The following is a 55,430-nucleotide window of genomic DNA, read 5'->3' on the forward strand; positions in this document are numbered from 1 at the left end:
AAAGCTCGATGAAACCTTTTTTTGAATAGAAATATTTGTGTATTGAAAATATGTATAGCTTAAGTTAACTTAAGTTTCTTTATGATTGTAGCCAAAATTCATGATTCTGAAAGGCTTCGTCCAGAAGAACTAAATCAACAAAATATAGAAGCATTAGTTGCTGAAAACAATCTGGTAATCGAACTTAGCTCTCCTTTTTTTTCTTGTCTTCCTTATTTTACATATATCAGTTGAGACTTATTTTAGAGTAGTCCTTGAGGGTGATAACCATAATGACCCTAAAATATTGTTCCCATGGAAAATATTTCTTTTATTGAAAACAAATTGTGTATGTGCCATGCAATACCCCGGTTTACATGAATAATGATAACTAAGCATAGATCGAGTGCTTCTGCATATGAAAGTTGTTTCAGATTTTCAGTTTGTTTTCAGTTAGTGAGTTATAATGCCGGTTAATTATTCAACTATTTTTTAAAGAAATAATATTAAAGTTTTGTTTTTTATTTTAGCCATTTGTTGTTAGTTTTAATCGTTGATTTAAAAAAATGGTGATGTGATATGATATAATAATAATTTTAATCCTTAAGATTTATACATTCTATTAATTTGGTCATAATTTGAAATAATTTAATAAATTTTTAATTTTTAATAATCATATCAATTTGATCTTTATTTTAATTTGAAATAATTCAATAAATTTAATCTAACGATACAAAATTAGGGATTAAATTTGATTAAAGAACAAATTTAGGTGTAAATTTTGTGAAACCTAACATTTTGTAAAAGCTCTTACTAGAAATTTGCCTTCCTCTAAAATCTTATACCATGTCTCGAAATCTTACTCGTTCGTCACTCCTTTCTTCTATAAAAACCCACTCATTGATCGCTCATCTGCATCGACCATTCAACACCATAAACATCGTCCGTCACGTATACTTTTGTCAATTGAGACTTTACAACCTAGACGAATTCTAATTTTTTTTAAACCCCATCTCATCTTGAAACCTTAGTGTCGCAACCATCTTTCGGTTGATTTAGCCAGTTGCCTTTCCTCGTCAACCGTTTTGTACCTCAAACGTTGTTCGTCATGAATCCATTTGTCAGTTGAGGAGTATGCAACCTCAACAAATTCCAAACATCTTTTGAAACCATATCCTATGTCCCAAAACCTTAATCGATCGTTAATTATTTTCTTCTTCCAAAAATCCATTGTTGGTCGTCATTCCTCGTCGATCGTTCAACAATCAAATGTGGTCCATCACAAACTCCATCCTTGTCGCTAAATTATAAAATTATTTTGAATTAAATTGAGGAATAAATTGATATAATTTTAAAATATTGAGGATTTATTGAATTATTTCGAATTAAAATTAAATTAATACAATATATAAGTTTTAGAAACTAAAATTATTATTATACCATGGTACATCCCTGTTTTCATTAAGTCAACAGTTAAACCTAATGACAAGCGACTAAGACAGTAACAAAACATTACACTATATATAATTTAAAAAATAATTGAATGATCAAAATAAAAACATGAGAATAAGTGAATGACCAAATAAATAGTTTGTTCTTAATCTTATTATCTTATTTGAAGTTTCACTTACACTCTTTACAAAATATAATACCCAATATATATATTTAATAAATTTAGAGTGAATACAAGGTAGTATTTGTTTAAACACTTTCAATCATTTGACTATAAACACTCATACCCTTGTATACGCAATGCTCGAATTCAATATTAATTGGTTTGTCTCTTAAAATGTTTTTTTATTATATCTTAAAAGTATTTTTGAAATATTTTATTCTCTTAATTTAAAAAAAAAATCTCTATTGTTCCCTTTCTTAATTGGAAAAAATTTGAAGGATTTTTTTTCAGTTCTCAATATTTTTTTGATTTTTAATTTTTTGGTTTTTAAAAAGGGATAGAGTATATAAATAGTCCCTGAACTTTTAGTACGCTTGCATTTTGGTCACCCAACTTTTGAAACTTGCAATACAATCATCGAAATTTTAGTTCATTTTTAGTAAGGTCCCTGTCGTTACCTCCAATTAGTTTTTGCTGATGTGACACCTAACCCCCGTTAATCCTCTCCTTCTTCCTCTTCTTCTTCTCCTTCTACTTAACCAACTGCAGACGGAGGAGGGACGACGACGACGAGGCAAGATCGACTGAGTTTTGGTTGGAACGGTGTGAGGACTCCAATAGTGGTGGCGGTGTGGCGAACGGATGGCCCGATCAACCAAAAATAATGAAAACAGAAAAGGGGCATTGGGGTTTTCCGAAGAGATTCGGGGCACTCTCCACGGCGAACAGAGGTGAGTCTTAGCGAGTGACTAGGGGAGTTTTGGTCAGAATGGGATGACACTCTATTGGTACTGGCGGTGACAGTCACCAGCGACTGACGACGGGGGATCAAAGATGGGTGTTCGAATGGTTTTCTCGTGATTTGGGACAAACGGTGGACAATGAGTATGAATTGAGGGTCGGTGTGTGATCGGGAGGTGAAGCCGGTGATGATGATAATGGCGGTGTGAGCCACTGCTGATCAGAGATGGGGTGACTGGATGTGTAAGAGAAGAATAAGAAGAAGAAGAAGAAGAAGGGGGCTAATGGGGGGGTTGACGGGGTTAGGTGCCATGTCAGTAAATATAATGGCAGAGACCTTATTAAAAACGAACTAAAAGTTTGATAATTGTATTGCAAGTTTCAAAAGTTGGGTGACCAAAATGTAAACACCCTAAAAATTTGGGGACTACTTATATAACTTTTAAAAAAAATTAAGATTCTTTCCGAAAGTTCGGAAAACTTGTATAACTTTTAAAACTGTAAAATAACGCCACGGCAACGAAGCTGGTGAGAAAAATAAAGGAGGATATGTGAATGCAATTATTCCTTTAATAGTGGAATGCTTACTTTAATTTTTTTTTATAAAAAAGTTGAATGCTTAAGCTCAACCATGTAGAATTGTGTTTGTAATCAATCAATACGTGATCCACTAAGACTTGACAACAATCCAAATTGCCTTTCTGTTTTTTTTTTTTCTGGTAAATCTCAATAAGACAGATAAGACTGAGTATTTATTAATGGGGGCTTCTACATAGTGGATAACGAGTCGGAGATATTTGAAATCCTTTCCAGCCTTGTCATTGGCTCATCATTTGAACTCTCAACTCCCCACCACATTTCTCCTGCTTGTTTCTTGGCCATCCATTCCTTGTTTGGTTCTCCAGCTTCCACGCATATAATCTTCTCTTTCCCTTCTCCAACCTCTAAATTATTAACTCTCAACTTTACAAAACAATGGCTTCAATGCTCAGCTCTGGAACTGTTCTTAGCCCCACCCCATTTCTCGGTCAAACCAAAAATGCTAACCCTCTTAAAGATGTCGTTCCTACAGGCGCTGCCAAATATGCAATGGTCGGTTCTGTTCTTTGGGGGTTCTCTTTGTTTCTTCTTAGAATTTGTTCTTTTCTTTTGTGTGATATTGGGGGTGTAACGTGCAGGGAAATGAACTGTGGTATGGACCAGACAGAGTGAAGTATTTGGGACCCTTTTCTGCGCAGACTCCATCTTACTTGACCGGTGAGTTCCCCGGTGACTACGGTTGGGACACTGCTGGTTTGTCTGCTGATCCTGAGGCCTTTGCCCGCAACAGGGCTCTCGAGGTAACCTTCTAACTAAGGTGTAAATGAACATAGCGTTTCGATCAACTCGTGTAAAAAAAACATGTAGGTAATCCATGGGAGATGGGCAATGTTGGGAGCGCTAGGCTGCATCACACCAGAAGTACTGGAGAAATGGGTGAGGGTGGATTTCAAGGAACCGGTGTGGTTCAAGGCAGGAGCTCAGATCTTCTCGGAAGGTGGGTTGGACTACTTAGGCAACCCCAACCTGGTCCATGCTCAAAGCATCCTGGCGGTCCTCGGGTTCCAGGTCGTCCTGATGGGGCTGGTCGAAGGGTTTCGCATCAACGGCCTCCCTGGTGTTGGAGAAGGCAACAATCTTTACCCCGGTGGCCAATACTTCGACCCTCTTGGACTCGCCGATGACCCCGTCACATTCGCAGAACTTAAGGTGAAAGAAATCAAGAATGGAAGGCTGGCAATGTTCTCCATGTTTGGTTTCTTTGTTCAAGCCATTGTTACTGGAAAAGGTCCCTTGGAGAACCTCTTGGACCACCTGGACAACCCTGTTGCTAACAATGCTTGGGTCTATGCTACCAAGTTTGTGCCTGGATCCTAAATTAACATTAGAAATGGAATGGACATGTGTATGTACGTATCTATGTAATTGTAGATTTCCCGGATGGCATACTCTGTGTTTTCCACTTCCGCTGCTTTCAAACACTATCTTTAGGGATCAGCACGGTTCTCCCTACTTAATAGATCATAGATCTTTGATGTAAAGGCCTTGCCTCCTCTTCATTCATTCAAAAAAAATTTGTGTATGTCATCTTATCTCACCTTATAATCATATTTAAAATATTTACAAACCTTGACACATTAGTAATTATAAATATTTTAACACATTAATGTATTAATATTATATTTTGTCATATTTATATTATGATTATAATACTCAAAATAATGGAATTTAGTTTTACAACACTTATATTAAACAATTGACAGATTGGATAAATTAAAATGATACTTTTTCATGAGCTTACCTAATGATCTTAGTGATTAAAGAGAGTGTTGTTCTCTTTAAAAATTCTGAATTCGAACAACTGTGTCTGTATGATATGTACGTTTTCAAATGCATATAAATGTTTCTGATTTCATCTGTTTTACAAAGAAATTATAAACATCTACATCATTACCGACACAGAATTATACACAAAATTAAATCAAACCAACAAAGCAGCCTCAACTATCAAATCAACAAATCCATATTTGTCTTATGCATATATGATAATTTCTCCCACCAAAGTAACAAAAATTGGTAGATACATGCAAATACAGTGTCTCCTCATTGTTCATGGATTGTAGATATATTTGTTCCCATATATGTAAAGAAATTGTACCTGAGAGAGGTAATTTGAAGATTAAGGTGTTTAAAGAATTACATTAAAAAAACAACATTCTGTGATTATGAAACAAAATCTGATATGAAATGAGTTTTGCTAGGAAGAATTTACATGATTGTATAATTAAAAAAAATCTGCTATTTTTTTTAAAAGAATGAATTTTAAAAATAAAATATTGATGAGAGTATAAAATGTAAAGGGATTGATGGAAAGAAAGAATTTACTAAGAGATATAATCAAAGGATCAAATTGAATAAAATGTAAAGTTGAGGGACTAAATTTTAAAATGAGAAAATTTATTGTCAAAAAGAGGAATCAAAGTTGCATTGAAATTCTACAATAGTAGATAAGCATATAGTTCAAATTTGGTTAAAATGTACTTAAAACGAAGGAAGAGTTAAAGTAACAATAAAATTATGCAAAATTGTAAAAAGAGGAATTGAATCTAGTTGATGACAACAAGAGGATCTTATCTATTGTGAGTGGTTCATCCCTTTTGGTTTGGGTGAAAAATCGCAATTGGTGAGGAAACAATTATTGACCAACATTTCTCTGTGTGAGGGGGTCGATCATGAGGAAGGAGAAGAAGGAGGATGAATGTTCATGGTAAAAGGTGGCAGTCCCTTTTCAGTCGTGTTGAGGAGTATTTATAATGACTTTTAGTACGTGTTAATAGTATGGTCATTATAACTATTTTTAAGTCAATAGGCTAGGTAGATCTTGTAATCAGACATTGAGTTTCTCTCTGATAGAGCACATGAACTTGTCAATGATCTTGTCTAAAAACCTTGTCTATGCGTTATAGTTGGCTCGAAGGCTTCCTTTCGAAGGAGTCAGATTCTTAGGAGGCTCTAGTAATCGAAGGGGCTTGGTCGATGGAGAGTTGGTAGATCCTAGAAGTCATTCTCCGGAAATACAACAAATCTACATAAGTATTCTATCGTGGTTGAGGAGCATGTTCTTTAAATTGTCAAAAACATATTTAAAACAAATGAATAATTAAAGAAACAAGAAAATTATAAACCAAATTGCGATATAATCAAATTACTTTGCTAAAGATAAAAAAATATCGTTTTAATTTCGTTCTCCTGCAATAGGATACCTTCCTCCGATCTTGAAGCTCTCTTAAAAGAGAGAATCTTATCAAGGATGCTTCAAGTTTTCCGATGAGGTTCAAAAGCATAATCGCCTTTGGGGAGAAGGACGTCGTTTCCTTTTTTCTGGTTTTGGATTAATTTCCTATGATTGATGCACCATCTGACCAAACTGTCTGCTGTTTTAATTTTTACTAACATTAATTCGTCAAATGAACGGAATCAAATTTCAATCGATTAATCCAGTTAAAAACAATACCCTACCCAAAATTGGAACAACCCTAGCTGATGATGAAAGTGAAATGGCCCGATCGGCTGGTTGGTATTTGAAGAGCAAGCATGATTATCGCCATGACATACCTAACGGGAGTGATTGGGGATCCTTGACAAATTTTGCCAAAGACAAATATCCCATTACTCACCTGTCTTTTGAGTACAGCAAAGATTTTCTTGTTTGACCATTTTCTTTTATAACCACCACCATTGGAAAATCAGGTGTGTTCATGTCACAAACATACCTTTGATTTTGTTTTTGTTTTATATTAATTTAGGGTTGAACAATGATCTAAGATCCCTCAGAGATCATCTTATATCATGAATTCAAATTATGTTCTATAATCCTAAATGCATATTTATTTTATCGTAGATGAAATATTTCAATTGTAAATTATGCAGATAAAGTTACTCAAACTCAAGACCTTTAAAGAGAAAAACATTCCATTTTCCCACTGAAATTAGTATGAAAAATCATCTTTAAAGATTGTAAGTCGATCTATAATGTTATCAAAAGAAACCATTGACCCAAAGAACGATAATGTTATCAAAAGAAACCATGTTTAAGGAACGATTAAAATCCAATTCAATCTAAACTCTTCTTTATTAAAGTATGGGCATAATTCTACTCATACAAAAGAAGAAATCACTCAAATATGGAGAAAACAAAAATAAATGAAACTCAATCTACACATAGCTTACAATCCCCTCTACAACCCTTCCAAACCTCTAAATTCTTGTAAAAATAACTATTTTTTGTATAGTAATGACATTGCCACATATCATCAAAGCCGGACCCAGGTCAGTGTTTCGTGAACATCCCTTGTGTCAATGATGAGAAATCATAATCCTTACCTGATTGTGAAGAATTTGCTGACGTAACCGGGGAAGCTTGTTGAGGCTTACTTGCTCCCGTCATAGCAACACCATTTGCAGGGGTAACTTGTCCCAATGCATAAAAGCTACAAGAAATGACAAATCCCGTATTTTAGGAGCATGGAACAGTTCGAGTGAAATTTGTAATATATCTTTATAATTTATCATAACACGTCAGTGGCACAGGGTTCTGAGAATACAAAAAGAACCTTCATAGTGAATTTAAAGTGTATTGCATAACCAAACTCGTGGCTAGGCCGACGGTAATACAGGAGACAACCAAGAATAAAGAGATTAAATATGTACCTGGATGATGGATATGCAGCAGAGTTTGCAACTGGTGCCTGTCCCATACTCATAGCCTAACCAAATGGAAAAAGAAGTTAGGCATGAGAAACTTACTGGAAATATTTCTTTAAAAAAAACTGCAGCTATTGAGTCTACCTGCATGAATTTCTGCAGATCAGCCTGCCCAGCAACAGGCATCATCATTCCTGGGATTTGGTAGCCCATGTTTGGCAAAGTTTGAGTGGGTATGCTTGGGCCATTGGATGGAAGCTGTTGAGTATTTCCAGGAGAAGATTTAGCTGCCGCAGCCATTAGAAGGGATTGTTGTTGTGCTAACAGAGCAAGTTGTTGTTGATGCATTGCAAAAGGCGACACCATATTGGACTGTAATTGATTGAAACCATGAAATTAACAATGTTATACCCGACAAAGGGGGAGAAGGATCACAATTAAACAAAGTCACGTTTATCACTTAGCTCCAAGCACAAACTGTTTAATAAATAAGTTTTACACCAAGGATTCATAAGATACAAGTACTGACTACAGGCTGTTGAATATATACCTTTTCAAATAGGCTCATAATATCATTTTTCATGTCTTTTTTGGGCTTCTCCGGGACTTGGTTGGCTGTCAATGGAGGCAAATCACCAAATAAATCCTCAATTCCAGTACTAGACTGGGTATTACTCTCAGCAGCTTTTGGTGGATTGGGTTTGTCAGCTGTGGAAGCTCCTCCAGCAGCTACAGAATACCATGTGTCAAATCAGCAGCGCCGATTTTGGCGAATGCCTTAGAAATAATATGCGTTAGAGTTGGTAATGGCGAGTCTGTGGTGTTTTGGCATGACATTTGGTGGGATTCGATTCCTTTAAAAGATCAGTTTCCGAGGTTATTCGCTCTATCGGTTAACAATGGGGGAAAAGTTGCTGATTTCAGGGTCAATACTTCGTCAGGATGGTTGTGGGATTTACAAATGAGAAGGAACCCGGCTGATTGGGAGTTAGATCAATGGCTTTTGCTTAATTCTATGCTGAATAACTCTTCATTGTCGGCTTCGGCGGAAGACTGATTGGTTTGGGCAGGGAATGGGGAGGGATGTTTTTCAGCTAAGTCCTGTATTAGGAAATACTTTGAGATGACGGATACTAATGTTATTTGGGATAAACATGTTTGGTTAGGGGTAGCCCTGCCCCGAGTGGAAACTTTTGTCTGGCAGGTTGTCCATCAAAGATTAGCGGTTAAAGAGGAGTTGCTGAAGCGTGGAGTTGCAGGGATCGTGGATACACTTTGTCCGTTGTGTGGCAAGTTTTCGGAGTTTGTTTCTCACTTGTTTATGCATTGTGAGGTGGTTTGGGGTTTATGGTCTAGATTATCGCATTGTTGGAATGTTTCCTTTGTCGTTCCAGAGAGTCTGACTGCTTTGATCTCTGTTTGGGCTGATCTTGTTCCGCGCTCCACTATTTGGACATTCATTCCAGGGGCGGTAATGTGGTCGGTTTGGAAGTGCAGGAATGAGATTATTTTTGAGGAAGGTAAGTTGGATTCAATGCTGCTGTTTTTCCTTGCAAGATATAGGATCGCAGCCTGGTTTGTAGCTAGATTTCCGGATGTGAAAATTCCTTTTGATTCTCTTGTGGGCGATCCAAAAGTTGCAGATTTTGCTGTGAGTTCTAAGAAGGCTAGTTCTTCCTTGTCGCGCTGGGTTCCTCCTCCTTCGGGTCTCGTCAAACTAAATGTGGATGGTGCTATGGTAAAAGGATGGTCAAGAGGAGGATTAGTGGTTTGCTCAGGGACAGTGATGGTGTGTTGTTTGGTTCATTCTCAGAGAGTGTTGGTCCTGGTCATCCTATCCTTGCTGAATTATTGGCAATTAAAAGGGGCCTGCTTCTATTTGTGGAATCTGATTTTGATTCAAGGGGGAGGCTCATTCTTGAATCGGATTGTTCTACTGCTTTGGAGTGGATCAAAAATCCGGGTCGCTGCACTTTGTTGTTCGAATCAATGGTGAAAGATATTGCTTCTCTTGTGGTAGAACAGGATGTTATCGTTAGGCATATTTTGAGATATGCCAATTGGGAGGCGGATGGGTTGGCTAAAGCTGGAATTGGATGATTCCTGTGTTGTGGGTCTGGGTGATGATGTTATGTTTTGGGTTGTATGTTGTGGGTACTGTGTATGGAACAGGTTTTGTAATAAATTTTCTATTAATAAATTTTTGAGGCACTATTTTCATCCTTCCAATGTCCTTCATGCTACTGCTGTAGTATGAAGGTTATGAAGGGGGGTTTTAACGAGGCCAACCATATTTTTATCAAAAAAAAATATTATTAACAAGATACTAATGAAAAAATGTCAATAAACAAAAGTTCTTGAGAAATGTTAGGACATACACTGGAAGCCCGCCCAATCATCAGTAGAAGTTGCCTCAGAACTATTCTCACTTGGACTATCATCGAAGGAGAGCATGTTGAAAAGGTCTGTAGCATAATCGACTTTAGGAGCTGTGACTATGGGAGCAGTCTCTACAGCTGACTTTGTTGCCTCAGCTGGTGCCATAACTGGTTCAGGCTTCTGCATGGGTGTAACCTATTCAAGCAGCGTGTTATGTGGTATGAACAATATTTTTTTTTGAGATATGTATATGTATTGATAACTGTTATTGGTATTTATGAAGGCTTAGAACTGGGCTTGCTATCGTGGACTTCTGTGTAATATTCTCTTCACTTTTAAATTTAGTCGGGTCTTACGTTTCTGTCTATATGCAGAGATTTTTTCGCAGGGATTTATTTGCAGGGATTACTTCCCATTTCAAACGCGTATATAATATTAATGATATTTATGACTGCATATGAATACTGTTCAACTATGTATTTATGTATTTATTTATACATGCTTTGCATTTTATCTATATTTTTAATTTTCTGACTGCCGGAGGTCTTCCACGGAAGCTACTCTCAACCTGGCGTTGGGGGCAGCCTACTACCCTACCTCCCCCTTACCCCATTGCATATGGGAATTGGGTTTTGTTGTTGTTGTTGTTGTATTGTATTTATAAAAGAGGTAAACTAGAAAATAATACTATAGAGTTCTAAGCACTAAGCAAGATTGTAAGCTAAATCACGCACAAAACAATTTCAAGATTGTAGTTCTAATTGATACCATTTATTTGCAACTTTAGTGAGCGACAAACTTTCTTTCCATATGGCATTTTTCGCATACTTCTTCATTCTATTGCTAATCCTCTAGGTTATCCATGTAAATGCATTAAAAGAATTAGCAACAATTAGCAACAAAAGAACTTAGTACCTGATCAGGTCCCTTAGGAGGAACAGGAAGGCTGACTCTTGTTGCAGGGAGACTTTCTTTATGACCAGATGTTTGTTTATTCCTCCTTTCCTCAAATGAATTCTCATTATTACTAATGTGCCCGTGACCACTTGTTTCAATAGGTCTCTGCCAACGTGAGGCAGTCCTTTCGTCCAACCCACTAGGTGATGATTTTGATCTTCCATCCCTAGGAACCCATCTTTTTTCCTCATACCTACAATAAGAATATACAATAACAATTACTATAATATCCCAAAAAAAGCACTTAACCTAAAAAAGGTTAATGGTGGATAAAGAAAACTCTATGATACATACTTTGCACGGATGAAGTTTTCAATTCCAACTCTATCATAATTAGGGGGCAACTCAGCTTCCCAGTAACTGTTTGCCTTTTCATTCCCCATTGCTGTATAATAAGATAAATCATTGTCATACATTGTAGGCTCTTATCCATGTTAACATTAAGACCATCATCCATCATGATAATACAAATTCATGAACTAACAAATAACTTACATTGAATAAAAGAAACCTGCTCAGGAAGCCATGTGTCTAGTGTAGCAGACCGAACCTGCAACAAGAGTCGGTAAGATGTTGGTATACATTTGATAAATATTAACTGTATTCCACTAAACATAAAACCAAGTATAGAAGATGAAACATGTGCAAGAACTATCAGGTAAAAGGGTTTTTTTCCCTGATAACAGTTGGCATCAGAGACAATTTGGATAACTCTGGAATCACCTAGATACAGTGCAGAGAGAGAGAAAAAGATGAAAGCTTAGGTTGCCCCAAAAAAGAGCAATCCCAACATCTAAGTGAGCTAAATCCATGCCCATATTGGAAAAACTTTAGAAGTAGTCTGTTATGGAAAATGTAAGTATAGAAAGTACACAAGTTGTGACGGTGGCAGCAACTCAATGAACCATCTCAATAAGGAAGAGATAAAAGTATGTATTCCAGAGATAAGAAAAGCACCTTCGATATGTGTACCCCAAGACTTCTGTGTATCCCAGAACATTGCATGCATATAAAAATACCTAGATTCACACTTGCCCATCTTGGACCTCTGTAGAGAAAGGAGACAATTATTAGCACTGTGATAAGAATGAATGTTACCACTGATTCATGAAAGAAGCTAAAAAGTTCAAATTTCATTAAGATGATTTCTATTTTGGTATTTGCTATCAGGGTATAAACAAAATTTCTGGTAACATACTTGGCTTTGCAGTCGGCACATTCCCTATTCTCTGGCAATTTAAGAAGACCTTCAATAATCTGCATAGGAGGTGAAAAATAAGAACTTTAATCCCAGTAACAGACTGACCAAACATTAAAATTGACAAAATTATGAACATGATATATGAATTGACAAAAAAATCGACTGAATGATCATATCATATAGATTAACATTCACATAATCATCTAAATATTCGGGAGAAAATATGCATTTAGAAAAGAATATGGAGGAATTTAACACCCTCTACAACCTAATGCATACGCCCTGATGCCACACTAGGAAGATTGAGAAAAAATTGTTCCTGTAGTCCAAAAGCTTTTAAATATATGAACAAATCAATTATAATCAGCAATATCCACGAGGATCTTAAAGGGAAAAGCATAATTAGGCAAAAGGAACCCCAAACTCAAGCAAAATTGATGGACGATAACTCTCAGAAATTGTAAGATGCTATTTAAAACGAAATTTTTAGCTGATGAAATTCCATTAATCTCAATGAAAGATCTACCTAAACCGATCTTAATCTAATAAATTTTTTACATAATCACCATTTATTCATATTAAGAAACGCCTAAAATGAGTTCATATTCGCTATTCCACATTCGATTGGATAAAATCCTTCATAAAAAGCGAAAATTGAAATCAAAGACCCAACAAATTAAGACGAATAAAAATCAAGTGAAAAGCAACAAAACTTGATATAATAAACACAGATCAAATCAATACAGAGCCGAAACACAAGAAAGGTACTTGGAATTACGATAAAACAAGGTCAAAAAGGAATTTTTTTCCGGAATCACCTTCCGATGTCTTGCGTTCAGCTCCTTGGTAACGCTGGCCTTCTCGTTCATGTTTGAGATATGAAAAGAAATCTACAGCGAGAGAGCGGTCGGAGATATGCCGACGAAGACGACAACAACGCCGGCGACGACCCCGACGAAGAAGAAAGGGTAATTTCAAAAGAAAGCAAAGGTCAATTCGGTCTTTTTGTCACCTCTCTTTCTCTCTTCTTTCCTCTCTTCTTACTCTCTCTCTCTCTCTCTCTCTCTCTCTCTCATTCCACTCGCAAGAAAAATTAAGTAAAAAAGAAAAGGAAGAAATAAATCAAGGTCAAATTTTACTTTTGATCCTCTATTATGCTCAAATTTGAATTTAGTTCCAATACTTTATTTATCATAAATTAATGCTTTTTTTAATATCATTAATTAATCTCAATAATTAACATTAATCTTGAATTCAGATTCGAGCATCAGGAATGACAATGATATAGGCTTTCAATGGTAAATTATTAAAAGTTATCTTTCAACATATATTATCTTATACTTATCTCAGATTAATAAAAAACATTAATCTTGAATTTAAACAACAAAACCTCTGTTTTAATTTTGTTAGAAGAAAGAAGTGAAATATTCTAGAGTTAAAAAATTAATTTTTAAAGTTATTATATAAAATAAAATTTTGATTTAATGAATTGAAAATGATAAATAAATGTGTGGGCCGTTTATTAATATAATATTAATTAATACAAAAAATGTTAAAGATATTAATTTCAATGTCATGTCAGTTTTAATTACACATTTTGAGAAAAAGCATATTTCCAACTAGCAAACAAGTTTTGAGCTGGCCATGTGACATCCAACATTTTAATTTTGTAATCATGCCTTTATAATTACCAACTCTTTACTCATTGAGTTGTTCTAATCATTAATTAATATGTCAAAAATCAAAATAAAACTTACGTTTTAAATTTTATACTTCAACTTTTTTAAATTAAATTCGAGATAATTGCACATAAATTTACTTTTAAAGTTTATATGAGAATATAAAATTACAATTACGGGTTTATATTTTTTAATGTAAATAGAATTTGTTAGTTTTTTTAAAAAATATTCAAAATTACAATAAAAAAATTAAAATTTATCTAAAAATGAAACAAAAGATAGATACAAACATATATGATTGTATCGATAAACGAATTATAATATGGATCAAACTATTGAAGACCATCGACAATCATAAATCATAGTTGAGCATCGTGAGAAAACTATCTATGAACGCAAATTTGCGCACCCATATCCAATCCGATGGTATAAAACAAAGAAGATCAATATGATAACAAATAAGCATTATTTTGATCAGTCAAGATGATATCAAATCAAACACTGAAAAACTTAAACTATAAAAGCGGCCAAACAATTGATAAAAAAAATAAAAAAAACGTGTTAAAAGATAGAGAAAAATAATCATAAAGGCAAAGGTTGGTTCGTCTTCTAATATTATTTTGAATTCTGATGTGCATTAAGATGTTATTATGTAGAGTTTGATTTGCGTGTAGCTGACGTTCAACGTAGGACAGACGTAAGATTTTATGTTAGTATATGAAACTTATAAAATGTCGAAGGACGAAAATAAATTATCAATTGAAAATATTTAAATTATATTAGAATTTAAAATTTTCAAGGCTCATCAGCCCCTCTTGATTCATCCCTAGGGGTCTTGATTCTCTGGTACAGTATTGTTTTTCTTGCAAAGCTTCATGGTCTGCTTGAGCGTCTATTCAGGCCGAGGGGTTGCTGATTGTTTTCTTGATCTCTGGCGAATAGGTTTTTGCTGGTATGATTTGTGCCTGTTTCACTGCTGTTTTGGTTGTGCTGATGTTCTATAATTGCTACTGCTTCGTCTTGTTTCTGTTGTTTTAGTGCCTGGAGGATAATGCTGAGGGCTTTTCATTTTATTAATAAACCCAACACTTTCTTCGGTGCTTTGATGTAATAAAACGCGGCGTTTTTATTTAAAAACCCTAATAATTAATTAAATAGAAAAACAACTCACAAACAACATTATTTAAAAAAATAATCTCCAAAACTACCCACGTAAAACTACCTCGCATTATACAAAACGTGTTTAAATACATCACTTTTTACAAAACGCGTTTAAATACATCACTTTCTACAAAACGCGAGACTCATTAATTTCATATAACTTCATTTAATTTATGAATAAAGAGCACTATAAATGCATAGAACTCTTTTTTTTTGTGAAAAAGCAAGGTTTTAATCGCTTTTTACAAAAAACGCAAAGTTTAGGGGTCATTTAAATTTGCGTTTTAGGGGTCATTTAAAAAAAACTGATGTGAGGTTATTTTCCCTAAAATACTGTTTAGTGATTATTTTATGTTTAATTAATTATTGGGTTTTTTAAAACAATAACGCCTTAATGTTCTAAATATCAATATAAATGTAAATTAATTTTTATAATTAATATATTTCATAAAAATATATAATTAATATTTTTTCGATAAATTTTAAATCTAATCATAATCATACCTAGAGAGGAGGGGGAAAATGGTTCTAAGAAATGGAAGGAGAATGCCCTGTCAGCGTAAAACCAATGACCTAAGGAAATATCTAGGGATAAAGATAACAATTTGACCAACTGACCAAATCTTACTCAAATATATAACTAATTATAATTAGAGTTTGCTCTAAATATATTTATTGGTCAAAATATAACAAGAAAGTAACATGGGGATGTGGTTTTGACGTTAGGGAGATGAATTCAACTTTCAAGTGAGTTGTTGGTTCATAAGGTGGAAATAAGTCATCAATCGCTAGCTTAAGGGTACAATTCTGCGATGATAATATCTGATTGGCTCTCTAGTTCCATGGCCTATGATGTTTTTCTTTTATTGATTCTTTCGTGTGTTTGTTACTCTAATGTTTTAGGAGATTTTTTTTTGAAGTGTCAATCAAATTGTACTTATCCAAGTTGAAACTTAAAGGCAATTTTTCATTTTTCGTCAGTCTTATGTGGTTTAATTATTTAGAGTTATGATGTAATTAAGATCTTCATGAAAGTTGTTCTTTTATTAAAAATATTCGTTCTATTATTTTTAAAAAATAGTAAAAAAATTCCCATCCACCACCTATATAAATGCTTTAACATCTTATTTTATATCTAGATATCTTTTTCAATTTAATATTTAGGATTTAGAATTTGCGGGCACAGATTAATCAATTTATTTTGACCTATGTTAAATATGAGAAGTAAATCACCTCTCTTTCGTAACGTCAAAATTACTTTTTTAAGACATTTTTTTAACAAATTATAAATAAACACGTATCGAAAGTTATTTCGTCTATCATGGATTGAGCGACGTCAGTCTTTCACCTAACTCTTTTTAGATTCCTTATTAAAACAATAGAGTAAATTAAGACTATATTTAAGTCAATTTAAAGAAAATAATTATTTAAATAAATGCGAATAAACTTGACAAATCATAGCACAACTTTTAAACTTGTTAAAAGAGATAACAATTATTTTCCAACATATAAATTTGATTCTCTGACTTGATTTTATAGATAGAGGGCAAAGAGTGACTGAACTATAGGAAACTCTAATATCAGATATCATATTCAAGGTAAATTATCAGCTTTTTTCTTCAATCTTTGTATGCTTCAATTATTTAGAGTTAATGTAGTTAAGATTTCATGGATGTTGTTATTTTATTAAAAATATAGATTCTAGTATTTGCTAAAAAAATTAGTGGAAATTTTCATTTTAGCTACTAAAATAAATGCTTCGACTTCTTATATTATATCTAGACATTTCTTTCGTTTTTTTCAATTTATTTATTGGTTTTCTTATTTGAAAAGAGAAATTGAGAGAACTAGATGATTATCCATTATTATAAAATATGCCAACATGAGAAATAATTTCAAAGATGATTTGATGATTAAAATGAAAATTTAGGGTTTTTTTAGTAATTTGAATTAATTGATTATATGAGATATACAAGAGGTATAGAAAGATCTATAAATTTTTAAATCCCTTTCCCTATCATGTAAGAATTTATGATGCATGTTTCGGTATATAATATGTAGCACTATGTCTTTACTTCCCTGATTTCGAGATTTTTCGTTGTGTAGATATAATACTGCTTTGTATTCATCGTCTGGTTGTGTTTATTTTTTTTCTTTCATATAAGTTTAGAGAAGTTTTTAATGAGGCACGTAGCTTGGTTTAAGCATTATTAATAAATTTCTTTGCTGAAGAAAAAGAGAGGAATTTTCCATATGTAAAGGCCATTTGATCAAATTGAAGAAAAAGAAGAAGAAAAACTGGTCCTTTTTACTTAATTGAAATCATCTCTTTGGTCAACTTCATGCAAAGAAACCTTATTGTTTTAGGTCAATAAAGTAATTATGGTTAGGGTTTATCTTTTTTTTTTTTTTGAGGTTATTGTCAAATATGTTTACCGAAGAAGAGTTTAAAGACATGGAAGGATTGAAAAGAGGGTCAGGTTTCCTTGAGGTTAAGTGTAGGTGCACCAGCAAAAAATATGGTGATACCATTGGGAGGCTTAGGGTTTTCACCAGTGGCCAATTTCTGATATCCTGCGAATGCACTCCAGCTTGCGACGAAGGTAATTCATTATCTTCTTTGATGAACTTCAGTTGCACCTTATTTACATTTATTTTATACATGGAACAGATTCATTGATTTTGACAGTGACATTGCTGAAATTTCATATAATTATAGAATCTTTGTGTTTAGATTCACTCCTTTGGTTGACATGTTTTACTGTGAATTCTTGAAAACCAGAGAAATTGACGCCTTATGATTTCGAAAAACATTCTGGGAAAGAAGGGACCAGGAAATGGAAGAGCCACATTTGGGTGGTGATGAAGAATAAGAAGGTTCCTTTATGGAGGACTGCTCTTCTGAAATACTACAAACATGCAGCAAACGGAGCCAACGAGCTAAATAGCTTGCGAGCCAAGCGCCTTTTCCATCGTGACGAGTTCATTCGTTGCACCAGGTGCAAGAAAGAACGCCGGTTTCGGCTCCGGACCAACGAGGAATGTCGTGTTTACCATGATGCTTTGAATGCAAGGAGGTGGAGGTGTACTAACTGGCCGTACGACAAGTAAGTTTCAACATCGCGTAATCAATTTTTGAATTCGATAAAGTTCCTAACATGTAGCTTTGCATTTTTATCAGAATCACCTGCAAAGATGAAGAAGAACGAGCAAGCAGGAAGTGTTGCAGGGGCTGCCCTCAATCTCCGACGTGCAAAGGTTGTACTACTTGTGTCTGTTTCGGCTGCCTCAAGTGCCGTTTTCTTGATTGCAAGTATCGCACTTGCGTCGACTTTTCTAAATGATAAGTAAGATTTGACACATACACCAAATGATAAGTAAGTTTTGATTATTTAACATAATTAATGACAAATTGAGACGGGTACAAGATATACATTATTTTTTCTAAATACTCTGAAGTAATTATAAGATAATATATTCTTTAATTATTGACAACACACATCATGTAGACATAGTTGTTTGAACACAAGACATCTAGAGAGAATAACGCTCTTTTTAACCACTGAAGTCGTTTAACGAGATAATTCAGTTTCAAACGTTGAACATGACCTGATTTTTCATTAATTACACCAAAATTTAGATTGACACGTTGAGATAATTCGAGCTCCGATGTTTTTTAGTTAAAGTTTTTTATTTATTTATTTTAAGTTCAAACTTTTTCAGAATTTTTTATAATAAAATATAATTATATCTTTTTAGTTCATTTATGTAATTATATATAAAAAACATTAAATATATTTAATTATATTTTTATTAAAATAAAAGTTTTATTCTTATTTGTTAGCATAAAATGGATATAATAATACTTCATTAAATAAAACCAAATATTTTAAATAATTATCATAAATATTTGATATATAAATGAATTAACGTAAACTTATGTTTTAAGAATAAAAAACAATTTAAATAAAATGCAATGCTAGAAAAATGTAGGGCAATGATAATCTTATTTTTCTTAAAAGTAACTATTTCATTATATATAATTAATTTATTAGAATAAAAGTAATTATTAAATTTTATAAAACTTTTTTTATTATAATTTGATTTTTGTTCATCTTGAATCAGTCTGTAATTTGATTTTTTTATTAAAATAACTATTTTTCTTGAATTCATACCCTTCTAAATTTTCAAATTTACTTACTTTTACCACTAATTAACCCGTAATATACAAATTAATTTAGGGTAAAGTCCATAAATGATCCCCTAATTATAAAGTGTTACTTTGTTGAGTCATCTGACTATTAAAAGTTACAAAATAGTTCATCAACTATAGGTTCTGCTTTGTTGAGCTCTTCTATTATTAAAAATTACAAAATGGTGACTCTGACTATTAAAAGTTACAAAATAGTCCATCGACTGTAGGTTCTGCTTTGTTGAGTTCTTCGACTATTAAAAATTACAAAATGGTGACCCAACTATTCATATATTCCAAACTCATCATTTTTCGTTAAAAATTGATGGTTGTTTGAGATGTGCATTAATATGTTGATTAGGGTATGATAAAATATGATCTCAGAACCATTTAAGTTGTATTTTTTAATAAATTTTACATTTATAATATGCCATCAAATCAGTACTTGAAAACATTATACCATCGAGACAGTGCTTGAAAGCAACGACGATGACACTATACATCATTAAAATATGATTTTGTTATATCACAATTAGTATGTTAACATCCAATTCAGACAGACATTAGTTTTTTAATGAAAAAGGATGAGTTTTAAAACATATGAATAATCAGATAATCATTTTTTTAATTTTTAATAATTAAGGACTTACTAAAATAACGCTTTAAAATTAAATGACCATTTATATATTTTAATAGTTGAAATACTCAATAAAATAATACAATATAATTAGAGACATTTGTTTACTTTACCCATTAATTTATTAATAAAATCAACGTCAACATTTTCGGTTTATCTTTCCGAATGTAACTTTCCACTAATTTAAAAGCTTTATAAGGCTATACAAATTTTCATCTCTACTTTATAAAGCACAAACCCGCCTCCTTCCATCTACACCTCCACCACCACCGTCACTAGCGGCGCCCCCACAAAATGTCGTCGACAGAGTCCCTCATCCTCCAACTCCATAAAATCTCCGCCGTTAAATTTGGAAACTTCAAGCTAAAATCAGGGATCTTTTCCCCTATCTACATAGACCTCCGCCTCATTGTCTCTTACCTTCCCTCCTCCGCCAAATCTCCCACTCCCTCCTTTCCTCTCTCCCTCCTCAAACACCCTTTAACCTCATCTGCGGCGTCCCTTACACTGCCCTCCCAATAGCCACCTCTATCTCTCTCGACACCTCCACCCCCATGCTCATGCGCCGGAAAGAAGTCAAAGATTACGGCACTGCCAAGTCCATCGAAGGCGTTTACGAAAAAGGTCAAGTTTGTTTGGTTGTGGAAGACCTCGTAACGTCCGGAGCATCGGTTCTCGAAACGGCGGCTCCGCTTCGATCGCTGGGTATCAACGTGACGAACGCCGTCGTGGTCATTGACAGAGAGCAAGGCGGGAGGGAAACGTTGGAGCGAATGGGATTAACTTCATTCTCTCTTCACCTTAACGGAGATGGTGAAGGTTTTGAGAGCGAAAGGGAAGGAGGAAGAGATGGAAAGTTTGGTTATGAAGTTTTTGGAGGAGAATAGAAAGTACCTGTGCCTAAGGTTGAGAAAGTGAGGGTTAAGTGTTTGGGGTTTGAAGAAAGGGCTAAGATGACCAGAATCCAATTGGGAAAAAACTATTTGATATTATGGTTAAGAAAGAGAGTAATCTCTGTTTGGCTGCTGATGTTGCGACTGCTTCTGAGTTAATTGATATTTCCGAGAAGGCAAGTTTGGGGTCAGTTTGTTTTTGGATATGTTTTCATTTCTCGGGGAAATATCGAAATTTCTAGGTAAAGTATAGAAGATAGATTTCTGTTTTGGATTTATTTATTTTTCTAGGGAAAGTGATGGGGAAATGTTTAGTCTGATTTGCTTTGGATTCTTACTGTCTTAGGATACTTTTGATTTCATCAAGAATGCATAGAATGGTATATGCTTGAGAACATAGGCCTACTTACAATGAAATCATAAAGCATAAGTGTTGTTTGACTCAAACATTCTCTTACCAGACAGTTCATTAGTTTTGTTTGATTCATATTAACCATCAAATGAGTCTTTGGGGTGCTTTAGTGCTTATTCGAAACCAATGCTATACTTGACCATTTCTTGTCAATAAATTATTTTATCTTTATTTTGTTGTCATTGTGCTTGAGTTGTGGCAAAGCTTAATATGTGGGACTGGGAGCAAGGTTACTTTCAGAAATAGTCTTTTTATCAAATGATTTTTGTATGATAATCCTTTCTGGTTTGCGGGTTTTGTTGTTTCCTTAATATTTGAAATATTTGCAGGTTGGACCTGATATCTGCCTATTGAAGACTCATGTTGCATATTCCCTGATTTCACTCCGACTTTGGGTCTAAACTTCGCGCTGTATATATCAAATGCTTATGTTAAACTTATTTTGCCTTCATTTCCCTATCCAGGGGTGTTCTTTAGAATTCTTTTTTAATTTCAGTGGCAATGTAACAGTGTTGCTGTCACTTTCTATTTTCAAGAACTCTTTTTTAATTTAAATGGCAATGTAACAGTGTTTGCCATCTCTATCCATTTTCCTCATTAGTGACACTTGGTCATGGATATAGAGAAGCTATATTGAACCCCAATACCCATTGGATCAATATGGGGTTTTGTGAACTGGTTGGTTGAAGTTATGATAAGTTGGACTAACAATTCCTTGGTTCTGTATTTTGATTGAAGATTGCAGATAAATATAACTTTATGATATTTGAAGACCGTAAGTTTGCAGACATTAACACAGTGACAATGCAGTATGAAGGGTAATATTCATTTTCTGCAGCACAACTGTTCCTTTTCTATTTGCTGCCTTTGCTATCTTAACTAAGTGCTCTCGGGTTGTGTTTTTTCTGCAGGGGTATCTTCCATATATTGGATTGGGCTGATATAGTTAATGCTCACATTATCTCTGGTCCCGGAATTGTGGATGGTTTGAAATTGAAGGTTGTTGTAATTGCCCTATATTACTTTTAGCTAGATTTAAATCAGGGTTAAATACCATTTCGAATAGAATTTTATATTTTGGTACTGTTTTAGGGTTGCCTCGTGGTAGGGGGCTGTTGCTACTTGCTGAAATGAGCTCTGCTGGTACCCTTGCTACTGGAGACTACACAGCTGCTGCCGTAAAAATTGCCGAACACTCCGATTTTGTCATTGGTTTCATCTCGGTCAACCCTGCATCATGGCCTGGTGCGCCAGTAAATCCTGCATTCATTCAGGCTACCCCTGGAGTTCAAATGGTAAAGGGCGGCGATGACCTTGGCGAGCAGTACAACACTCCTTATTCTAAGTATTTTGTCCCATCATTAGTTCTCCAATTCAGCTCTTCTATTGTACAACCATGTGTATAGATTAGGAAACTTTCCTGGAACTGCATTTAAATATGTCCGGTGTAGAAAACATAATGAATGAAAACAACTCTGTTGGCCCGTTGTGTAGAAGACATGAATTTGTCCCCAAAAATGCTGTATAATAATAGTGTGTTTCGTATTTGATAATCGAGAAAAAAGATATTTCAGGTAATCTTCGATAGGGGTAGCGACATAATAATAGTGGGTAGAGGATAACTAAGGCTGCAAACCCTGGGGAGGCAGCTCGCGAATACCCGTCTTCAAGGATGGGAGGCATACATGGCTAAATGCACTTAGAAGATCTTATATCTAATCTGAAATCGTGGTTTGAGAGTAATGCACTTCCCTAATACATAGGAGCCAAATTGGTTGAGTATCTGAATCTGCATGTTTGACTCATTATATTTGTAATACATCTCGAGGCAGATCTTTTAGGTTCTGAATACTACTCCTTTTATCTTTGTTGCCGAGGCTATGCATTTTCCTTTTGTTTGCCTCACCTTCATCTTTCTCTTGCAAAGAGCTTTCGACCGGTATTCGTGTATTCAGATACAAACTTTACAGATCTGTTTAGTTTCAATCGTATAGCAGGATTTACAATTCCGATTTCACAAATTCACCATTTATGACTATGGATTCTGGGATTGATTTTGTAGCAGATTTTTAAAATTTCCAATGTGGAATAGAATAACATGATCACAATCGAGCATACAGACGCCATCTGTTGTCACCCGAAACTCAGATAACGGACAGATGTCAACATCAATCAAACGAACAACCTCGGAAACAGGAATGCCAAACAAACAATCGCATGGAATCAAGGATAACCATGAAACGATCAAGAACATAAACTTGTATCGTGCTCCGGAAATTAGACCGAAAAACAACGATAACCATGATCCTTATTATAGGAGGTCGAGAGAACAATTAATACCTATATTAAAATTTCCTCTCCTTTAAAATACAGAAGGAGTGGCTATTTATACACTTTTAGGTTAAAGAAAAAAATAAGACAATCATTGGCCAAAGACTAAACAACTACCCGAAGGTAGGAAGGAGGAGTTCGCATAGCAGTTGAACAATGGAAAAAAAAAGAGGGGTTTCGCGATTTTAAAAAATATAAATTTGAATTTAATGCTTTTAAGTGAAAAAAAATGAGATGATTCATTTGAAATACAAGATTTTTTTTTTAAAAAAATCATTTAATATTTCAGCAGTGAGAAATAAACTATCCACTTATCATATTCAACGAATTTTTTGTTAAAATTATATTAAATAAGAATTTAAATAATTATCAAAAAGATTAAAAACAATAAAGTTTAAAATTTTATTTTCTATAAATGAAAATTTCTATGACTTGTCAAACTTAATCCTTAAACTTTTGAATATTTCAATTTTGTCTCAAAACTATGACTCTCATTCTAAATTAGTCCTAAACTTATGAACATTCTAATTTCATCTCTAGACTATGACCTCTCTCTAAATTGGTCCCCAAACTTTTGAATATTCCAATTTCATCCCAAATTCATCCAAATATGTAATTAGTTTTAACCATAGTTTAACCTAAATTTGTTTATTTTCCCTTTTAAACATATATAATATAACTTGGCCTAACGATTTTATTAACAAATGTATTAGTATATGTGTATAGTTTAGAATGAAATTGGAATGTCCAAAAAGACTGGGGACCAATTTAGAATGAAGATCATAGTTTAGGGATGAAATTGAAATGCTAAAGAGTTTGAAGACTAATTTAAAATGATAGTCATAGTTCAGGGATGAAATTGGAATATTTAAAATTTAGAGACCAATTTAAAATGAAAGTCATACTTTGAAGACATGTGATGCAATACCTCCAAATTAAATGATTAAAAATATAAGCTGAGTAGGTCTTATAAATCAAATAAATTTTGACAAACTCGTAAGAATTTGTGCTCGTAAGTCGTATATATTCATTAAGTTCTCATCATTTTTAATGAAGTGTGGGTGTTAAATTTTAAGATAAAGTCAAAATCCCATTAGATAAAATTGACTGGAATAATTAAAGCCTAATTAGTGAATCTAAGGAAGACGAAAAAGAGTGGTCATTTTGACAAAACACATTCTTTGGCACACAATTCAGCTGGAATAGCTTGAGAATTTTGAGATCTTCAATGGTCGGCACAAGGTTTCCTCGTTTTGTTTTCTAGTGACGAAAGATCATGCGTCATGAACAGTGGATGTAATATTCAAATCATTAAATGATCTCAGTAATAAATGAGAGTATTGTTATCTCTAAATATTTCGAGTTCGAGCTGTTGCATTGGAAGTTGTATATGCGTGTTAATAGCTAAAAGAGATTCTAAAAAGATACATTGTAATCACTCATATTATTAAAAAAAAATCAAATTGTCCAAAACTGGTCCTATTTTGTTAAAAAAAATAACTGTCGTTTGTGCTAAATATTAACCCGTTGAGTGAGATATGATAAAATCTAGTTCTATTCTGAAGAGATACTACATTGTAATCACTCATATATTAAAAAGTTACAAAATAGTCACTTGACTATTCATATGTTTCAAACTGATCCTATTTGTTAAAAAATTAGTTGTTGTTTGTGTTGAATGTTAACCTGTTGAGTGAAATATGATAAAATATTATCCTAATCATTCGAATTGTATAGTAGTTTGAGATTCTGATATTAGATTTTATCATATCTCATTCAATAGGTTAGTGTAACTCAGACACCATCAATTTTTTAATAGAAAATGATAAGTTGGAACATGAATAATTTGGTGATCATTTATAATTTTTAATAGTCAAGAGATTAAACAAGTAACACCATATAGTCAGAAGATCATATGTACTTTACTCATTTATTCATTCCATCGATTATTGAAAGGGATCTCTTTAATTATTTTTTTTCTTTTCATTCAAATGCAATGACGGAGGGTGAGAAAAGCAGGAAAGGCCAATACCCACAAAATTTGAAAATTTATTAATAAATTTAAAAAAGGGTAAAACCTAAGACTAGATTTATTCTAGTCTTAAATCAAGCTTCAAATTTTCTACGTTTAATCAAGGCAGAAACTCCTCCAACTAGAGGAGATAAAACTTTGAAAGATAACTTGTGTTTCAACTTGGGAGTAGTAATAGATAACTTGTTCCTTCGAGTCCAGGTAGTGAAAAACTTTGAAAGATAAATTACTCTTCCAATTTAAGGCGGTGTTACATTGAAAGATAGCTTACTTGACAAAAAAGAGAATAATCTTTATAAATTTATATTTTCATATCACATTTAAAAATATTCTGATGAATAAAAATAAACATAGAAGAATAAAAAGAATTTTATTAAGCATAAATTTGATTGCAATATCTTGAAATTTCATTTGTTTCAATTCAAATACCAAACAAATACACAGATTTATGAAATTCCTCTGCTCTCCTATCCTATCCTATCACACAAACCTCTTCTTCTGTTTCTGCCTCTACTATTTATTGCCCAAACCCACCCCGAATCCATACGGGTCGAATGAGTTAGAGAAGTTTTGTGTCATCAACCCACTAGAGTTTTGTTGGAAAAGAACAGAGTTATCAACTCGCTTAGTCTGAGTCCACTCTGTACTTCCTCTTCCTCAGATTTACCAACTTTACGCGTTGACATATCCATCTGGCTTAGTGCGGGCGGCATCGTGGGAACATACAAGTCATTATCTCCATAACTCGGAAGCCCTGCTGCAAGACCGCCCAATCTAAATTCCCACAACCCAGGCCGTGGAATCCCGTTTTCTCGTCATTCTGAAGCGTTTTCAACGAGTCCACTCGTGGCAGACCAAAGAAACGATCGTCTAACTCGGGGAATGACTCAATCATGACGTCGAGTTGGGAAGAAGACGATGATGATGAGCCATTGTTGCTATCTTTGCTTGGAACAATTGACTAATTTTTCAGCACTTGAATTCTTGTATATTCTACATAAAACCCAATCATCCAACTGCAAAAACGAACATATAAAAACAATAATTCTTCAAGTTTTCTTCTGGTTATTATTTATTCTAAAATGATAAAATATATTACCTTGGAGCTACCATTTTTACGGGAAGTTTCCAAGAGTCTATATTCATGCATAATCCAATTCGTCTTGCCCTTTAGGTGCTTTTCCGACGTAAAAAACTAGAGCTTTCTTTATTCCAACTTTCCGGCCATCTGTCATGATAATTTTATCAGTTCCGGTAGCTTTCCAGAAACCGGAACCGGCAACTCTGTTAGGTCGTGACCCGTTCGGATACTTCCGATCTCTCGGACTGAAAAATACATTCTTTTTCACCAATATAGCTTTACCTATGCAAAAATATAGATTTTGATTAGCCAAAGAGTAATTAAACAAGCAAAAAAGAAAAAGAGGTTAACCATTTCTGTTGGATTTGATTAAACTTACTCGGTAAAACCCATGGATCAAATTTGTATAAATTTCACCAATGATTTGCAGAGAAAAATGATGCCCTGCAACTTTCCTGCATAAATACTGGACTAAAAGCTCTTCATCTGTCGGATAAAACCTAAATCCTGGTGGCAAGCTCAATTGAGCCAATGGGTCAGTTGCTGGCACTTCCATGATCAGAATTTTCTCGACGACTCTAAACAGAAAATGTAGTTTAATTTGATTAACTGAGCAGTTCTAGCTAGGGAAATAGAATGAGAAAATTTGACTCTTTTTTTTAGTGCGTGAAGGTATTTAAATACTAGAAGAAACGAATAGTGTTGAGCGTACTGTCGTCCTTGTCTTATTTTAGAAATGGAACTCCACTTTATTTTTGTCACCATAAAAGACTGAAACGTGGCTAACATCTTGCGGCCGACGTTATCCGACCAAGAGGGTGCATGAACCATCATCAAAAACTACAAAAGCGTCATCGATTCTTAAAACACGTATCCTTTGGTAATTTTGTTTTCTTAAAATTAGGGATAATTTAATATGAAATTAACGGATTTTGTCTCGATCTGATTTAATAAGGTTGAATTTAAAAAAAAATTAGGTTTAAATTTAGGTTGAATCGAGTCTAATTTTATAAAGGAGTGAGGTCAGGTAGGATAAGATTCGGCTGGAGGGTAAAAAAATCTGACCCGAGGGTAATAGTATAAGTTATTCAAACAAATTTATGGATAATTGCTATAATATAATCTCTAATATTTTCTTAATTAAATTCTTATTTTATATGGGTTGGGTCGGGTCGGGTTTAATTATATTCTAAAAATTCAGGTCAGGTCAGAGTTGGATGGAGAATATATTTTTGGGGTTGGGGCAAGTCAGATTAATAGTATATATTTTTCGAGTCTGTTCAAATTTAGGTGAAGTGTATATATTTTTCGAGTCAGGTCGTGTTAACAAAAAATTCGAACCAATCTGACATGTTCTCATCACTACTTAAAATTCAAATATGATAACAAATTTTTATTTATGTTTTTTATATAAAAAAAATTATATTTTTAATATATGTGTTTATCTTTAAAATTATTTTTGGATTTGTCATAATTATATTTAATATTATATAAAAAATATATTTATAATGATATAATATTGAAATCCTTTTTTAAAATAAATAATTTTGAGGTAATTATAAGATATATGTTTATAATTTTTCTTAATTATCGATAATGATACTTATAAATGTAAATACTCAAATCTAAAACTTCGATAAAAAATAATATTCTCTTTAATTGATAATAGGTATATATATATATATATATATATATAATATATATATATATATATATATATAGTTTGTATTGTTGTACATATTTAAAATTATAAAGTGTTGGAGCAGTAGCCAGATATTGCATACAAATGTGGGAGTTAGGCTAGATTTTTTGTGACGAATATCAATTGAGCACAATGATAGACAAAAAGAAAAACAGGGAGAAAACTGGTGGCTATTCTGTTCGGTGACGCGTTCAGTTGACTTTTCACCGTTTCTTTTTTGTCTTTTCCCCATTTAAATTAGGGTTTTTTTTTTCCACTCAAGAACTTGTATGGATGGCTTCATGCATTACATGGTTTTGGACCACTTTTAGTAGTTGCAGCGTGTAAAAATTAATAACAAATTTAAAATATTTTTGAAGAAATATATATATATATATCTATTAACAATATAAAAATTTGTATGAGATATTCACAAATAAAATTTTAAGGTGAGTATAATCAATAATATAGATAATTATCTGAAAATAATTTGAATTTTAATATAAACACTTGTCCACCCTCGTGAAGAAGTACATCCTCTACTTAATAAAACAATTGATTAGTTTTCCAAGAACTAGATTCTTCTTGGCTTCTTTTCATTTATTATTATTCAATTGGTTTAACGCTTGTCAAAGTGTAATGGTTCCACCCAACTTTTAGCTCAAGGATACCAAGTATTGAAACCAGCAAAATTAGGGTTTTATGTAATACATTTCAATCGTCAAGCTTTTGTTTGGTTCATTCTAAATTATCCACTTCTATATTCCTCAACTAGTTTATCATTAATTACTTGTAAATTAGGGTTATTAGTTGGTTTACTTTGTATTCAATTCATTAACAAATCTGATGATCTTACCTATTATAAGAATATTCATGCTTGAAATTTATGGAGATTAGATTCAAAATTTCGGTAAAAGATAAGATTATTAGCTGTCATAGAGTTTGTAGATTCTTGATTTCTTCTTTCTATACACATGTAGAGTGGAGACGTCTTTTTGAAAGGAACACAGAATCAAAAGGGGGTGCTTTTGATGTTCAAGTGAAGTCATTTTACATAATTATTGATGTAAAGAAAGGAAGCCTTTTTCTCTCTTTAGGTTTGGAAGCACATACATTTTATTTCAAGCTTTTAATCCTTTATTTTAAGCCATTTGTTTTGAAAAGGGTGCTTTTCTTCTCACTTTCCCATCAACAAATGGTATTTTTATTGGGTGATTTTACAAATACATCTTCCTCTTCAATCATTGCTCCCACTTTTTCTATGAGTTTTCTTACGTGTTAAAGACGAGTTTAAGTTCCAAATTATAATTATGTATTTTCTTTCTCAAACAAATTTTTTACGATAAATTGAGACAAATACAATGTAGTATCTATTTAAAGACTTTCAATCTTTTGACAATGAAGACTCATGCCTCTACATACAAAATACTCAAATATGGGACATAAAAGAGAAGATTCATACTTTTGCATAGCCAATACTCGAATCTGAAACCTAAAGATATAATAATAAATCTATTAACCAGTGAAATCATTTGATTCATGCTCTTTCTCAAACAAGTTAAATACTAAATTTTCAGTTTTAAAGGCAAAGGCAGATTACATAGGCATTAGGGATAGACAAGGGGTTAATGGGTGTAATCGCCTTTCCTTAAATTATAAATTTTTATATAATTTAACTATTTTTTTATATTTTCCATTCGTAATCTGTTTTTATTAGTTGAAAATTTGATAAATTTACTCTTAACCAAAAAAAAATAGTTAACCAAGCGTGTTGAATTGTTAGAATTAACTGCCAAATTTTCGATTAAGAAATATAAAATTCAACACATTTTATAAACGTGGCAAATGCACTGGACATGGTTTCAAATTTTTTTCTCGATGTTCAATGTTTCAAGAGCAAAGCAGCCCTAATGTGATTTAAATAAAAATTTAACAAATAATAATATAAAGAGCAAAGCAGCCCATGCATTGACATAAGGTAAAACTCTATAGAAGGCCCCTGTACTTTTTGAAATGTATTTTTTTATCTCGAGTCAACTCCTTTTCATAAATTTTTATGAAATTTAGGGATTGTTTGTTTGTCTCTTAATGGAATCATTCAGCGCTGAATGCTGAACCGTTAAGCATTCAGCGCGTTTGTTCGCACCTCGAATGATTCAGTGCTGACTGATTTAGCAAAACAGTGCTGAATGATTCAACACAGAAGTACATTCTGAATGATTCAGAGCCATTATCAAACAGCATGTCACATTCAGAGCTAATTCATACAGAGCCTCTGAATCATTCAACGCTAAATCATTCTAAAATAAACAAACAACCCCTTAATTTTTCTTTAAACAATTTTTATCTACGTACTCCTAATGAATATTAAACTTACTATGGAAAAGAGATAAAAATTTAAATGTTTTATCTAAAAAAGGAAGGAAAAAAAAGTACAAAATACAATATTCTAGCCGCCTAGCTACCCTAAAACCAACTAACTCGTAACTAGGGATAAAATACAAAGTAGAAATAAGTGTAGGAAAAATTCATAAAATTTGGTCCCACGTGTCTTATATTCGAGGAACCTTTTAAAGTAACGCATCAACTCCTCGCATGACAGCAGAACATGGATTAACCAAATTCTGATTTCGATCAACTTCCTAATCGAAGAAACTCTTGAATATGAGAGGTTAGATAATAGTTTAATAAAATATAACTCGTCAATTTATAATTTTTTATTCGATTTGATAGAATGTTCATCCTTAAACCCAATATAATTAGTCAATGCCGCTCATTCTTATTGGTTTCTGAATTGTCCATGAAAAGAAATATCAGCAACAAAGCTGTATTAACCAGTTTTTTATAATTAATTAAATTATTTTATTTATATAAATGTTATAATTTGAGTGGATAACTTCCATGTTAGGAAAGACAGGTTTGTTAGAGCAAGCAAAAAAATGTGGTTGATGTTTGCGTTGATTTGGTTGGGAAAAACATGTCACATGCTCCCATTGTGGTTGAGGCTGAAACAACAAAGCTGTATTAACCAGTTTTTATAATTAATTAAATTATTTTATTTATATAAATGTTATAATTTGAGTGGATAACTTCCATGTTAGGAAAGACAGGTTTGTTAGAGCAAGCAAAAAATGTGGTTGATGTTGCGTTGATTTGGTTGGGAAAAACATGTCACATGCTCCCATTGTGGTTGAGGCTGAAAAACAAGACATGAAGGGAGAAACCAATGACTCAAGCCTACCCTGGTTGGGTGCATTTGATAGACCTATAAAAAGGACAGAAATAAATATGGCCTTTTGCAGGTTTTGGTCAAGGCATTGGCCGTTCCAGCAGGAGGCCAACAATTGGGGAGGGGGTTTAGGTAATTAAATAGCTAATATTTAGTTGGAATTTCATTTCTAGTTTTTCATTTTCCAAGTATTTTAAGCTAAAAATAACCACAACATAATATAAGCCAATGCATAAAAGTATCGTAATGCATAACTATGAAAAGAGTTGGTCATATTCTCTAAGTTTTTGGTTCTCATGGGCCAAATAAGCAATTAATGATCCATCTGCTCCAGCCAGTTTCCAGTTCTGGGATGCATCCCTTATATAAACCTATATGTGGCAAGAAATTTCCATTAGCCAAAGGCATAGTATAGGTCATTGGATCATGAATCACTCATTACCAATCCAATAACTTTTGAAGGAAAACACCTCAAAATGACCAGAGAGTTGAACCAAAAGTAGATTTCAAAAGATCCAATTGTACTCAAAACAATACCTATGGAAGGTCATTCGATGAAATTAATGCACAATATCTGATGGTCACTACAAATACTCGACGCAAATAAAACAGTCACATTAATAGGCAACAGGAATACTTCGAGTACCTTCTTCACTAATAGTACTGATATTGTTATGCTTGGCATGTAGCATCATAGGGATTGTTAGGTATGACTCATAAATATACCGGTAAAGAGGACAGGGGATGGAGCGGAGTGAGCGAAGCGAACATCAAGTACGGTATAGGGTTAATTTTGTAATTATGTACCAGGGTTTTTTTTTATTATAAATAGAGATGTAACCTAAACCTATGAGACATTGAATAAAACTTCTAGCGCTGCCTAGGCACCGAGGACGTAAGCACATTGTCGAACCTCGTTAAAATTCTTGTGTTCTTTCGTTTTCTTTACCCGATTCTTCAACATGGACTAAATGAAGTTAGAAGCATCAAAAGCAAGAAACTGAGGATGAGGAGAGGGAGAGGGGGAATTTGGATGATTCACAAAAAATAAATAAATCAGATATCTACAACATTCACATTAGTTCCACTGCTATTCAATACTAAAAAAAAAATCTGAGAACTGATATTGAAAAAGGCAATGGGCCCCTGCTCCTATCAAGTGCCCCGATTCTAATACAGAGATGTAGGACTTTTATACCTGGAATCGGGAATAGCGTTTGGAAACTTGTTTGGGTGAACCTTGCGCCACCCAACCCAATATTGAGGTGTTTTGTATGGAAAGCGGTCCTTTCGAAAATTCCGACTCTGCTGAACTTAGCAAAGAGGGGTGTATCAAATCTGGATCGGTGTCTTTGTGTTTTGTGCTATGAAGAGCAAGGATCGATCAATCACTTATTGTGCCATTGCAAGGTGTCGTGGAGACTATGGCAATGTAAGAAGTCTCTTATTTGTTTGGGAGGACCAGCATATTTCTTTCACTTACAAATTCGTATGGAGGTTAGTTTTATTTAGGGTAATGTGGAGCTTGTGGCTCTATAGGAATGACATTTTGTTTAATAAAAAACAAAAAGGAGAATCAACTATTTGAGTATTCTGCTATTAGGATAGGCCATTGGTATTTGGTGCAAATGCAACTGGCATGTTTTAGCACCATCCGTCACTGACTTCCTAAGTGGCTTTCCCATGTTAAATTAGTCTGGGATTGCCCGTGGACTTAATGTTGGATTCTTCTATGGTATTGGTCAACTGTGACTATGTTTGTATAGAGTGTTGGTATTCTTCGAGTTTATTCCTAACTCCAGTTTTAAGCTGGAGCGTGGGAGCCTGCTATGGAGAAATTCTTTAGATCGATAAGTGATGGTATTATTGTAGTGAAGTTGGGATGAGTGATCCATGCTTGTGAACATTATCCTTGAAGGGTGAAGATTATTTATGAGCATTTGGCCTATTATTTCTGTTTCGGTATTTGGTTGTTCCTTTTTTTTGGTTTAATGCTTTCTGCTTTGGGGTTAGTGTTTCTGCAAGTCTGGTGGTTTGTTTTCATCTTGGTTTTGATCCATATGGCTAGATGGGGTTAAATGGTCTTCCATTGGCGTTGCGCTGATATTTAAGTTGTAGGTGCTCGATTCTTCTCTCAGTGTTGGAGTGTTATTTTGGTTCATGTAGCTCGGTGTTTGGCGCTTTTAGACCCGTGTGCTCAATTGGTGAAATTTAGTGATGTGGCATGGGCAATAAAAGTTGGTTGGTGTCAGATGCAATTGCTGTATGCAATTTGGTGACTTGAACTTCTTTTCTTAGTTGTTTGCAGCTGAGTACTTTGGTGGTATGATCATTCAAACATTTTGATTGTTTTTTAAACATCGGATTAGTGCACTCTTTTCCTCCAAAATAGATTTAGTGAGGTTTTTTTATTAAGGCTCTCACTGTCGCTTTGTATGCTTTTACAATAAATAATACAAAGCAACCTTTTAAAAATATTTTACATATTATGAATATACATTTTTTACAATCTAAAAGCAAAATTTTTATAATAATGCTTTTGAAAAAAATCGTCAGATAATTCATATCACAAATTATTTGTTTGAATAGTGTATTTGTTTACAGTATATCCCGAAAACGTATGGTAATTCATACGACAAACCATTTGATATATTAAAAAGGATGCGTCTTTGTCTAGCCTCCGAGAGACACATGGTGGTTCTTGCGATCACCATCTTGCAATTTCAAATGGAATTTCATTCCAACCCCAGCATGGAGCAGCAATTTCAAATGGAATTGCAATTTCATTCCAATCCTGAGACGTATGGAGAAGCAATTTCAAGTTGCAAATAGAAATGCATGGAATTGTCAATTGAAGTCAGATGGGGAGACGCATTGCAGTTCACGCGTCTCCCCCAATCTCACTAACCTCCTTTTTGTTTTTGGTTTAAACGGTAGCAAACACTCTATTTCACAAAATGATTCATATTTTACGTTATTCGAGTCATTTTTTTTCAACAACAATATCATAAAAATTTTACTATGTCTAAAAGATTGTGTGTTTGAATACGTTTAAATATAACTACTCTCGACAAATATAATTTTGATAACTATTAATTACATTAACATTGTTATTATTATTACAATAACAAAGAAGTTGTGAGTTGTATTTAAGTATAATTATATTTGATTTAAGAGTTAATTTTTTAAAAAATATAAATATTAGGGTGATAAAACAACTTTAAACACACAGAATTTGTATCTACCTTGACTGTATAAAGTTGTATCTAATAGAAGTTGATGGGTATGTCGATTTTCTTATTAGTTTTTTGGTTTAGATGCATCATTGGCCCTAAACTATACCCTTTTTGCCAATATGCCCCCCTAAAGTATTTTCAGGACATTTTGCCCCTTACCTTTAAATCGTTATCCCATTTGCCCCAAAATGTTAACTCTGTTAAAAAATCTCACTGACCAATCAAAACACGCCATGTCACCGTTTATTTTTAATGAGAAAAAACAAATTCTGAAAAAATGGTGACGTTGCATGTTTTGATTGATCCATGATTTTTTTAACGAAGTTGACAAAATGAGACAAACGAGGTAACAATTTAAAGTTAAGGGGGGCAAAACTCCCCGAAAAATACTTTAGGGGACAACTCGATAAAAACAATATAGTTTAGAGAACAATGGTGCATTTAAGCCTAGTTTTTTTTAGATCAAGCTTATGTAAAGTTTATTTCCCTCTATCATGCTATATTCATTAGAATGATCCCCTTAATTATATAATTATATTTTTTTTTATATATTTAAATTATATAGTTTCATGATAATATATAAATAAAATTTAATTTCATATCTCTTAAATATATTTTTCATAAGAATATAATATTTTATTTAATTAAATTTTAAATAATAATAAAATTAAAAATTAAAATACATTTGGAGTTTAAGATAATTAGAAATAAATATATAAAAAATTGTACATATAAATAAATTTAGAAAAATCAGATTAAATTTGAGGTAAAAAATAATAATATATGTTTTTAACTTTTATTTTTGGTATTTTATCGTATTTAAGTTTTAGAATAGTTTTATATTTTAAATTTTAAATATTTTTATTTTTTAAAATTTAAATATGCCTCTAAATTTTTTTAAAAAAATCAATTTGACTCTCGAACTCAATAAAAGAAACAAATTTAGTCTGTGTCACATATCAACCAGTCACCGATCATTATAAATCACCACTTTAGCAATCTAGTCTATCATGTAAGTATCGTGAAATGTCATGTCAGCATCGTAAGATTAATGATAAAAATTGTTAGTCAAATAATCATAATAATTTTTTTTTTTAATTTGAGGATCACATTAAGTGTAAAAGTAATTAAATATAACATTAATTTTTTTTAAACAATACAAGGGACTCAGTTTTTTTTGGGTGCAAACTTAGGTACCCTTTTACCTTAAGGGGGTGTTTGGTTCAAGGATTGTGAGATTCTCATGGGATAGGAATCCCACATTCCCATGTTTGGTTGGTCGGGAATCTCATTTCCGGTAATGTTTTATTACCAATAGTAGATTTTTTGGGGTATATTACCGGGAATGTCATTACCTCCATTCCTTTAGGTATTGTAACATTACCGGCGTTTTGGACTAAAATGCCCTTAATTTTTTTTTTCAAAAACATCATTCTTCTATCATTGGATAATAAAAATTCTACGAATGTTAAATTACAAATTTATCCTTAAATTATTTTAGATTTACAAAAAAAAAAATCTATAATTAAAATTTTATATGAAGTTCAGAGATTAAATTTTTTTTACCATTTCATTAAACTTTTTTTATATTTTTAATTTTGTAAAAAAATTTATATAAATATTATGAATTTAATTTTTTAAAGAAAATATATAAAATTTTACAATTTGTAATATTATACAAATATATAATAAGGACAATTTGGTCAATATATTCGAATAATTTTATTCTTTAACTAAACACGGTAATCTTACATTCTACCAACCAAACCAAAATATAACATTCTTAGTAATCCTATTCCCTGGTAATCTTTTATTTTACTGATAATCTTATATTCCGTGAACCAAACACATCCTAATTAAATTGAAGATATTTTTATTCTAATTTTTCATGTCTGAAATCTCCGGCTCATGAGACACTTCCATACTTATCACCTATCTTTCATCCCCAATTGACTTACGGTCGGCTTAATAGATTTTTCATGCGACCCCAAATCACTCTCCCCAGGTATTAACAGTTTTTCCTTAAATTTTTTTTCTCTGTTTGTTTCCCGAGAAAATTATAAAGAAACTATCATGTTTTTTTTAATCTATGTGAGGTTAAATTAAACCTCTTCAATCAAAATTTTCTATCTTCCATAGATATTCACGATTTGTTTGCTATATTTAAATTTTGTGGTGATATTTTGTGGAATTAGTTAGATTGGATCTGATCAGTTTTAATTTGTTATAGAGGTATGATTTTTGGGTTTGAATTGGGCTTTTTAACGTGTTCGATTATATGGGTACTTGTTTTTGAACTATTTTCTTTTATGGGAAATTTCTGTTTACACATCCTTTTTAACAACTTCAATGCCGGGTATAATTAAAGATTCTTGATGTTAGTGGGGTAACAAAGCCTGCTGTGCTGTGGTCAACCTGTAATCTTTGTAAAATGGATAAAATTGACAACATTATCGTTTCATAGGATCGCAGTTTTTTTTTTCAATCTATTTGGCATTTCATCGTTCATCTGTTGTGCATTGCCTGATTGTTTACGTATTACCCAATGCATGAAAACTGAACACAAAGGAGTTGTTTTTTTATTCATGTGTATACCTCCATGCACAAAAATAAGGGAAAAATATCATTGCATTTGATATTGCTAGGATAAAAGCATCAAACAGGCACTGAGTGACGTTTCGGTTTCATTTGTAAACAGATATGATTTGGTTTTGAGGACTTTTTTTTCTTCAAGAATCCGGATTTTCACAGTTTGAGCTTCATTCAGCGTAGTCAGGAAATGGTTAAAAGGTTTGTCATGTTATTCGTCTTGAGATAGATTATGGGTACCTAAAAGAATTATGTGAATGTCTTTTTTCTAACCTCAGGTTTCATGTTACATAGGTATGGAGTGTTTTGACGTGTGGAAAATATCATGTTGCAGTGCATAGATGGATTGAAGCATTTATTGCTTCTGTACTGCAATGCTGTGATATTGATTTGTACAAACAATCTAAAGGTCTGGATGATCCCGAACTTCTTGCAAGAGAAACCGTGTGTATGTTATCGTTTTCTTTTTTTTTAATAATATTGTTAAGCTTTTGATTGAATTAATGTCTTATTTAGACTTTTCCTTATTGGACCTCAATGCAGTCAGTGTAAGTGAAATAGAAGCTCTCTATGAGCTCTTCAAGAGGATAAGTAGCGCTGTGATAGATGATGGGTTGATTAACAAGGTCTTTTTTCTTTTATATTTTACTTCACGTTTTTTTGTGTGGTATTTGTCAAGTTTTGGGCTTTGATGATCACTCCGTATGCTTTTCGTATGTGAATTTTACTTTATGTTACCATTTGGCAGGAGGAGTTTCAATTGGCGTTATTCAAAACAACAAAAGGAGAGCTTGTTTGCAGATCGGGTATTTATCTAATGTTAACTAATATTGTTTCCGTCCTCAAGAAAATAATGCTCATAAATCTCAACATACAGATATTTGCAGTTATTAGTATCTTGCCTGAGCTGTTGTCAATGTATTTTGTATTTCATTGCAGGTATTCGATTTGTTTGATACAAAGCATAATGGAATTTTAGGTTTCGAAGAGTTTGCTCGTGCTCTCTCTGTCTTCCATCCAAATGCACCAATTGACGATAAGATTGAATGTATGTGCCATATTTAATTTGTCTGAATCAAGATCTTTATTTGCATCTTGGTCATCATTCATAACCCCTGGTAACTTGGTGACAAATGTAAATGACTAGCATGGAAATGGAACTCTGAACTTGAGAATCGATTCAGTTTTCAGTTGTCAATCTATCGGGTACTTTGTCTTCTCATAGTTCTTCTATGGCCTTTTGCAGTCTCTTTTAAACTATACGATCTCAAGCAGCAAGGTTTCATTGAGAGGCAGGAAGTATGTACTATGTTTTCTGATTTCAATCTTTTATTTTCTATATTCCTTTGATCCTTCTTCCCATCATTCATATATATTTTACATACAGGTGAAGCAAATGGTAGTGGCCACGCTTGCTGAATCAGGCATGAACCTTTCAGATGATGTTATAGAAAGTATAATCGACAAGGTGATCGATCTGATTCAATCGAAGACATCTTTTCTTTCATTTTCCTTGGTTCTAGTTTATGCATGCTAAGTTTTTCGAGCTTTGCAACAGACCTTTGAGGAAGCAGATACGAAACATGATGGGAAGATCGACAAGGAAGAGTGGAGAAGCCTTGTTTTACAACATCCGTCCCTCCTGAAAAACATGACCCTGCAATATCTCAAGTAAGTCCCAAACATGCTCTCTATCACAAAACCCAATTAGTTGCAGGAGGTTACCGATAAAGACTCTTCTTTCACACCATGTCTACTCTCACTGTCAGTGATTCTTTTGTATCCTTGAAACAGGGACATCACCACAACATTCCCGAGCTTCGTTTTTCATTCACAAGTTGATGATACCTGAAATCAGCAATTGGATTCAAAGCTTAATGAGACACCATACATTATGGTTTGTTCCATTCCATGGGGGATTTCAAATCTTAAATGTTCCAAGGGTGAGTTCTTATGATGTTTTGGTTCATTGGTTTATTTCTTATGTGTGTTCATATTCAACTGTTGAACATTTTTGTTTGTGTTTTCGGTCATTTAGCCGTTCGAGTCTCGTACATGCTAGAATATTTAGTTTTTTCTCAATGTAAACAAAAATGGGTATTTTGATACTTTTTTTCTGGTATAATCTAAAAAATGGAACACATTTTGTGGATGTAAAACTTGAATGTGGCAAATAAATAATTGTTTTTGTCAAAATATGTTATGAATAAAGTTTGAGATTACATAAAAGGTTGAAAAATTATATCTTTTTTATTTGAGATTTTAAAATCCTAGTCTGAACAAATACAATGAATTTTAGTATTTTTCATCAAAATTTGTCAATACATTAATGTAAAAGTAAATATAATTACGAACTCAATAAGTATATCTTTGTAAGTAAATTTACAAAAATATTAATGGTATCAACGATAGACGATAATTCTTACATGAAAAATGTATTTCAGAATGTGTAAAACATAGAGTGAACTGTTGAGAAATAAACTATCGTTTCATCTGTTGGAACTTGAATCATCAAGAATAAGGGTAATTTACACCATTAGTCATCCTGTTTTAGTCGACGAGTTGTAAAATTTGGGTACTAAATTCAACTCACTATGATCATTATAAAATGAAATCTACACTAATGGTCACCTATTTTATGGTGATTGCATTTTGCTCATCTCAAACGAAAATTTTTATTTTAATTATTGCTGTTAAAAATACTTTCATTTCAATAGCATTGGTATTAAATCATTGACGATGTATGAATCAATACACTCGCATGTTATATTTTCTAATAAGTTAATAATTTTAATAAGATAATGAAACATATCATAATTTTACTAATTTAAAATTAAAGAAATATAAATGATTAAAATTAGAAGTTAAACCTATAACCGGTCATAGGGGTTAATGAGTTGAATAGCTCGTAAGGTTTTGAACTCGACTAGATTAAGACTTGGTTAATGCTTGATTCGGGTTGACTCAACTCGAACTCGACTCGAGACCTTAACGAATTGAATGGAGCAAAGTTCAACTTGACTCGATAAGTTCTCGAGCAGTTTGTTAATTTTTTATATAATTTTTAGTAATTATCTCAAAAAATTGTTCTTTTAAAAAAGAAAATTCAATTAATAATTACTAATTTACCAATAGAATACAATAAAAATATGTTAATTATCTAGCATAACAACCAACGAGTCAAGTAACAAGTTTTTGTAACAAGCACGAGTTGAATAAATATTATATAACTTAAAGGGCAATGAGTTGAGTCGAGCAACAACATTTTTTTAATGAGCACAAGTTGAATACAATTTCATCGAACTTAACAAGCTACTAGTCGAATCAAACAACATATTAAACATAACTTACGATAGACTCGCTTGATAATCACTCCTATCCGATCATACGCATAATCAGCACACGAAGCTAATAAATTGTTGAGTTATTGATAAAATAATCACTCCTAACCGTAGGTACATTGTTTTTATTTTGGTACGCTATATATATGTTTATGATCTAGCTTCCTAATAAAATATATATTAAAATATACCACAATTATATATGCATGAATATATTTATGTGTAAATAAAAATTTTAAGATTATTAATTAAATTCAATAATTTAATTTAATAATGATACTTTAATTTGTTAGATGAAATTATAATAAAATAAAATAATTAAAATAATAATATCTTCCGTCTATCAGTATGGAGTATATATATGCTTACTGATATAAATCAAAACAATTAAATTAAATGGAAATCTTGACCAAAATATAAATTAAAAAAAATTAATTATAGAAGTAGCAACATAACAAGTTCGAATCCGAATCCGAATCAATTACAAATTAGGTTACAGCCGTGATGATAACAAATTTTTGAGTCTGCAACCGCCCGAAATTTTCAACTGCAAAAACTTACTCAAGGACATATGACCTACAGAATTCATTTTTCAAAGGAAGGATCAGGAGCTAATCCTATCAACCTAACTATTTGCTCGTCGTTACTGGTCAAGTTTGTTTTGAATTTTTTGGAGAGAACAACATTTCTTTTTAATATTGATATTTAGGGTTTAGGAAAGATGTCCTTAGCGGTCGAGATGATGAAACTTTTGTAGCCACGGATATGGATAATGATGCCCTTGGCAATTGGGTTTGGGAAAGATACCCTTAGCGGTCGAGATGGTCAAACTTATGTAGCCACGGATACGAACAATAATGATTTAAACTATAAAGAGAACAATAGTATAATAAGCTTGGAAGAAGCATACAAATGAGACAAGTATCATTTCATGTTCATACTTCTTAGCTATTAAATCGCATGTCTCTCTTAGTTAAAACTTCATGATTAGAGGCAACCAAATGTTGTAATATCGTAGTAAAGTATGCCAATTTTTTCTCTATATTAATAGATTAAATCATTAAAAATATCTAAGCGTTGAAACACCTCATTTGATGGTATAATTATTCTTGTGTTTAGAGACTCGTTAGCTAAACATATTTATAGTCCTTCTTTCGTCAATAAACTTAAATTTATGACCACAACTTTTTTTTATTCATGGTTACGACTTTAGTTGGTAGGAAATCGACCTATCAGTTAAACTCGTCATATCCAACATTAATGTGAAATGGTATGTGAAAGTGAATATAATAATTTCTATCGTCATTAATGTGAATCATAACATCAAAGGAAATGACCCGACATCATTAATACGAATTACCTCACGTGAAAATCCAACATTTTCTCACTTATTTCGTTTTACCCACATGTACTCAAAATAAAAATATAATATATGAATCATAGGGATATTTCCTTTATAGGATTGAATAGTATCTTTTATGTATTATAATATATCATATTTAAATTGTATAGCCAAAATTTCTTAATGAGTAAAGTCAATGTATATTTAGGTCCAAACTTTAGTAATATTTCTCTAAATAATTAACTAAATATTTATAAAAATAAAACAGGAGAAATATCAGAATTAATAAAGTTTCTTTATAATTATTCTTATAATAAAAAATTATAAGATAAAAAACAAGTCTCATACTAACCATATAATCCTTAACGTTTATTTAATGTTAATGTGTACAATCGTTATTTTTTTCTCTTTATCATGTTATCTTATAATTAAATATTTAAAGTTAATATGGTTTACTTTATTTCTAATTTTATTTGTCTCAATTATAAAAAAAAACAATTGGATTGTCACAGAAAAAGGGGGAAAAATCCAAAGCGAAATAATTCCATGAGAGGGAGGAAAGGTGTTAAAATTATGGGAAAAAGGTAAATTATATGTTTAGTATCTAAACTATCAGTTTTGTTTCATTTTAGTACCTAAACTTTTATTTGTGTCAAAATCATGCATAACGTTTACTTTTTATTTCATTTTAGTATCCCGTCATTTTAAACTTAAAGTAACTGCTACATGTGGCATTTTTGGATAAATTACATCATTAATCACTTAACTATCTTCTTACTCCTATTTTAGTCGCTGAAGTTTAAAAAATTTTAATTTAACTACTCAACTTTCAAGTTGCTCATGTTTTAATCACTCTAATTTATTTTATTAATTTTTTTGTGATATGACATTTTTATTATTATTTTAATAATATATAATCAAAATAAAAAAATTAAATTTGAAAGTTAGAGTGATTAAATTAGGAGTAATTTGAAAGTTAAGTAATTAAATTAAAAAAAAGTAAACTTCAGTGACCAAAACAAGAGTGAGAAGATAGTTGAGTGATAAATGATATAATTTACCTAAGTGCCATGTTATATGTAACCCCACAGACCGATAAGGGTAGCCCGATCCGATCTGGGAAGTCACATTAGGGCCACCGGAGCGACCTACTGTAAAAATAGCGAAAAATTTAAAACTTTTTATCAGAACATGTAAACTTATAAAATCAGTTTTCACTATTTAAAAATAAAACATATTTCCAAACACGTATATGAATCAAAATACAATTACATGCCCCCTAATCACATGTACCATACTCTGCAACCACGCCGGACGAACTCCCTTACTGAAGTCGATAGATGCACTGGTACAATTCTTTTAACCTGAAAAGGTGGTAATAGTAATAGAGCTTCGAAAAAGCTCAGTAATACAGAACTACCAGATGATGCTGAAAAACATGCAGATACAGATAAACATATTTTCCTTATTGGTTCAGATATTTACAGATCTTTATGTTGAGCTGAGGTCCATTGATATCTCATGTAGTAACAAACAGTATTCATTTCAGATGGAAATATTTCGGATGTCTAGGTTCAGGAGATCAGAAAGGTTTTCTAGTGTGTTCCCAAAAATCATGTAACTTTTCAGATCTTTTTTTTTTAAAACATACATATATATATATATATACCCCCATCCAACAAGTCCAAATTGTGTAGTTCCCCAGAACCTACACCACCATCAAGTCCAGTAGGCCCTGAGCACACAGCCGAGGAACCGGTAAATAAGGCCCTGAGCACACAGCCGAGGAGCCTCCAAGTATACTTCCTCCAACATTACCCCCCAGTAAAAATATGTCCGTCCTTAAACGGATATATCAAAAATCAAAACATAAATCAGGTCAATTATCATATCAAAATCCAGGTCAAGTATCAGATCAGAATCCAAGTCAAGTATCAGATCAGAATCTATGTCAGATATCATATCATAATCCATGTCAAGTATCAGATCAGAATCCAAATCGAAAATCAGATAAAATATTCATGTGAGTAGGGAACACACCAGAATTTACAGATAGTATTCAAAGATATTGGATAACCTTAACAAGTAGGGGAACACGAATCTTTAGTATACCGATAGAATATCGAAATTCAGAATCACTATTGAAAGAGTTCAATAAATGACAGAATCATCAGTTATTCAGAATATGACTTGAGCTGATAAGGAAGAAATGAATATTCAGGACATTTATATTCTATGTCGATTGATTGGATTATCAGACAACTCTTACATGAATAGTTCCCAGAACTAATGCATGTCGATTGGTCAATTCTTGTCCATAGACCATTTTCGGAATCATCGTTGAATAGATCTTCCAATGTCTTTATTTCATTTCCACACTTCCACAATATCATGAAATGCTGACGTACTTGATTATTTGTTCATAACCCATTGTAATTGTACACTACGTAAACTCATCAGAGTTTCCAGACTTGTCCAAATCACTTACTAAATCCTCAGTCATTGAGGTTACCTATTTCATTTAGCAGTCATCTCCATTCCAGTTACTTCAGAATTTTCCAGAGTAATTCAAACGTTCCTGAATTTTAGATAAATGTTGTACTTCCATTCTATTCAATTTGGTCTTCGTGGATGATTGTCAAACAAACGTCCAATTCTTAATACTGAATACGATCTAGAGTTGAGCTGAGTTGAATACTTCCAAAATTTATCATTGAGCCAAACTTGAGAAGACGAACACGCATTCAAGTTATATCTATATCGTTCAGGTACTGACATATTATTAAGGTTGATCGGCTCACTTAAGTTATGTTCCATAACCTTTAAAGGTAGTCCAATACCTATGCTTATTTGGATTCCTTAATTAATCCAAGGCATTTACTTAATATAGGCCAAAAGGGTATTTTGGTAATTTGGTGTTCAGTTTTATTTCATTCATTTCAGAGCTCGAGGATATCCAATCATTTCTGAGCTTGTGATATTGGGGTCATTTCCATTACAGGGTATTTGGTCATTTCACAGATCCACGGTATTTCAATCTTTTTCCTCTATCCGGTCTTATTATTTAATTCAATTTATATCTTTTTCCTCCATCCGATCTTATTTTAATTCAATCTCATCATTTGTTTCAGTCATTTCGAACAATTATGACAACAGAACACCCCGCCAAATTATTCTTCAGGTATTTACTCATAACTCGGATATTTTCGAGTCAAGTGCCTTCTCGGATTTTACAAACGCAATATTATGAATTTTCTTACAAAGACAGAATATTAATAATTAAATTTTTACTAATCGAGTTAAGTACAATCCTCAAAGTACTTTCTCCTTCAGGGTCAACTCTGACTATTTTACCTCTCAAGGGAATTTTCGTAATTCTTAACCAGATAATTTCAATATTAGCTCTTAACGAAATAATATAATTAGAGATCCTATGATCAATTTCTTTCCCGAACTTCTCTTATCTTGAAATGATTCCTTAATAGACTTCTAATAGCTGCACAAACCCTAAGGTTAAAATCGGTTATCCATATTTCCTAAGCAAAATCTAACATTTCTTGAGCACATATGTAGTTTATCATATCAATATATCCTTTCAGAGTTATTAATCAACTTCCAGGGACAATTCTGACATCTTACAAACTTAAGGGTATTTTCGTAATTTTACCCTTCCAGAGTATTATCATAATTTCCCATCCAAGTACCTTTAACATTTAACCTTTGATGAAATAAACTATAAGTTACAAACCCATGTGATTTCTTTATCAATAAGCACAGAACTTGTAATTTAATTTAACAATCCTCAATTTCTTATAAAAATCATCTGAACCATAATCAATTACTAAACCCTTTTACGTATTCAGATCGAGTGTAGAAGAAATAATTAACTACACAAATGAGACCAACATTATCTTAATCATGCATTATCAATATTCACATGTTCTATAAAGCATAAAGAGGTAGTAAAGTATACTCGATTTTCGTGCATACTGATCGACCATAAAAATTCCATTCGAATGCCTTTGATCTTCATTTACTTCCAATAATTCCTCAGATACATATCAACATAAATTATATCAGAAACGGGCTTAATTACGATAACGGATCGAATCGGGTGATAAATCAGTGAAAGACGGCTTACCGGGTTCGAATTTGGAGAAACGGACTTCGGATTCGGATTCAGGACGTCGAAAGCATAAAATATGACTTTTCAGAAATTTGGAATTTTTGGTCAAAATCAAAGTCAACGGGTTTGACCGGCAATTTCGAGGTCTTCGGGTTCGAATTTCGAAAAACGGATAGCGGAATCGGATTTGGAACGTCGAAAAATGTCAGGATAGGTATACTCGGTCGAAGTCAAAGGTCGTTTAATGTCCGGTCAAAGCCGGTCAAAGTTTTGGTCAACAGTGGTCAACGCCGGTCAACGGTCAACGGGTCAACGGTCAACGGGTCGAGTCAACGGGTCGGGTCGGGTTGTGATCGGTCAAACCGATCAACTATGCACCAAAACCGGTCAAACCGACCATTTTTTTCTTCCCCACGCGCAGTGGCGGCGCGTGGGGGTGTGTGAACAGTGCTAAAATCCCGGAAAATTTTCTAAAAATTATTTTGAGCGATTTTGAGATACTTACAAAGTTCGGTTCATAATTTTGGACGGCGGAGAGCTCGATTTCAACAAATCGGAAACTTTGACCGCTTCACCTCCTCACGCGCCGCCGTCGACGGAGACCAAGGATGACACCGACGAACTCGGAACGATGCAACGAACACGATGGTGGGGAGGTGTCGTAAACGGATGACCCGATCGTCGTGAATCGATGAAAAACCAACTAAAACCGAGTTATTACCGACGATACTTCCGACTGAAATTCACGACGAACGGCGATGATTCACGACGAAAGGTTTGAGGGGTTTTGTTCCTCGATTGACAACGAACACGATGGTGGTTTCGGCTCGTCGATCGGAGGTCGGAAGACGAGTAGATTGGAGTTGGAAGGAGGGTAGTTGGAGAAGACAAAACTGGAAAAAATATGAAAACCTGCGCAAGGTAGAAGAAATTTATAATTCAACATATATAAAAATTGGTTAAATCATGGGTTTGCCACTGAATTTCCTACGCTTTATAAAACGATCTGCCAACTTTAAAATCTTATAATTTAATTCCCGATTCCTTCCAAAAATACCAATTAAATTCACCACTTTATAATTTCTTAAATTTAGCCCCTAAATTAGGGTGTTACATTATAACAGTTCCGCTAAGTTTTTAACGATAAGGTATCAAAACCAAACAAAAACTAAACATTAGGTATGATTTGAAAATAAATAAAAGTTTAAGTACTAAAATAAAATTAAAATTATAGTTTAGATACTAAACGTATAATTTAACCAAAAAACAATGCATCAAGGACAAAATGGAGAAAAAAAACTACAGAAAAAAAGAAGCTTTATTTAATAATTACATTTTATTTACAGTTTCATCATTTTTTAATCCTAATTTCAGAAAGAAGCTTTATTTAATAGTTACATTTTATTTAAAGTTTCATCATTTTTTTAATCCTAATTTCAAATTTAACACCAAGCTTTTAACCACAAAACACATACAATTTTCTTGCCATTTTATTACCACTAAGAGAAACACTCCCTCGAGATAGCTTGATGAATTCCAATAATATAAAACTTTAGATTTGAAAGTAAACACACTAATACATGTACAATCCAATAATAGAACACAAAATGATACGCCCACCAATATAGTGTTCTCAAGCTAACAAAAACTGACAACTAAAGCAGTTGTGTTCTGTAACTCGAAATACTCATAGTAATGTACCTACAGATTATGTTAATTAAATGTACAATCCTGCAACACAGATAGGTGACTCCAGTTTACCTCTCTAGTATTTCAGAAATGCTAATTTGCTCTCCGAAAAAAGCAACACTAGATTACAAGCAAACCTGCTCAGTAATAGCTAAAAGGGTACATATTGGCACAAAGACATCAATACCAACACGTTTTTTGTTTTCCATGTAGTTATTACTCCATCTTGTAGGGTCAGGCTTGAACCTCTTGCCCAGCAGATTGGGTTTCATCTTTCTCGGCATCGCCTTCTTCATCTTCATCACCGGCTTCTTCGGCTAATTTCGTAAGCTCTTCCTGGATCATGAGCTTGATCGATGACTTTCTCGCGGTGAGGTCGGTATTGAAATGTTGTGCTGAAAATAAAGACATTTATCAATTAGGACATTGCATATCAGAAAAGTCTACATCCTAGAAATGTGGGCATCACACCAATAAAACAAGCATTTCACATTCCAACTCAAGGTGCCATCAAAATATTAATGAATTTAAAATGCAAAGTGATTACCAAGACTTATCAGATAAAGTACTTCAAAATTAGCTATTTTCATTGTTAATTTTCATAATTCAACACTGAGCCTCAGAATTGTTATTATATAATACTGTTAGAAGAACCAAGTGAGAGTGAGATACATACCAAGAAGCTTCAGAATGTCGGTAAATGTAGCCTGCAGAATAAAGTAATAAAATTTATGTCAGCAAGAACATTAAAAGCAGTATCTACGATGAAATGAAAAGCAATATTTTTGTCAATAAACATTCCCAGAACAACGATGTAAAATAGTCCACCCCATTTTCACACTGGCAAGTTTAAGCAGAGTTTCACAATCTTTCCAGAATTAATTCTTCAGTGAAATGATTCAAAACCAACCATCAACAGCAGGATTGCACTCAATGAAACAGCTATGAATGTTTGGTTTTGAGGTGACAAAATCAGACCAAATAGTCTTAGCAGTCGATCCTCAGAATCTATCTTCCCAATCAAACCGATGGATATTACAATTATTCTATCTTTCTAATTCACAAACCAAAAGTCTTAGCAGTCGGGAAGAGACCAAAAAATGCTGTTAAGAAAGTCTAGTAAAGGATGCAGCTATTTTAGTAGTATATTAATAGCATATCTTACCGTATTGAAGTCCACTTCCTTAAGAATTTTACAGATTGTATCCCTTAGTTCATGATCACTTGGCTTCAGTTTCTGCTCTTTAGCTTTGTCCTTCCCCTTCCCAACTCTTTTGCCTTAAAAGATAGAGAAAAATGTATTACCATAAACACCAAAAGTCAATATTACAAATTTGGCCATGAGAAACAATTATTCGATTTCTCTGACAGAAGGTATCGACAAAAACAAAAGGCAGAGGCCACTATCTTACTGGTTTTCTCCTTGGAGGCAGATTTCGTTGGTGTGGTGGACTTCTCCTTGGTGACTTTCTCAGGTTTCTTCCTTGAAGACACCTTTGGACTTTCATCACTATCATCATCAGCTGTTGAATTTTTAGTTGATGACGTTTTTGGGGTTCTTTTCTGTGGGGTAGACCTTTTGGGAGTTATGACTTTCTTGGTTTTAGCTTTTCCAGCAGATTCCTGCTTTCTGGACGATACTTTTGAAGTCTTTTCTTCTTCTTTGCATCTTTCAGATTCGTCTTCGATTTCATTTTTCTCCTCACTTTCAGAATTCTCGGGCATCTCGTCCTCAGATTTTCTGCAACTCCATTTTCCTTTCTCTCTTCTTCATTCTGTTCCTCTTCCTTTTCTTCTTCTTCCTCTCTTTCTTCTTCTTCATCTTCCTCAGACTCATCCTCTGAATCAGGAGTGTTCTTTTTCCCTGATTTTGAAGTATCCTCACTCTTTTTTCGACTCTGCATAATACATACAATAAGGGGGAAACATAAAATAACTAAGAAAATTAATTTAAAAAGAAGTAAAACAATTTCCCAACCCCTGAGTCCCTCGTCAAAAACATAATAGTAAGCATTTGTACAGCACAAATTATTTACAGACAGAAGACCTGATAGAATGGTAAACTAGAATTTCCTTAAACACAGTAACCAGAGGTGATCGTCCTAACAAAACGTTCCAATGGTTAAACAAATGTCAGGTTTCCAATGTCAACAAGGAAGAAATAATACCTTTGTCGTTCGCGTAGATGTAGTTCCAGAATTCGTAGCCCTTTTGCGCTTTTTACCCTTACTTGACTGGATGAAAAATAAACACTATAGGTTAGAAATTAAGCATGCAAAAATGGAGCTTTAGCAGAAGCAGTAGGTGAAAACGTGACCTTTTCTTTTTCTGGCAAGTAGAACAGTAGTAGCATGAGGGGCCACCAAAAAGTCTATCAGCTTTGTAATGATATCTTCCTGCATGTCCATTTTAGGCTTATTAACACCAGTTAGAGATTCAATTCTTCAGTAACATAATTGGCATTTTTTACAGGATTGTGGAAGTCGGATTATTAATAAGTTCTCATATAAATTACAATTGACATCTGCAATGGTACTATTCATATTACTAATAACCAGAGTTTTGAGTACTCCAAAATTCACCCCTACCTTGTATTGAACTACAATCCTAGTATCAAGATCTCACTAATTATAATTGTTGCATCTCAATTCTCTATATAAGCAAGTGACCAAAACTTTCTCAGCACTTCCCAAACTACTAAAACTAATCATGTAATGAGGGTTTCTCAGCTGAAGACAACAAAACGTCAGCTTTCTGAAAAGAAAAATAAAAAGGAAAAATATTACCCATAGTTCTGTAACTTTACACCAATATTTTACTGCAAGCTAGGTGAGAAAAAAACCAAACGGACAAGTCTGTCTTAGTAGGGTTCCTATTCACCAATTTGCATGAATATTAAATAACTAACTACTAAGAAAATGCTTTAACTATCAAACAGCTAGCCATCATTTCACTGACTATAGGCAGAATTAAAGCACGAATTACAGTAGTACGACAAACCTTCCTTGTAGTAGCCTTCATAACTAGTATGTCAAGCACATCACAGAACTCCAATAACTTTTCTTATTAAACTTGTCAAACTTTTCTTTTACTTTACTTTTTTGCTTTTCCGCAATTATCACAACATTATAGTGAAATAAGCTCAAGAAACCTACTGTACACACTAATATCAACCTCATACGCAACATAATCTAGTAGAAAACTACAAGCCTCCTAGAAGGTTTAAAGCCCAAAAATCCAATTCCTACAGAAAAATAATTATAAGTAACATACATACAGCTTCAAAATTTTATAATCCTCTTACCTCATTATCATGCCATAAAAACCAGAAAATCTGGAAATATACTCTTAATCTGAACAGCCTGCAAAGAGCAAGGAATGTGAGTGAACTGAAAGAAAAACCAGCAAAGTACTACAGCAGCAATCCAGAACCATCCAAGAATTATTTCTTTGCAATGAGACATGCCCGTACTCATGCACGCATGCAACACTATAAACTGTTTATGCTTGCTTGCCAACCGATAGTCCTTATCATCAAAGCAAGAGGATGAAACAGCACATCCGAAATGATAGACAGTAATATACAAAAAATTGACAGCAATCAAATTACCTTCCCTCTCCTCCCAAAGAGAACAGTATGAAGTAGTCTGAAAGTGTCATCAGTCTTCCGTCTAGACAACTTGAATGCCACTGCAGAAGATGACATAGCAGATGTCATTTCACTCAACTCATGGTTCTAAACTAATATCAAATACTGGAACACATCAGACTTTAAAGGAAAAAGAATATCAATACACATTAAAGGAACGTAGTAGAAATATGTACGGAAAAGAGCTAGCAAAATTAAACTAAAGAAGCAGTGTCTCAGTCTCTCAGATGTTTTCTTGACAATGCAAACTGTATGAAATAAAAATGAACAACATTAGGAGAAACGAACTGTTAAGATTTACAAATATAGCATCATACAAATCCATTTTAGGACATTGTCCATAACAAACCAATAACTTGAGTGATATAAAGAACTAGAGAACACACCATTAGGAATATCTTTAAGTGGAGTACCCTTGCCCTGCAATTGCGAAAGCAACCAATTAATTTCTATTGCACCATCAAATAGAGATTTAACATCTAAAATTGTTAAAAGAATGATAGCTGAGAAAAAGGGGGACTGCGAACCTTTTCAATTTGGAATTCCCTAGAAACATCTTTTTCAATAGATGCAACCAGTCTTTCAACAGATTTCCGCTCACGCACAGGTCGATCAGTGAGAGGTGTTCTTTGTTCTGGCTCCTTATCCTCCGACTTTTTTGCCTTCCCTTTAACTTTCTCCCCAGTTTTTTGAACTTTCCCACGCTTCTTTGAACCTTTTTCCTCTTCACTTTCTTCATCCTTCTCCTTGTTCCTCTTCATCTTCTCCTTTCAATGCATCTTCAGCCTTCTCTTCATCTTCTTCTTTCAACTCTTCTTCAGCCTTCTTCTTCATCTTCTTCTTTCAACTCTTCTTCAGCCTTCTCTTCTTGTTCCTCTGCTTCTTCTTTCAACTCATACACTTTCTTGTTCGCCTCATCTTTGTTTTCCTCAACTTTCGTGGCATCTTCTTCCATTGCATCAGTTTTAGGTTCCTCCTTTGCGTCACTTTCCACTTCTTTGCTTTCCTTGTCTTCCTCGACCAGTTGGTCTTCATCCATCTTCTCAGTCTCAACTTTCTCTTCATTTTTCTTATCTTCTTCCATTTCCTTTATCCCATTGTCTTCTTCTTCTCCTTTCTCCAATGCAACATCAACAGATTTTTCCGGAAGAGCAGTCCCATAGCCACTGGGTCAGGGACTTTGGTCTTCGTTTCTTCTTCACCCATAATCAAACCAATTCCAAGTAATTATTTACTTTGTCTTCTCTAGCCTTCCAAAGCTGTAGGATGGAATAACAACTAGCTGAAAAAACAAAACAAAAATTGTGCAGCAATCAAAATAAAACAAATAATTACACACAAAACAAAGAACCATTAAACAGACACTACAAAACTAAGCAACACAACATACCCCCACTAGAATACTGATTAATATATTAGGACTTGCACTCTTTGCAAGTGAATTTTCCATTGAAATCTTTTTACATAATAAAAGGAATGTCTTCTTCACACCAATAAAGCCCACCTAAGCTTCCCATGAAATATAATGAGCAAATAGCTGTAAAAAGGAAAAGGACTTGCACTCTCCATTTAAAGGGAAAAATCTACAAGGAACATTCAATTTAAGGGAAGAAAAAAAATCCTTCAACTGAAATGAGCATCAGAAGCAAACATGGAGGTGGAAGCCTCATACAAAAGAAAAATAAAGCATTTCCACACTGAATTGCAATATTAGAGATCCGAAAGACTGCACATGTTGAAAAGTGAAGAACTACAGAGTTGCCCCATGAGAACTAAATATTCGAAACAAATAACAAAGAAACCTTCCGGGTCCTGGGAGGAGACAAACAATAAAATTTCAAATCTCACAATTTTTTTCTTTTGTTTCTCTACCTATACAAATCATAAAGCACAGTTTAACAAACCTACAATCAGTCTATAAGGTTAGTTTAATGAGAATTTTCAATTTGGGCATGAAAATAAACCTAATCTGAAAATTGAAAACTCGTCAAAATTCAAATTTTAAAGCAGCCAAACTAACCACCACCACCCCGCGGAAAGTTTTCCAACAAAGACTACTAAAAGACCCCAAAATTTCACAATTTCCAAAACATTAACACCCAAAGCGCAAAATTTGTAGCTCACCCCAGCAAAAATAAATAAATAAATAAAAACCTATAAATTCTAAAGAAAAATAAGAGAAAAATGAGAGTAATAACCAGATATCAGCTGAAAACGGAAAAAGAAAAAGGAGAAAACTTACAGTGATTTACGAAGTATTTGTAACCATTCAACAGCTTGACAGACAGAGAGAGCAGAGTGTTTAAAGTGAGGAATTGTAACTTTATTTTGGGGATACGAATTAAATTAGCTTTCAATTTTTTCAAAGTCCGGACTTGAACCCCCGGATTTCAATGCAGTTAAGTTACACGTCGGAGGGGATCTTGTCAGAAAATGGGCGAGATTCGAGATGGGATGTAATTCACGACTCTGATTTTTTTCCATTCTATTTAATGTTGATCCAACGGCTGATATTATCTTTTGGAGGTATCCTGGAGTTGTGGAGCCCACATTTTGGGTTTTGTTGGTGGGGTCTATTTCATGATTGAATTCGTATATCTAATGGATGAATTTAACTACTTTATTACTACACAGAACTGATTGGGCGATTTTCTCAAAAAAATCAATTTTTTTTATTATATATTTATCTGTCATACATCATTCTAAATATTTTTTTTTGATTTAATATTTTTTTTAGATATAAACCCTAAATTCATACATCATACTTTACGTTGATGTGGTGCTACGTGGTGTAAGGCGCGAGTCATGAATCGCGTCTTACGACATGTGTAAATATTAGATGTTAATTTCGTAATTTTTTTAAAAATTGTGCTTAATATATAAGTAATTTTTATTATGGTGATTTTTGTGTAAAAACATCAACTTTTTTAATTTATATTGTGTCTTTCTGGATATTAAATCGAAAAATATATTTAAAAGATAAATAGATAACGAAAAATTGATTTTTTTTTTTGAGAAATTTGCCTCAATTTAAACTCTAGACGTCACAAATATTTATGGAAAGTTTTTATTCTAAAAAAATTCATACAAAATTCCACATTGAGATTGATTGGAATGCTTGGTTAAGAGATAATTTTTTTTTTTTGAGTTTGAGCATTGAGTATATAAAAATAGGAGCATTTATTATAAAATAATTAAAAGTCTTTTAATAAATTATATCTTATATTTACTTTATATTTACAAAAAAAACTTAGTTTTATAATAATGACATAATTTTAAATTATCTGAAATTAATATTATTAAATGTATTTGTTGGATGTGAATAAAATTATTTAATGCGTGCTTTAATTTTTATATATTTATTGGATAAAATACACAAATGGTCCCTCGATTATAGGTATTGTTTTATTGAGTTTTTTAACAATTGAAAGTTATAAAATGAGTTCCTGACTATGAGACATTATTTTATTAAATCTTTCTATTATTAAAGTTATAAAATTGAGAAAATAACTCAAAGTTATTTAGTGTTTTTCAATCCTCACAATAGGGATTGAGTCATCGCTTCAGCCATTGGCTATGGAGAAATTAGCTAAGTACAATCTACTTAACATCTTTAAAAATAAAAAAAAAACAAAGAAAAACTTTGAAAAAGAAAAAAAAAACTTTTATAAAACCATAGGAAAGAAGAATATTCTGAATGTGTTTTTAAGCTTACACTGAGACGGTATTTATAGTATTCAAAGATCCTAAAAACAAGAAAAATATAATTTCTAAAATAAATAAGAAATAAATCCTAAAGATAATTCTTAAATTATAAAATCCTGAAAACATGAACAATATAAAAGACAACACTTAAAATTTAAACTAAAATCTTCAGATATATTTGTCCTCACCTTCCATAAGGTGTTGATTAGATCTTCTAGTAAACTGCTGCTGATTGGACCATATAAAAACTGCCACGTCAGACAGTGTCATGCCCAGAGTCGTATCCATGTTTACAGTCGTGACCAAATA

General features: G+C 33.0%; 3 protein-coding genes, 1 long non-coding RNA gene and 4 pseudogenes across 5 annotated transcripts; 5 read left to right on the forward strand and 3 right to left on the reverse strand.

Moving 5' to 3' along the window:
• Positions 1-3,280: 3,280 nt before the first annotated feature.
• Positions 3,281-4,305, forward strand: LOC120167583 (chlorophyll a-b binding protein 13, chloroplastic). Its single transcript, XM_039176556.1, has 3 exons — positions 3,281-3,427; positions 3,514-3,675; positions 3,743-4,305. The coding sequence occupies exons 1-3, from the start codon at positions 3,311-3,313 to the stop codon at positions 4,250-4,252; spliced, it is 789 nt and encodes a 262-aa protein (XP_039032487.1). The 5' UTR covers positions 3,281-3,310; the 3' UTR covers positions 4,253-4,305.
• Positions 4,306-6,977: 2,672 nt separating this feature from the next.
• Positions 6,978-13,469, reverse strand: LOC120167581 (ADP-ribosylation factor GTPase-activating protein AGD5-like). 2 transcript variants are annotated; one of them, XM_039176555.1, is made up of 12 exons: positions 13,458-13,469; positions 12,935-13,169; positions 12,114-12,172; positions 11,873-11,963; positions 11,411-11,465; positions 11,210-11,300; positions 10,874-11,108; positions 9,958-10,153; positions 8,130-8,308; positions 7,724-7,951; positions 7,586-7,641; positions 6,978-7,365 (listed from the first exon to the last, which is right to left on the reverse strand). In XM_039176555.1, the coding sequence occupies exons 2-12, from the start codon at positions 12,983-12,985 to the stop codon at positions 7,206-7,208; spliced, it is 1,401 nt and encodes a 466-aa protein (XP_039032486.1). In that variant the 5' UTR covers positions 12,986-13,169; positions 13,458-13,469; the 3' UTR covers positions 6,978-7,205. The 2 variants fall into 2 exon arrangements, with proteins under 2 accessions (XP_039032486.1, XP_039032485.1); XM_039176554.1 differs by lacking the exon at positions 13,458-13,469 and having other exon boundaries at positions 12,935-13,217.
• Positions 13,470-17,355: 3,886 nt separating this feature from the next.
• On the forward strand, positions 17,356-18,300 carry LOC120167584 (protein ULTRAPETALA 1-like). Its single transcript, XM_039176557.1, has 3 exons — positions 17,356-17,559; positions 17,739-18,063; positions 18,138-18,300. Exons 1-3 carry the CDS (start codon positions 17,385-17,387, stop codon positions 18,298-18,300), a joined length of 663 nt encoding a protein of 220 aa, XP_039032488.1. The 5' UTR covers positions 17,356-17,384.
• A 1,682-nt stretch (positions 18,301-19,982) lies between these two features.
• On the forward strand, positions 19,983-22,939 carry LOC120167586 (annotated as a pseudogene).
• LOC120167587 lies at positions 20,967-21,366 on the forward strand. Its single transcript, XR_005520059.1, has 3 exons — positions 20,967-21,108; positions 21,140-21,142; positions 21,331-21,366. It is a non-coding gene; the product is annotated as an uncharacterized LOC120167587 (long non-coding RNA).
• A 2,914-nt stretch (positions 22,940-25,853) lies between the features above and the next one.
• Positions 25,854-27,090, reverse strand: LOC120167606 (annotated as a pseudogene).
• A 10,479-nt stretch (positions 27,091-37,569) lies between these two features.
• LOC120167543 lies at positions 37,570-39,351 on the forward strand (annotated as a pseudogene).
• Positions 39,352-47,732: 8,381 nt separating this feature from the next.
• Positions 47,733-53,802, reverse strand: LOC120167546 (annotated as a pseudogene).
• Between the last annotated feature and the right edge of the window lie 1,628 nt (positions 53,803-55,430).

The sequence above is a fragment of the Hibiscus syriacus genome, unplaced genomic scaffold (assembly GCF_006381635.1).
Source record: "Hibiscus syriacus cultivar Baekdansim isolate YM2019G1 unplaced genomic scaffold, ASM638163v2 tig00111689_pilon, whole genome shotgun sequence".
Taxonomy (NCBI): Eukaryota; Viridiplantae; Streptophyta; class Magnoliopsida; order Malvales; family Malvaceae; genus Hibiscus; species Hibiscus syriacus.

Bases quoted from the DNA above. Each gene is read 5' to 3' on its own strand.
- LOC120167583 (XM_039176556.1), top strand. From the start codon at position 3,311: ATGGCTTCAATGCTCAGCTCTGGAACTGTTCTTAGCCCCACCCCATTT. The intron at 3,428-3,513 runs GTCGGTTCTGTT...TGTAACGTGCAG, and splicing joins GCGCTGCCAAATATGCAATG to GGAAATGAACTGTGGTATGG. The intron at 3,676-3,742 runs GTAACCTTCTAA...AAAAACATGTAG, and splicing joins CCCGCAACAGGGCTCTCGAG to GTAATCCATGGGAGATGGGC.
- LOC120167581 (XM_039176555.1), bottom strand. From the start codon at position 12,985: ATGAACGAGAAGGCCAGCGTTACCAAGGAGCTGAACGCAAGACATCGG. The intron at 11,109-11,209 runs GTATGTATCATA...TTCTTATTGTAG, and splicing joins GAAAACTTCATCCGTGCAAA to GTATGAGGAAAAAAGATGGG. The intron at 10,154-10,873 runs GTACTAAGTTCT...CTGCTTGAATAG, and splicing joins CTCCTAAGGGACCTGATCAG to GTTACACCCATGCAGAAGCC.
- LOC120167584 (XM_039176557.1), top strand. From the start codon at position 17,385: ATGTTTACCGAAGAAGAGTTTAAAGACATGGAAGGATTGAAAAGAGGG. The intron at 17,560-17,738 runs GTAATTCATTAT...CTTGAAAACCAG, and splicing joins CACTCCAGCTTGCGACGAAG to AGAAATTGACGCCTTATGAT. The intron at 18,064-18,137 runs GTAAGTTTCAAC...CATTTTTATCAG, and splicing joins ACTAACTGGCCGTACGACAA to AATCACCTGCAAAGATGAAG.